General features: G+C 45.6%; 9 protein-coding genes and 1 pseudogene across 11 annotated transcripts; 2 read left to right on the top strand and 8 right to left on the bottom strand.

Moving 5' to 3' along the window:
* The first annotated feature begins 16,073 nt into the window (after nucleotides 1–16,073).
* LOC127770934 (uncharacterized) lies at nucleotides 16,074–18,851 on the top strand. The gene is made up of 3 exons (XM_052296704.1): nucleotides 16,074–16,462; nucleotides 18,577–18,713; nucleotides 18,844–18,851. Exons 1-3 carry the CDS (start codon nucleotides 16,227–16,229, stop codon nucleotides 18,849–18,851), a joined length of 381 nt encoding a protein of 126 aa, XP_052152664.1. The 5' UTR covers nucleotides 16,074–16,226.
* A 13-nt stretch (nucleotides 18,852–18,864) lies between these two features.
* LOC127770933 (disease resistance protein RGA2-like) lies at nucleotides 18,865–22,502 on the bottom strand (the record flags this gene model as incomplete). The annotated part of the gene is made up of 3 exons (XM_052296703.1): nucleotides 22,058–22,502; nucleotides 21,648–21,963; nucleotides 18,865–21,517 (listed from the first exon to the last, which is right to left on the bottom strand). Coding segments are annotated over exons 1-3 (3,276 nt in total), but the record flags the coding sequence as incomplete, so codon positions are not given.
* A 5,645-nt stretch (nucleotides 22,503–28,147) lies between these two features.
* LOC127770932 (uncharacterized) lies at nucleotides 28,148–28,507 on the bottom strand. Its single transcript, XM_052296701.1, has one exon. The coding sequence runs from the start codon at nucleotides 28,505–28,507 to the stop codon at nucleotides 28,148–28,150; it is 360 nt and encodes a 119-aa protein (XP_052152661.1).
* A 9,202-nt stretch (nucleotides 28,508–37,709) lies between these two features.
* On the top strand, nucleotides 37,710–39,594 carry LOC127771312 (transcription factor GTE7-like; annotated as a pseudogene).
* Nucleotides 39,595–39,937: 343 nt separating this feature from the next.
* On the bottom strand, nucleotides 39,938–46,055 carry LOC127771307 (uncharacterized). 2 transcript variants are annotated; one of them, XM_052297189.1, is made up of 4 exons: nucleotides 45,651–46,055; nucleotides 45,246–45,564; nucleotides 44,367–45,120; nucleotides 39,938–44,261 (listed from the first exon to the last, which is right to left on the bottom strand). In XM_052297189.1, the coding sequence occupies exons 1-4, from the start codon at nucleotides 45,952–45,954 to the stop codon at nucleotides 40,392–40,394; spliced, it is 5,247 nt and encodes a 1,748-aa protein (XP_052153149.1). In that variant the 5' UTR covers nucleotides 45,955–46,055; the 3' UTR covers nucleotides 39,938–40,391. The 2 variants fall into 2 exon arrangements, with proteins under 2 accessions (XP_052153149.1, XP_052153148.1); XM_052297188.1 differs by having other exon boundaries at nucleotides 39,938–45,120.
* A 2,272-nt stretch (nucleotides 46,056–48,327) lies between these two features.
* On the bottom strand, nucleotides 48,328–48,746 carry LOC127769697 (uncharacterized). The gene has a single exon (XM_052295314.1). It carries the CDS (start codon nucleotides 48,737–48,739, stop codon nucleotides 48,380–48,382), a length of 360 nt encoding a protein of 119 aa, XP_052151274.1. The 5' UTR covers nucleotides 48,740–48,746; the 3' UTR covers nucleotides 48,328–48,379.
* Nucleotides 48,747–53,713: 4,967 nt separating this feature from the next.
* On the bottom strand, nucleotides 53,714–54,073 carry LOC127770931 (uncharacterized). Its single transcript, XM_052296700.1, has one exon. It carries the CDS (start codon nucleotides 54,071–54,073, stop codon nucleotides 53,714–53,716), a length of 360 nt encoding a protein of 119 aa, XP_052152660.1.
* A 2,391-nt stretch (nucleotides 54,074–56,464) lies between these two features.
* Nucleotides 56,465–58,458, bottom strand: LOC127772099 (uncharacterized). The gene has a single exon (XM_052298086.1). It carries the CDS (start codon nucleotides 58,334–58,336, stop codon nucleotides 57,143–57,145), a length of 1,194 nt encoding a protein of 397 aa, XP_052154046.1. The 5' UTR covers nucleotides 58,337–58,458; the 3' UTR covers nucleotides 56,465–57,142.
* Nucleotides 58,399–62,330, bottom strand: LOC127770930 (putative disease resistance RPP13-like protein 1). Its single transcript, XM_052296699.1, has 5 exons — nucleotides 62,198–62,330; nucleotides 61,693–62,114; nucleotides 61,084–61,375; nucleotides 58,532–61,007; nucleotides 58,399–58,437 (listed from the first exon to the last, which is right to left on the bottom strand). The coding sequence occupies exons 4-5, from the start codon at nucleotides 60,929–60,931 to the stop codon at nucleotides 58,399–58,401; spliced, it is 2,439 nt and encodes an 812-aa protein (XP_052152659.1). The 5' UTR covers nucleotides 60,932–61,007; nucleotides 61,084–61,375; nucleotides 61,693–62,114; nucleotides 62,198–62,330.
* Nucleotides 62,331–62,767: 437 nt separating this feature from the next.
* Nucleotides 62,768–64,361, bottom strand: LOC127772100 (uncharacterized). Of its 2 annotated transcripts, none has more exons than XM_052298087.1 (3): nucleotides 63,984–64,361; nucleotides 63,571–63,871; nucleotides 62,768–63,471 (listed from the first exon to the last, which is right to left on the bottom strand). In XM_052298087.1, the coding sequence occupies exons 1-3, from the start codon at nucleotides 64,285–64,287 to the stop codon at nucleotides 63,324–63,326; spliced, it is 753 nt and encodes a 250-aa protein (XP_052154047.1). In that variant the 5' UTR covers nucleotides 64,288–64,361; the 3' UTR covers nucleotides 62,768–63,323. The 2 variants fall into 2 exon arrangements, with proteins under 2 accessions (XP_052154047.1, XP_052154048.1); XM_052298088.1 differs by having other exon boundaries at nucleotides 62,768–63,069.
* Between the last annotated feature and the right edge of the window lie 2,121 nt (nucleotides 64,362–66,482).

The raw sequence follows: 66,482 nt of genomic DNA, 5'->3' as shown, positions 1-66,482 counted from the left end.
ATGTTCCGAATAGTGGGCTCGACCACGATCGGATAGCGTCCTAGGATAACAGCAGTCTTGGGATGGTCTTCTTCCGAAAATTCTATCTTCTGTTCAGACCACTTCATCTTAAGTGCAGCCCCCTGCCATGTCGAACAGACTTCACGTTCCACTTTCTTGTATTCTCGCTTTGAGGAGTACGATGTGGAGCCTCCGAAGATGTGTGAAACGTGGAGGTCAGAGTCTGGATATGCTGAGTCCGATTCCTGAGCAGCTGCCTCCGCGTCCTTCTCGACCACGCGTACTCGCTTGCCCTTTTCCAATGCCAAGTGCTTCTCGAGCGACTTTTTGAAAACAAGTCAGTCTTCTAAAGAATGTCTGTCCGTCTTGTGTATGGGGCACCATGCTTTCCTTGCGTCGCTACCCTATGGGTCTGGGCGCTTGGATGGGTTAGCGCATTCTGCTGTGAGAACTTCCGCTTGAGCCTTCCTTTTCGCACTCTTGCGATTTTTCTTCTTGCTTGACTCAGGTGCGTCCGTGGCTGTTTTCTTCTCGCCCCCGGTCTTCGGTTTATTGTTCTTGCGTCTCAGCGCGTCGTCCACGTGGGCGCATCGCTCAACAATCTCGAATAATCTCTGAGTAGTTGTGATGCGTCTTGTCGCTAACTCCTGGGTAGTATAGAGATCTCTGACGCCAGACTTGAAGGCGCGAATTATAGAAGCGTCGGTGATCTCGGGGATTGTATTTCTGCACTCATTGAAGCGCCGAACATATTCCCTCAAAGATTCACCCGAGTTCTGTGTCAACGCGTGTAGGTCGTCTTCGATCTCGTGGCGCTTGTAAGTTCCTTGGAAGTTGGCGACGAATTGCTGCCACAGGTCTGCCCACGAAGAAATCGAGTAGGGCGGGAGATGCATCAGCCATGAGTGTGCAGAGCCTTTTAACGCAGTTGGCAAATAATTCGCCAATGCGTTGTCGTCTGCTCCGGCAGCGTAAAGTACTGTGGAGTAGACTTGAAGAAATTCTTCTGGGTCAGTACTCTCATCGTACTTCTCTATTGCCCCAGGTCGGAATCTCTCAGGCCATCGGACATCACGCAGGGAATGATCAAAAGCTCTACACCCAGCGCTGGGGGCGGTGGGTTGTCGGCGATCGTGTGTCCTTCATGGATGCCTGTCTGACGATGAGGATGAAGAAGAAGATGACGATGACGATGAATCGCTTGGTTCCGGTGTAGGATTACGAGGACACCGGCCGGGTTCTCGAGAATCCTGTCGTCGTCCTCCGTCGTTGTCCCGGCGCCGATCTCTGTCGTCTTCGTCATTATGGCGGTGTCCTCGACCGGTATTGCCCGGCGCCCGCCGCTCACGATTGTCGCGATCATGACGATTGTGGCGATCATCACGGTCTCGGTCTTCGTTCGAGCGGCCTCCTCGTTCTTCATTATCGTGATGTCGTGAAGGGACGTAATGTCGAGAGCGGCTCCCATTGTCCCGTGTGCGACGTGCTTCTCGGCGGCCATTCAGGTGATCGCGGAGATCGCCGGTGCCGCGGGGTGGAGGGGTTGCTCGATGGGGTGACTCTCGCTGTTCGGGGTTTTCGCCGTCGACACCGCCAGTTGGTGGCTGTTCCGGGTGCGCATCAGCAGCGGCCTCTTCGAATGTGTGGCTGAGGTTGGTTACTGATTCTCGTAGCCGTTCCTGCCACCGCGCGAGATCGTCGTTCAGAACGGGATGGTAAGGAGCCTCCCTCAGTATTGTGTTAAGGGTCCTGATGTGCTGAGCCGGTGTAACCACTTGATTCTCCGCCTCGGCATTAGCACGTGCTGACGTGCTGGTCCCGTCGATAGCCAATACCTCGCGTGGTGTACTCGTTGACGATGAGCCATAGTCCTCGAGTAGATGCAGAACGAATAGTTCGTGGGAATCGATGTCGATAACGCCAACGAATCGATCTGAGACCACCGTTCCTTGTTCCTTGTCTTCATCTCTGAGGGATATGCCTGGCTGCTGGACCTTAGGGGATGACGTCTTTGTGGCGCTGAGAAAGACCTTGCAGCTTGAGAGATCGTGATTCTTTGTCTTGTGAATAGGACAATAGACATCACGAGTTGGAGAAATATGCTGAATTCCGCGCTCTTTGCAGGCACGAATTTCGGCGTGGACGTTGAGAAAAACCCAACAGGCTTGCAAAGTGTGTTTCCTGGTTTTGTGGATAGGACACCAGGACCTTGTCACTTCAGAAGCTGTTCTCGTCGGCTCGTGGTTCTTGTCGGAAAGACAAGGTTCGGCCGCATTAGAATCCTTCTCGAGCTAGAATGTTGTCGATGTTCCGTTCTCCGCTTTGGCGGGAGAATCCTTCGACATAGAGTCGTCTTGGGTTGCAGCCACTGCGTTCTCGTTTCCGGTCATTGATGGACCGGCTGAGATCGGCATCGTGGTGTACACCGGGAAGACGATTTTGCCGACTTGAGTCCACACCAACATTGTTGAAGCAGGAAACCTGTGGTTGAGGTTGGTGTTGACGCTATTGTCGACGAAGCTAGATGACATAGTAGTAGAATCTTGAGCACCAAGTGCCCCTACCTGGCGCGCCACTGTCGACGGGTGATACCCGTAGACCGGATATAGAGGGTATTGGGGTACGTTGGTACAAGGATCTACGTAGTACGACATCAAGCAAACAAAAGACAAGAATTATACTGGTTCAGGCCCCTTGATAGGTAATAGCCCTAATCCAGTTGATGTGGGATTATATGGTGGAAAACACAGGTTACAAAGAGAACGATGGAACTTGTCGGATCCGGTGAGATCTTAGTCGAGTGGGTTCGACTAGATCTCGATGGCTTGGCTCCTTGCAGGCTCCGGCTTCGTAGACTGTGTGGGTTGTGTTGGCTTTGAGATTCGATGTCTTAAGCCCTCCCCGGGGGGTCCTTTTTATATCGCAGATCTGGTAGTTTCCAAGTAGAACTCGGAGGTATCAGACCCTATACGATACATCAACGACCCAGTTCTGTTCGAGTAGAATTCTTCCCTTCTGTAAATTCCACGAATTCCGCAAAAGGTTTCCTTAGAATATACAGGAAATATCCGCATGCGCGTGGGTATGCCATATCGATATGCAACGTATATCGAAAGGTAAAGGGTCCGTAACCCTAACATATACTATTATACGAGAAAAAATATAACAATTCTAGCCACGCAATCTGCGCGGAGAGGATTTAGCATACTAATGTTTTCTGTACATGACTTTAGCATTAAAAATAAAATCAAAAGATCTCTTTGTATACAATGTTCTTGGCCATATCTTCACCTGGACGGTCCGAATCATCATCGATCAGTATCTTGAGGCCGTCCCTATTTGTGACTCTAGAAAATGACACGTATAGTTGGCCATGGCAGAATACTTGCTTAGGCAAATAAAGACCAACCTTGTTGAGAGACTGACCTTGGCTCTTATTTATTGTCATCGTGAAGCAAACTGATACAGGATACTGTCTTCTTTTTAGGATAAACGGCCACTTGGTGTCGTTCGGTGACATGATGATTCGATGTATATAAACCTTGTCGCCCACGTTTGTCCCTGTGATGATCTGTGCCTCGATGTATTTTTGTCCTAGCTGAGTTATTGTCATGAGCATCTTTCCCATTCTCGAGGATGTCATCCTTGTGCCGTTACACAGTCCTGCAGCTTGGTTGATGTTACGGAGAAGCATTATTGGAAGGCCTACTTTGAGCTTTAGCTCATGGTTTGGGATGCCTGGGAAGCTCAAGCTATTTAGAAATTCTGTAGGATACATGTCCTCCATTTCACTGTTGTTTGTTGTCGCTCTGCACACGGTGTCACAACTTAGGTATGTGACTTCTTCTTGAATACAAAGCAGCCGAAGGACTAATCACATCACCTGGGAACGGGCAGTGAGAATTACATTCAAAATGTCTCAGGATTTCATTAAAGTTAAAGATGAGATCTCAAGAATATTGAAACCGGGACAAGCATTGGTGCAAATGGAAATTACTGTTTTCAGGAGATCTCTCTGCAACATGAAAATGAAAACAGAGTAGTCTCTACACTATACATGTGGATTAGATTTCACCTGCCTGCACTCTACTCCCCTGAGTGGAAAGTACCCATGGGCATGCAATGTGAAGTAACCAGGAGGTAATTAGGATGAAGACAAAGAAGAGTATGTTATCTGCTTACGGCTTTACGCTTGTGATTGTGCAATGATCTTTTTCTTGTTTGGTCTCCCCAATGCATTGTTATAGTACAATACTAGTTTGACCTGCAAAAGATAGAATATTTTTGTGTATGTAAAATAATATCATGGGAATATCCAAACTGTTGTTGTAGCGAGAACTATGTGTGTTTATCATGAAACTAAGTATAGTCGGGTACCAGAAAGTATAACCAATAAATTAAGTAGTAACAAGTAACAGCAGTTACTATACTACTCATGAAAGGGTGAAATCTTTGAATAATGTGCTCACCATGCAAAATTCCACAATACCAGTAAAAGCTACACCACCTATAATATTGTGTATGTGTGTAAAGTGTAAGCTAGCTGTACTGAAACTACAGGAAACGTTTATTAATGCAATGATCACAGGCTTTCAAAAAATGCACACATTAAGAGACACAATATTGACAGTTCAATTTTCAAACTATCCGCCTGCAGTCCAAAAGAGGTATAAAAAAAAGTAAGCTAAATGGTACTAAACAAGAAAGGATCGAGTAATTTGGTTATACGGGAACATCACCTACTAAGACTGTAACTTTAAAAGAACTGATACAAGAAAATGAACCTTAACCAGAAAAATGACGAGTATAAAACAAACGAGCCATGCCAAGGCTTACCGCCAGTCTGAGCCAGGCACCAACAAGGAGATGCAAAAGAATGAGAACATTGTCTTAAATAACTCTTTCAAAACAATCATCACTTTTAGCAAGGGCTTCTGGACCAATAATGCGTACATATAAGTCTTTGTAAGGCCAAAGGTATGTCTTTTTTGCCGGGCCGGCAAAAGGATGCCGGCCAGAGCATATTAAGAAAGAGAGCAAGAATGTACATTATTTCAAACACGCCCCACGGCGCGGCATTGAGATCCACTTCATCAAGTGGTGTAGTCTCCAGAGCGCGCTCGGCGTTGCGTTGATGTTCCGTGTTCGCCTGTGTCTTGATGGTGTGCCTATGCATGCTTGGGCTGCTGACATTGCCGAGCGTATCATCGGTCGCACTTGCACCCTGGAGCAGATCGAGATCGACGTCGTCCACTCGGTGGAGTCCGGCAACACGCGGTCCATCGATCTCTAGGCGTGGACGGCAAATCCGAGCACCATCCCGAAGAGGATGTGGCTTGGCTTCACGAACCGGGCGAAAGACTAGAACCTGGAGCCCTACTCGCGGTGGAAAACCCACCGGAGCACTGGCAGAGGGGGATGCGCCACCCGGTGCTCTTCCACCTGGAGGAGATCCATGACTACACGGCGGCGGCCATCGATTTGGAAGCACAAGGCAACTTCCAGCCGGCCAAACGCCGCCTACCGTCTTGGAGTTTGGGAGTGCTCGACGACGAGCAGGTCCCAGGGCGGGTCTTTGAGGACTTCCCGCACCACCCGCCGCTGCCCCGTTCGGTACACAAGCGCCTAGGCGGACTAGACCGGGAAGATGGCCACCGGCCAGACAGACGGTCGGACCGCGACACCAGAGATGGTCGCGCGGGCAAGCCCTGTCGCGGCCACGCGGGCCCTCGCAACGACGACGGCTATGATGATGGAGGCAATTGGGATGACGGCCACGATGATAGCGATGAGCGTGACGCTTGCGACGATCGGGGCCGTGCCGATGATCGTGATGGGCGCACCGACCGCGACCGTGGCAGGCGTGGCGGGCGTGGTCGACGGTGTGGGTCTAGTAACGACCACCCAAGGCCTTGGCGTCGCTCGGACAGAGATAATGATCCAGACGACCGAGGCCGTGACTTCGGCCGCGGTCAGGATGATAGAAGGGCGAGCGACAATGACTACCGTCGTGAGCGCACGCGCTCCCCAAGGCGCTGGGATAGGGGAGGCTCCAACCACAGCGGTATAGGTAAGCGGCGCCAGGTCGCTTCTGCCTACGACTCGAGCAAGCTGACGAACACCCCCCTCCTACTCAACTCCGCGATCCAGGCAAAGGTAGGCGAGTTTCGATTGCTTCACGCGCTACACAACTCTAGCCTCTTGTCACAGGAGCCCCAGAAGAACGCCCTACCGCCAGTGGACCAGCTGCGGCGGCTCTCCATCGTCGCGGACAAGGCGATGGCGCTGCCCTTCCTGGATCACGCTCGCCCGGCGAAGCAGAGGAATGAAGCCTGGTTCAGGAATTCGGCCTGGGAGCCGATCCCCGCCGAACACGCCTTCGCACGCATCAAATCGGCGCTACCGACCTCCACGACTACCTGCCAACAAGTTGAGGAGGTACTCCGGCGGATTGAGCTGGTGGCCGCGGCAACCGACCCCTCTGTGGGAGAGCCATGCCTGCAGATCGACTCGCCGCCACCAAGGGCCACCTCGCCGGCTCGACTCCACGCGCTCCCAGTGCACGTCGCCACAACGAGGTGCGTCAGCCTGGAGGAGATGAGCTGTCCTGTCGATGCGGTGGGGGTCAACAACCTCGACCGCCTGAAGCTGCTGCCGCCTTCCCCGCCTGCTGCGCAGATCATCCCCATCAACGCGAGAGGGGGCGACGGATCTGCGGCGCCACCACCACCCTCCCAGAATGTCACTCAACCTGCTCAAGCGGTGGACCCGGTGTCTCTCTTCTTCGTTTCGTGGTTGGAGATCCGGCGGCCTGCATGCAACCTACTCCAGTTGGACTACCGGCCACCTGCGCGCGGCCTGCCCAACATCGCCAAATCTCTATTTGTGCTTTTGTGGCCAATGTCAGCAAGAACTTCGTTCTCATCTCCTTCCCTGCATGGACTACTGTGTTTGCCCCCGCCCCGATTGGCTGCCGCCCTCAACACTGCCGTCCAGGATGGAATCCATCGCCATCACCGTGCCGCGAGCGCCGGTGACCACGGTCGAACACCTTCCGCGCCTCCACGCGCGCGTTGGGCCGCGCTCGCGCATAGGCCAGACACAAGCTGGGCCGCCACTCGCCACAAGCACGCGTCGCCGACTGGGCCGTGCGGCAATACGCGGGACACACGCGCAGTGGGTCACGCTCGATCAAAGGCCAGCAAGAAGCTGGGCCGACCTCGGTCAAAGGCCAGCGACAAGCTGCGCCGCCTTTTATGATTGGGCCGCACGCACTTACACACCTTCTCCCAGGATTCCAAGAGGGCTGGCCCAAATGCAGTGATACCACTATTTTTAAATGGCACAAAGCCTAGATCTCATCTCGTGGAACGTAAGAGGCTTAAACTCACCCACGCGCCGCAACACGGTCCACGAGCTGATGCTTGACACAAAGTGCACCTTAGCCTGCTTTCAAGAGACGAAACTCCAAAATATCGATGATGGTCTCGCCCGCTTCTTAGGAGGTTACAAGCTCGATAAGTTCGCCTTTAAGCCGGCTAGAGGCGCGCGAGGAGGAATCCTCCTCCTTTGGAATAGTGGAGTTTTTAATGTTCAGGAGGTCAGAATCGGCCGCTTCTCCATCTCCGCGCAAGTAACGGGTCTACACACAAGAGTTACGTTCCTCCTCACTGGTGTTTACGGGCCAACAAGGCACCATCTCAAGAACTCTTTCCTCCAGCACATCAGGAAGCTAAGACCGAGCCCAGGGGAAGGGTGGCTCATCTTGGGAGATTTTAACATGATCTACCGTGCTCGGGACAAAAACAATACCAACATCAACCTAACACGCATGAGACGTTTTCAAGCAGTCATCGATCGTTGTGAACTGCATGAGATCCCCCTGCAGAATAGGAAATTCACTTGGAGTAACGAGCGTCGAAGGGCAACCCTGGTCAAACTCGACAGATGCTTCTGTAATGAGGAATGGGACCTCACGTTCCCTCACCACGTCCTTCATACTCTACCCACAGGGCCTTCGGACCATTGTCCTCTCGTCCTCTCCAACCCGCAGTGCTGTCACACCCCGAAGTTCCCCTCTCCCTCTAGTTTAAAATCGGAAAATAAATCGCCCGAAGAAATTATTAATTCTAACCTAGAGCTAATCCCTAAATTAATAAATGTATTTAATAATTGGAAATGGCATTGCGGAATTTTTCTTGAGTTCTCCTTGCCAAAATACACTAACAGGATTTTTAGTGGAATTTTCAGAGCCCCAGAAATAATTTTAATCAAATTAAAAATATTTAACTGCATTAAAGAAATCCAGGAAATTCCCTTTCTTTCTTCCTTTTCCTTTTTCTCCCTTTCCTGGGCCGTCCGCCCAGCCCGCTCTTTCCACCTCCCGCGCCCTTGCCCAAGTCCTTTCTGCCTCCCTCTCGTTCGGGCCACCGACAGGTGGGGACCACCCGTTGGGGCCTTCTCCTTCCTCCGGCCGGCCAGGCCGAAGTCGGCAACCACCACCCCGCCTTCTCCGCGCCACCTCGCCCACTTCCCCCACATCCCGCGCCACCTGCTCCACGCCTACACGCCTTGTGCGCAACCGCCGCCGCCCGCACACGCGAGATGCTGGGATTGAAATTCGAATCCCGCCTCTCTCCCTCCTCCCCACCACCCCATGACCTCGGTGAGGAATCCGCCACCTCCCGGCCACCCCGAGCTCCCCGCAGGCTATAAAGAGCTTCCCCACACTCCCCTCTCTTGTTTCCCTCTTTCGCCGCTCGTCCTCGAGTCCCACATCGCCGCTGCATCGCACGCCTCTAGCGCCGCCGCCTTCTACCGACTCCGACCACCGCTAGCCACGTCTAACCACCGCGCCAAGCGCCTTCGTAGCCGCCGTCGAGTTCACTAGGTCGGGGAAGACCTCGGCCGTCGCTCGCTCGCCGTCCTCCGCCCCGAAGACCCTTCTTCCCTGCGCGCCGGTGAGCCCGCTCTTTTTCCCGTCTCCGACCGACAACGCCGCGCGTTCCCGACCCCTTTACTCTCACTAATCTCTCCCATTCTCTCCCCTAGGACACCCGGTCCGCCGTCTACCCGTCCGCATCGCCCTTTGCTCGTCGTCGTCGTTTGCCGTCGATTTTTCCACGCCGGCCGAACACCCTCCTCGGTGAGCAACACCCCTGCTCCATCCTCTTTCTCTTCTCGTGCATGCTGCCGCCTTTAGGGTGCGTTGCCGCGTGCCGCGTGCACCCCGCTGCCCGTTGCGTCGCGTCGCCCTTGCACTGTTTGCCGCCGTCAAAGGCCGCGCCGCCGCAACCAAGGCTGCCAGGCCGGCTCTACCGAGCCCGAGCGCGCCCGCCCCTGCGTCGCCTGATCTGCCTCTCGGCAGATCGTGGCCATCCACCTGTCCACCCGTGTGTAGGGATGAAAACGGATCGGAAACGGACGGAAACTAGTTTTATTATATTCGTTTTCATATTTTTTTTCGGAATCGGAATCGGAATCGAAAACTCGGATATGGAAATGAAATCGAATATTATCGAATACAGATACGGAGCGAATACGAGACGGAACGAATACGGTAGCGAATATTTACCGGTATATAAAAAACCCCTCAAATTGAGTTTCTTGATAAAGGAAGAGATATCGCTTATTATTTTAGTTCAACATCTCCAACATTTATATCGTCAATTTTGTAGACGGTCCCACAACTGTATGTCAAAAATCGATTTTCATGGCTGGTCCTCTAAGAGATCTATATGCAAATATGATTATCATTTTCTGTTCCTAAGACCTTTTACTAGATGTATAACTTACTTACCATTGTATAAAATGGAGATGTTATTTATTTTACTTCACATCTTCGAAACTTGTAATGTTTGTATTATACTTTAAATGCTTTCAAATACAAATGTTATAAACTACAAAGTGGTAGATCCCGTTGAGCTCTACAATTTTGATATGGAACACATCTCCATCAGATGTCGTTTGAATTGTAGATTTGAGATTTTGTAAAAATTAATATGGTATATTATAATGAATATTTAGACCCTTAAATGACCTCAAATAATAAAATAGTCAATAGTAAAGTTGTAGATCTCATCGAGCTCTACAATGTTGATATAAAGTTTGTCTTCATCTGATTCCGTATGAAAAAGTTATGCATATATATATGTTTTTTTCTAAAATTTGCTCAATGTATGCGGATATCCGAAAAAAATTCCGAATAGTTTCCGACCGTTTTCCGATTTCGACGGATAGTACCCTTACTGTATTCGTTTTCGTTTCCGAGAAAAAAAATCCGAATTCGTTTCCGAATCCGAGAATTTCCGGATAATTCCGACCGAAACTATCCGAATCCAAAAAATGGTCCGGACAGACGGAAACTATCCGTACCAGTTTCATCCCTACCCGTGTGGTCACCACGTGGCGCACCCGTCCCCTCGGTCGTGGACTTGGTCCACGGTGAACCGAGGCCTTGGAGCCACTGACGGGTGGGGCCCGCTGGTCGGCGCCACCCCTCCCCCTTGATGATGTCAGCCCTGGGCTTTATTGCGTAATAATTCAATTAAAGCTTTTCTGTTTACAGTAAAAACACAGTGAAACTTCTAAAAATCATAACTAATTCATCCGAGCTCCGTTTAAGTCCATTCAAATTGCAGTAAATTCATAAAAATTACAGAGAATCCATTAAAAATACTTGTGTTCTTTGTTTCAGTAGACTTATAGCCTGTATTGCTCGTGTGCTTTGTATGTCGTGTAGAATCCGGCAGTTCGGACGCGCCCGTGTACTTCGAGGTAGTCGCAGAGGTTGAACCAGCACTAGAGCAAAGCAAGTCATGCTTTATTATTGATCATGTTGTACCAATTTGCTCCATGCCCTACTTTTCTTTAAATACTGCATTATTTTATAATGTCATATATATGGGTATTACTGTCCTATTGTACTCAGTTTACACATTGTTTACCTTGTGCCTTTGATAGCTTGGGTAATTAAATGAGTAGTTGCTGGTTTAGGTTATGCTTAGCCTGCTTAGCTCAAATAGCTCACTAAAAGGGGATTCATCTAATTACTTTAGTATAGTTCCTCACGTGGTAACTCTATGGAAATGCCACCATGGTATTAATGTGAACTTAAAACATGCTAAATGGTGGGCTGTGGGTGCATGGTTTTGTTAGTCGCACCCATGGCGGTTAAGGACCGGTTCGCGGGAATCCCTGGAAGAACTACCGTGCGTACCACAAGCTAGCGTGGGCAACGGCTGGGCTTGTAGTGTAGCTTTCCTCTAGCTGACGTACACAGGCCAGGGTGGGCGTGATGGAGTTAGGTCGGCCAGGGTGTCCGGTTGATCGGCTTCCGGATTCACCGTGGCACGAGGGGGGCTGCCCGCTGCCTGTTGAGGAGCAAGGGCGAAACTTGCGGTGGTACGATTGGTTAGAAGGGGTTATGCTAAGGGTCCTGTCACAGTCCCTTTCCGGGGTACCATGGTGGTATACCGGCACACGGTAACGTGTCGTGGGGCTGTGTCTTGTGGGTACAGATGTACATCTCTGACCAGAGTAAAACTATTCGAATAGCCGTGCCCGCGGTTATGGGCGATCGACCAGCTCACTGTGATTAGTCTCATTTTATAATAATTTGACTTAATGGAACTGGAGTAGTCCAGGTGGTTGGCTTGGGCATGTCGCAACGTGGTGTAGCGTTGGACAGTGGTGATATAATATTGATTAATTACTACAACAGTTTTACTACTTTTCAACTACAGTCTTTAATTAATGCTAGCTTAATGCAAATGAAACCCTAGCCTTCCCATGGAAACACTTGCATCATACCCTCTCTTCCGGTATGACTTGCTGAGTAGAGTGGGTAGTACTCAGTCTTGCTTTGTTTCTCCCACACCAGAGTTGGAGTATGCTTCAGATGGTGGTTTCTCCGAGTGATCTCCGTCCTGCCGTCGAGGATGCCTGTGGAGTGGTCTTGCCGCGCTACAAGCGTCAAGCCTAGAATAAGCTTGTTTACCTTTTTCCGCTGCATTTATGTAAGACATTTGAATGTTTTGTAAGATGTGGATCTGTATGTCAACTTTGTCGATTGTGTACCCTGACTGGTCCTGGACAAGGGGTTTAATGCACATTCAGTTCAGAGATTCTGTTTCGTGAATTTCTAGGCGTGACAAGTGCTCACGTAGACCGAGAACCTTCAAGTTCGAAAACTTTTGGATGCGGATCCCGGGGTTTAAAGACAAAGTCAAGGCTATCTGGAGCCAACCCCCGTCGCACACTGAACCTATGCACCGCCTGAGTCAAAAATTACAGCATACGGCAGTCGGACTTAGAGATTGGGCAAAAGGCATCTCTACAGAGGCAAAATTGCAGTTCCACATGGCACTTGATGTTATCCAAAGTAGAGGTGGACAGAAAGCTCATGGCTCGTTAACTCGCTCGACTCGTGACAAGCTCGGCTCGGCTCAACTCGACTCGTTTCATTTTCCTAACGAGCCGAGCTAGCATTTTAGCTCGTTAGAGATAACGAGCCAGCTCGAGCTGGCTCGCGAGCTGCTCGCAAGCCTTAACGAGCTCATACCTCAACAGGCTACCAGGCCACAAAACTGATAGGCCCATTTATTTAGAAGGCCCAATAGACAATAGTGAGCACCAAAAAGTCAAAAGTTGATCTCAAAGCCCTAGACCTCTTCCTTATCCTTTTCCTGGCAGTGATGGCTGAGCGGTTGACCGCCCATGTGCACGTGCGCCTCGAGGCGATGCCGCCCAGCGCTCCTCCATCCGCCGTGAGCCCGCGACGAAGAGCCATCCGCTCCGCCGCCCATCCATCCATCTCCCACCACACCCTCTCCCCTCAAAGTAGAAAATTTCAGTTTCATAGAACTGAAACTCCTCAACCTGCACATGATCTGAGACTGAATATACTTGCTGTCCAATTTCAGCTAATGACTCTGAACAAACACATGTCACTCTCTATTACAAATGCAGATATGCCATTCTCTAGAACTAATGTCATTACCGCTTGCAGCAATTTACTAACTCCTCCCAAGGACAGTAGTAAAACTTAGTACTATATAAATCTGAGCACCCAGGGACAGTAGTAAAACTTAGTACTATATAAATATGCAACTAGATACAATGCGCTAAAACTAAGCTGCACTTATAGAGATCTTCAAATTACATATTTTTCGCACTACATTTCTGATCTCTCTTAAAAAATCTTCCCACTAGTTTTATTGAAGTTGCTCTGTATTTTGGACAGGTAACAGAAGATGTTCAGAACCTGAAGTCAAAGCTCAATGGTCTCGAAGTAAAATTGGAAGAGGTAATATTTTGGACAAGACAAATCAATAGTTCAGAATGAGATCCTCCTGAAACATGGAGCTTATAATGCTTGATAAACTAAGATTTTAATATTATATTCCAGAGAATACTTTCTGAAGTGAAACACAAACTTTCTGATTTGCAGGATGAAATTTAACATACCTAAATGAGATACAGGAACTCAGGAAGATGCCGAGGTTCTTGTTGGGGAAGACACGGTGCCTGGACAGAAGTGCCAACGAATCTTGCATGGATGGAAGGCAGCAAAACGTAAGGTTTTTCATCCACACTAGCAGCGATGGGGAGAAAAGTAAGGGACTCACCTGGTGCTGCGGGGGAGAAGAGAAGGCTACGCACTTGAAGGAAGGGAGGAGGTGCCGGCACCGGAGAAGAAAGGGAGGCGGATCCGGAGAGGAGGTTGTGGCACTGGAAGGTGAGGTGGCGGACGCGGCCGCACTTCCGGCAGCCGCCGCGGGTCTCGTCGGAGGTGGAGCGGGTGGCGCGAATGAGCGTGAGGAGGCTCTGGTAGCTGGTGTAGGCGTTGTCGAAGGAGGAGGTGGCGTCGTCTACGGGGAGAGGCGGCGGCGGCGACGTCTACGGGGAAAGGAGGAGGCGGCGTCTGCGGTGAGAAGAGGCGGTGGTGTACGCGGCGAGAGGAGGAGCCGGCGGCATGGGTGGATGCGGTGGGAGGCGCCGGCACGCGACGGGGCGAGGAGAGGCGGCGCCAGCGCCGCTCGAGTTTGCGGCGAGGAGAGGAGGCGGCGTGGACGCGTGGTGGAGTGGTGGATTTCCACCGGTCTGAGCAGTGGACCAATATCCCTGCGGCTTATTTGATAACTCGAGGGAAGGGGAATGGAAGTTTACACGAGGAAATTGATGATGAGATTAAGATGAGAATTTGATTTTTAATCCCAATATCTTGTTTGGTAGAGGCGATGGAAATTGATAGGGAGTTTAGTTAGAGATTAGTTCATTAATATAAATTAAACGGATGACTGAGATTTGCTTAGACAAAATAAAGGAGGAATTCCCTCCCAATTACCGCCCCTACCCAGGTATTGAAAAGGAGGGAGTTCCTTCCTCAATTCCCCATCCCCATCCCAACAAAATTCCCATGTCTCACAACAAAAAAAACACTTAATAGCCTTATTCCTCTAAACTCCCAATCCCTTTTAAAAACTCCCTCCAACCAAACGGGCCGAGGGCTTGGGGGGTATTGAGCCGGGATATCCACCATCCCGGACCGAACCGAATGGACTTTTTGTTAGCACAGGGTTTTTTCCCCCGTGGTGGGCTTCCCCAAAGAGGCAGGGGAAAAGGCCGGTATCCCGGCCTTTTACCCTCCAGCCGAACGAGCCCTTAAAGGGTTGGTGCAGCAATTTCACGGACAAAAGAAGCCAATGAAGTTGTTGAAGCTAGACATCTCCAAGGCCTTCGACACTGTCTCTTGGGGATTTCTGTTGACAATGTTACAGTTCAGAGGGTTTGACCCACTTTGGAGAAGATGGCTCTCAGCTGTTTTTCTCACAGAAGAAACGAGCATCTTGATCAACGGTGTGCTGTCTAATCCAATTAAGCCGGCGAGGGGGCTGAGGCAGGGTGACCCCTGCAAGCAATGGTGTCTCAGGCAAAGGTGGCCCAACTGCTTTCGCCTCTGAACGCAAGAAGAAATCTGCCCCCAATCTCAGTTTACGCTGATGACGCCGTGTTGTTCTTCCGACCCACTACGGATGAGGCTCATGTTATCAAAGGAATTCTGGAGCTGTTTGGGGAGGCTACAGGTCTCAAAACAAACTTCTCCAAAAGCGCGATCACACCGATCCAGTGCAGCGAGCAGCAGTGGACGCTTGTTGAGTCCATCCTCTCATGTCGCGTGGAACACTTCCCCATCACCTATTTGGAGAATTTTCAAAATATACCATCGAATACACACTGTTTTCAGGATATGCCACTCAATTCGTGCTACTTTCAGAATACGCCATCGGAGTACGAATTTTCTTCGTTCCGTGCCACTCCATCTATTGCGTCATTGCCGCCGTCGTCTTCCGTCCGCCCGGTGCCGCCGTCGTCAGTCCACCACTGCCCGCGCCGGCGTCCATCCATCGCCGGCGTCGTCGTCGTCCACCGCCCGCGCTGGAGCCCGTGTTAGCCGCCGGCGTCCGTCCGTCCGTCGCCGGGCTCGTCGAAGTCTACCGGCCGCGGGCGCGCCCATGCCAGCCGCGGCGTCGTCCGTTCGCCGTCAGCCGCCTCGTCCGCCCGCGCTCGCATGCGCCATCGTCCGTCCGCCGCCCGCGCTCGCGTGCGTCCTCCACCCGCGCTCCATGCCCAGCCTTGGAGAGCCGCCGCGCCCCACCCGCGGAGCTCCTCCCCGAGCATGCTCGCGCCAAGCCAAGCCGTGGCGGAGGACGACGACGATGGCGGCGGCGAACGGACGACGACACGCTGGCATGGGCGCGCGCGGCGCGGGCAGTGGATGACGACGATGGCGACGACGGCGAACGGGCGACGCCGCGACTGACATGGGCGCGGGCGCGGCCGGTGGACGACGACGACGCCGGCGACGAACGGAGGCCGGCGCGGCTGACAAGGGCGCCGGCGCGGGCCGTGGCGGAGGAGGACGACGATGGCGGCGGCAGATAGACGACGACACGGCTGGCAGGGGCGCTTGCTGCGCGGGTAGTGGACTTCGACGAGCCCGGCGACGGCAGACGCCGGCGGCCGACGCGGGCGGTGGTGGACTGGCGACGGCGGCGGCGGGCGGACGGAAGACAACGGCGGCAGTGACTCAATAGACGGAATGGCACGGAACGAAGAAAATTCGTGTTCCGATTCGTGTTTCGAAAGTAGCACGAATTAGATGGCATATCCTAAAAACAGTGCGTATTTGATGGCATATTCTGAAAATTCTCGCATCTCTACATATGGGAGGAACAGAGCCAAGCGCTGCGCCATGGCTCGCCTCACCGGCACCTTCCCCTGCCCCCGGCGAGAAGATCCAGGCGGCGATGCTGCAGATCCGGCCGAGGCTTCGGAAGGACAAGCGCGGCATCTGCTCCAGCGCGCCTGAGTGGAAGTCAAGCGCCTCGGACCCCACGACTAGCACACCACGTCGTATTATGGATCTCGTCACGGTGAAGGCGAACCTCGCAACCGGGAGGTAACCTATCTCAACTCTCCAATCCGATTCGGGTGTCTTCTTTTAGTATGTACTACAGTACTAGTACTGTACTTTGTAGTGGATGAACTGGCTTTGTGGGCGTTATGAATTTTTGATAGCGCAGATGGTCAATGTATATATAACAAGGGAAAAGTGGAGACCACGGTGTCAACTGGTAGTTCGATCAGGCTTTCTGATCTGAATAACAGAATATGGTTTCTTTGGCTATCTGTTCTTCCCAATAAGCATCTGCCTTTTACTCTTGCGTAATTTGATGTGTCGTTGTAAATGACTCTTCGTTTGAAACAGTGAGTCATTGTTGCATCCTTGCCCCAAAAAAAAAAAAACCTTAAAGATATACATAAAAAACCCACTAGGAAACAGACAAGTAACCTACACTGAAATTGTCTGAAGATGCGAGCACTATTTAGAGCACAATAGGAGTTCCAGAAGAGCATAACAAACACAATGCCTTCTGTAAGACGGTAATCATGAAGATGAACAACAATTGTCCTTTTCTTAGGAGACATAATGAATATCAAACAACGAAGATTGAACCGATTGACTGCTTTCAATATTGAACAGCAGTCACAGCTCAGAAACATAGATCAAAATATGAGACACACAATTGCATAACCAAATCAGGGTGAGGTTCTCAACTCTCAAGTGAGACAACCACTGCATATTCTGGCAAGTGATAACCAATTTCTGATACTTGAGTAAAAGAACCAAAATAAAGTTTGACCTTTTTGTCAGGCAAACCAAAACTAGCTTCGCAACAGTTGATCTAGGAGTAACAGGGAGGCTCAGAAGTCAGAACACTTTCTCGACAATGGTATGTACAGAAGTTTGAACGCCTGAACAGAGAGTACTTAGTTTAGCACTGACACTGAGCACATGTCAAGTCTGTAGATAACTTGATGGAAATAGAAGTTTACCTTAGAAAGGAGTGTGCGGATACCAGTTGAGCATATGGAAAAAGGTTCGCTTAACAAGCCACCTAGTAATTAATTCACATATTTCCCGTCAATTTTAACCTTCACCTTGCTTGCCAGTGTTCTGCATAGGTTAGTTAGCTCTTCACTGCATTGACTGACATCCAGTTCTTCCAGCAAAGGTGGGAGGCCCATTTCCGGCAGCTTCTTGATGCACCGGCAATTGTGGATCTCCAGTGTCCTGAGGTAGGGAAGGGCGTGCAGCCCTGCAGGAAGATCTTCGAGATAGTCGAAACACTCGAACCGGAGCTGTCGCAAGGACGTGAGGTGCCGAAGTGCTCTCTCCTGCCTAGACATTAGTCTCTCCACTTCGATGGCCCAATCATCAACCCCTAAGTTCTCCCAGTCATGAAGCTCCAGGCGTTGGAGGGAGGTGAGATGCTTGCAGAAGGACGAGGTAAGGAAAGATCGTTCATCGATGCGGAGCCTTTCCAGTCGTGGGCATAGCTCATCGACCTTCCTTGACAAACTCTTCAAAAATGGAGGCAAGCCAGGGCATCCGTATAAATCCAAACGCCTGAGACTGCGAAGGGATTGCAAACCCTCTAGAGCGGTGAGAGATCCACAGTTTCCAATTATCAAATCTTCAAGTACTGTGCAGAAATGCAGCTGTAGAGATTTCAAACCTGTGCTGTCCTCCACTTTTATTTCTTTGAGGTGGACGGATTTCCCTATAAAACAGGGCAGCAGCGTTTCTATGGAATCATCGTGTACGCCAACGTCTAAATCTTCTTTAAATGACAGTGAAAGGAGCCATCTTCCGTCATCATCTGTGTCGTTATTATGCACCAAAGACAAGAGCTGGTTGGGACATGCCCCAATTGCCTGGCAAAAAAAAAGGCGTGCCCCGCCGAAGAGAGAGGTAGATCTAGCAAGACTTTTTATGCTTTTATAAGGTGTTGAACCAGAGCCCCACCAAATAGATATCTTCTTCAAAGAGGAGATGAGATTTAACGGAATTCTCAGTAGTCCATCTCGAGCTGAGGTTATCACTGCATCACCTGTATATCGTGACGACGAAGCCTCCAGAGCTGACATTAGATTTGGTTGATTGTTTTCTTCCTCTCCTATCCACAGTCCTGTTATCTGTTCGCAACTATTTATACTCAATTCTTGTAGGGAATGCGCATGTTGCAGCATCAGAGATAGCCACTTCCCTGTTATTCCACATTGTGAAATACCGAGACTTTCAAGAGATGGGAGGGCATTCCAATTCGCATCTGCCACATCTTCGCTGGTAGACGGCAGCGGAACGCGTGAAGAAAAAAGATTTTGGCAAGACCATATTTTCAAACTCTTTAAACAGATGAGCTGCCTGAATCCTTCAAATGAAATATATGTCAGATTTCGGCAGCCATTTATTACCAATCTTGTTATGAACCTCAGGTTATTGAATGACAACACTTTATCATCCAGCGTTGTCAGATGATCAGAAGGCTCATCGAAGGAATTATCAAAATACTCAGGTAACCCAATACTCATTTCGCTGCATGACGCCTCCATTGTTGGAAGTGTTGAAACGTGCTTGATGGATAACTCTGAAACAATAGTTGAGGGGGGGAGAGGATGAGGCACAGACAAATCAAGACAGTCATGGAGGGTAAGCTTGCTAAGATGGGATAACCATGGCGACCGCTCGATTTTAAATTGCTGGCAGTTCTCAAACAACGGAAAGGCCTTCAGCACAGGGCAACTCTCGATCATGAGAACCCTTAAATTGTCATTCAAGTTCATGACAGAAGTGCAAGAGCATCTCTCCAACTTTGGCATGTCAAATAACATCAGCTCCTCCAGCAAAGGAATTGGTATTTCAAATAAGCTTTCCATATTCCTCAATTCCATCTTTCTAAGAAATGGAAGGCGCTCCAGTGATGGAAGTATTTGCCATTGTCCACAAGACTCTAGGCAAAGAGCCTGTAAAGAGGTAAGTGAAGCGGCAGCAAGCCATGATGGAGAGGTAGCACCATTGTACCCAGATATCTGCAGATGCTTAAGGTTCTTATGTGGTTCGAGACCCTCAAGCACCTCTCTGGCATTCTCACATTTATCCTGTGACGAACAAGGACTCCACGAAAGTCGCAGCTTTTCTAAGTTTTGCTTGTCTCTTAGTCTTGCTCCACGAGCGTCGTCACTAATAGTAATATTTTCAAGTTGGGCCACGCCGAGTTGTACAATCTGGTCCACGGATTGAAGTAGTGTTATTTCAGAACTGCTAGCGATTTGAACATTGAAACCACGTAATTCCTGAAGAGAAGCCATTCTGACGATGCTAGCAATGGGCGTGTACACTGTGTTTTCTGCTACAAGATGCCGTAGGCTAAGAAGGTTATCCATACCTTTAGGCACAACACGATCAGTTGTTTCACCAACATCTAATACTTGAATATGGTAAAACTTGCTGAGAGATTGAGTCCAAGCTGCGTTGCCAATCTTTATATAGCGAATATGGGTAGGATTTACCAGATTGCATGGCAAGGGATTAAAACCAATATATATTGAAGATATTTGCAGCAGACGTAGATTTTGTGCTTTTTGGACAATATCGTTGAAGTATTGCAAGAACGAGAAGACATTTCTCCCAATTATCACCAACGTCCTCAAATTCCTCAGTGATGGAATTGCATTTCTAGTTATGTTTTCGTTGTTGTGATCACCTCTATGGCATGTATAATCAGCTAGTATTGACAAATGACGTGTAGTTGGTGCAATTTTACTGCACTGTAGACCATCTATAGTTGTGCATGTGTACTCATTTCTTGAAACCATCTTAGCAAAATCATGCATAAGACCACACACAGCATAGCATGTCTGATCACCTAGACGGGATTTTTTTACTCCAACAAGCTCAAAGAAGCCCAAATTAACCAAATCAGTCAGATATTCCTGTTCTATTTCCTGTAACCTCTTATTTGAATGGTTGTCCTTTATAAATCCTTGTGAAGTCCAAATACGGACCAATTCCTCACCAACAAAACGATAATTACTGGGGAATATAGAGCAGAACATGAAACATTGCTGTAAATGAGAGGGCAGCTGATCATAGCTAAGTTTCAAACTAGGCATGATGCCTCCAGTGAGTTGCAGAGATTTCCAATCCTCTTTCTTTAGAATGTTGTTCCAGTGATCAATGGTATGGTGCCTGTTTAATAACTCCCCTGCAGTTTCTGCTGCTAATGGATTGCCCTTTAATTTATCTGCTATTTGCTGCGCAATGGTGCTTAGGCATTTATGTGCTTTGTATTTCTCCTCACCAAATGCACATGCTATAAACAATAACCAGAAATCCTTTTCTTTCAAAGCCCGTAACTTGATTGCTTCAACTGTGCCTATCCTTTTTGCGACGGACATACTTCTAGTTGTGACAAGAATCACGTTACCCTTCGCATTGTTAGACTTCAAGGGAGCCAACAGTTTGTTCCATCGGAAGATATTCATGTTATCCCAGACATCATCTAAAACAAGTAGAAACCTCTTTGATCTGATATTAGTCATCAAGCTCTCCTGAAGCTTAGCAAAACTGCATAATCCATCATGCTTTTCTTGACTGACAATGTCTAGCATCTCTCTTGTGAGTCGTATTTCATCGAAGTTGTTAGATACACAAACCCATATCCTGTGTTGAAATTGACGTTCTACAACCGGGTCATTGTATATATGCTGAGCTAGAGTTGTCTTCCCAATACCACCAATGCCAACAATAGGTACCACAGTTACAGCGTCAGAATCATCCTCTGTCATGAGCTTTATGACAATTTTTTTCTCTACAGCTCTTCCATACATTTTCCTTTGAACAAGACTTGATGTTATTGGATGTGAATCTGAACTTGTATTGTGATATAGGTTTGAACTTGCAAAAGAGTCCGATCCATGTAGCCTCAGAATCTCATTCATAACCTCCTGTAAATGACGAGTAATTTGCTGGATCCTATTGGAAAAATCAGCCTTGTTCCAAGGTTTAGCGGGGACGTTTTTTGTCGATTCTTCGTTGGTTCTTCTCCTTTTTCTGTGCACTGAATTACCAGCTGCAACAGATTTACCATTTGGTAAACCATCGCCGGTACTATTACAAAAAAATGATCATGAGTTGGCTATTAGAAGATTAGAGACAGAATGAGATCTTAAGCGGATGTAACGGGCCAAATTTACACTTTAACGGATTTACACTAAATTCAGAACTCCATTAGCATTACCTTGATGGATTTACCGGTTGGTCAGTACTTGTTACACGTTTCCTCTTGCAAACATTGAGATGGTTGCGCAAAGCTGATGTCCCGTTCTTAGATGTGCAACATAGGTCCTTGTCGCAGTACTTGCATCGTGCTTTAGAAGCCTTCCCACCAGCAGTGAACTCTACGGGAGTAAAGTGTTCCCATGCCTTGGACCGTTTCTTGCTGCTGCTGCTGCCTGCCGCCACTGCCTCCGGTACATCAGTATTGTCCATCGGAATATCGTCCTCGTCCTCTGCTCCATCTCCAACCATATCTTCAGCCTCAAACCGTGTAATAACTGTACCACAAGCATGGATTGGAAACTGACGCCATTGTTGCTGGCACGCAGCTTGCAAACTTAAATAAAAGGCATGGATATGCAAAGACAGTACCTCCTCCCTCGACCTGCTGCTGGAGCCTGAAGTAGTCGAGCTCGTCGACGGCGTCGTCGGCGTCGTAGAGCAGCTCCCTGAGACGACCGAGAGATCGGGCAAGTGACCTGTTCCCGATCGCCCTCCCCTTCACGGCAGCGACCACCCCATCCACCCTGTCGATCTCAGCCCGTAGCTTCTCGGTGTCAGCGGCGAGCCCAACCTGGCGAATCCAGTCATCCAGCTTGTCGGTGTCCAGGTTCTCGAGGATGGTCTCCGCCAGCCACCCGATGCCGCCCTCCAGCAAACCGGCTTCCACCTCTTCCATCGGAACAGAACAGGAGCAGTCCTTGGACTGTGGCCAATGGCGTGTGCAAGGCTGAATGCAAGAGGCGAGGATGGCAAAAGCAGAGTACACGAGGAGACTTGATGGAAGGAGAAGATGAACATGTGGGTGGGGCGGTGGGGCAGCCGTGCTCTGCTCCTAGTCGACGTGGATTAATTGTCTGATTGCTACGCGCTACCCGCCTACCGGCGTTTTCGGACTACTACGGCTGACGGGCTGAGCTGCGTTGACGGCGGGTGGAGTCGTCGCCTTCCACTTCGATGGGCTGTGGGCGAGTTGGTTATTTGGCCCATTAGCAGTTCAAGTTTAGCCCAGCTCTGGCTTAAAACTTTGAGTTATGCTTGGACAGGGGAATAAGATCACTTTGACTCCCTCAACTGACCACCAACCGGTACAATTTGACTCCCTTGGTGGTTTTGGAGGGCGGTTTCGCTGACGTGGCGCACATGTGGCAGTGTTGACTTGTTTTTCGTCCCGCGTGGCATTGACGTAGCGGTTATATGGCATTAAAATTAAAAAAATTATGCGGGCCCACTAGTCATTCACATAAAAAAATTGTGAGCCCACTAACACGTGGGTCCCACATGTCATCCACTCTTTATCCCTTCTTCCTCCTCCCTCTCCTTCCTTCTCTATCTCTCCCTCTTTCTCTTCATACGTGAGGAGCGGCGTCCGGATCGGCGGTAACGACGGTGGGCAGGGGGCGGAGCCGCCATCCTTCTCTTTCGCCATCCCTCGCAGTAGCACCACCACCACCACTTTCACCTATAGAAGAAGGGATGCCCAGCCCGAACTCAAACTAAACGAGACAAGGAGCCTCTCGTGGCAAGCTCATGTCCTTTCACAACACCTTGAGCCGATTAGTCCAGTATCTCCCTCCCCTCAGAAGCCTCCAAGAAGACGAGAATTTCACCGAACACACGAGATGAACAAAAAAAAAGAGGAAGGGTTGGGAGGGGAAGCGCCGCCGGGGACATCCTTTTTCTCGAAATCCCCGGGCAGGGAGGAGGGGAAACACTAGGGCTTCAGGGGGATTTGGGCGCGGTCCTCGGCGGCCAAATCGGCTTGAACCGGAACGGATTCAGGCTGAGCAGGGAACACTCCATGGAGCAGCCACCAACGGCGGCGTCGTCGGGCGCTCAGCCGCTCACCCCGGCCGATTCAGGCCAAACCGCTCACCCTCAACATGCGGGCGCGCAAGGAGGTCTTCGTCGGGAAGCTTCAGGTGGTTGCCCCATGCCATGCTAGGAGCTCGCTGGTGGCAGTCATGGCGCAGGCTCTTGCGCACCTTGAGCGCCCGCTCTGCATCCGCAAGGAGGAGCTGCTCCCGCGCCCGTCGCCCGAGGTCCACCGCCTGGCACCCTCCTGCTGCCGCCTCCACTCGAACCCCTGCCAGCTGCTGGCTCATGTCAAGGGGAGAGAGAGATAAGGGAGAGAGGAGGAAGAAGGGTGGAGAGAGAAGATGACATGTAGGACCCACATGTCTGTGGGACCCATAATTTTTTTTTGGGTGAATGACAAATGAGCCCCACATATATTTATTAAATTTTAACGCCACATAAGCGCCACATCAATGCCACGTGGGATGAAGACCAAGTCAACACTGCCACTTGTGCGCCACGTCAGAGAAACCTCCCTTCAAAACCACCAAGAGAGTCAAATTGTACCGGTTTTGATAGTTCGAGGGTCAAAATTTCAGGTATTACGGTTGCGGGATACGATTTAGATTCAGTGGTCAGTTGAGGGAGTCAAAGTGATCTTATTCCTTGGACAGGCCGGGTGCACAGTACGAAATGCGGGCCATTAATTACATTTTTTTCTTTTGTATAAATGCATCAGTGTTTCTTTCGTTCTATTACTGAAAGCTACTACTACAGAGATCGTTTGCATGTGGCTTGAAAATTTTCCAGTTGAGGGTGATCAGGTCGTGAAATTTTGAGTCAAGTATGAACAAGATTTGAAGTTGAAACTTTGGTGGACTGGAAGGGGAGAAGTTTCAGCATGCTGCACTGCTGGATATATTCAGAAGAAGCTGAAGTGCTGAACCCCGTTACAACTTGTTTCCTGCATTTGCCTTCTGAACGTGAGTACATATATGTGCCGTGCTATCGGAGGTACTAGAACGGAGGCAGCGTAAGCTCATGTCAGAACCGCGACCGTCTGAAAAACAACTTTTTATTCTTAAATACCAGTACTAATTACATGAAAACAGCCCAAATCAGAAAGTACGGTAAAAATCGTCCCAAGATTTTCTGAAACTACAAATGAAAATCCCACACAGTTTGAATATTACCATGAATATATTTAGACAACAGCATAACACAGTTGAATACTGCCAGTCTACCACACACTCACAAAGGAATGCTAAATCTTGTACATACAGCAAAGAATGACATCATCTCACAAGAACAGAGCTCCAAAGCGCGACCACGTAGATCAGACTGAAGATGCAAACCAAGAGCATCGTCGTGCCCACTGCTCGCCTGTTTACCAAATCCCCTGCCACCCAAAATCCGAGAGAAGCCTCCCCAAACCCGACGAGTACCACGGTGACAAGGCTTCCGTAATACAGCCAGTGGAGTGCCTTACCATGGTTGCTGAAGATACCACCCGGAGCTTGGAAGAAGATGAGGGAGAGTGCAGCCGCGGCTTGGAGGACGCCGCACGAGATAAGCGCCCCGGGAAGCTTGTTGTCGTCGAGGCAGGCGTCCGCGATCGCCTGCAGGATCTTGGCGAGGAACTCAGGCAGATCCATGTATTTGTGTACCTCCGATCCTGTGAATGTATGGAGCGATTCGCGGATTCGGAGAAATGCTCTGTTTTTCTAGTGGTGTTTCAGAGAGATGCTCTGTTTGTGCTTCGTGTAATGGCGGGGATCGATTACCAGGGTTGACGGTTTGCTCCAATATATACACCAGCAGAAACCGGAGCGAAAAACCGATTCAAACCGAACCGAATTGGCACTTCCCTTTCGTTGAATTCTGAAATTTCATAGGTGCAGGGAAGGAGATGGGTGCGAATAATATACTCTAGTCAAGCTCAACGAAGCAAAAGACCACGTCACTTTCTGTCCACGGGCCAAACCGATCCGGAACCGATCGAGCATCGGTTACCCGATGTGCTCGAGCGGGAGGAAGTCTGAAGTCTGAACTGGATTATCGTTTTTCACCATTTGTTTTTTTTTCCCTCTTTGCACACGTTGTCTTCCAGCGATGACCTGGTGGTGGTGCATCTCGTCTAGCGTGCAAGCACCCGTTGCATCTGATTATCTGAAACGAGAAACCCGAAACCGGCCAGCTCTTTCGGTTTTCTATGCGGCACTGCAAGGCGGCAAGCTGCGCGCAAAAGGAGGTTGGGGTTGCGGCAAGGTTGCAAAAAGAAAAGAAAAAACAGATGAATGATCTTCTGTACAGAAAATGTGTTCCTGTTATCGTACTTGACAAATGGTGCTGGGTGTAAATTGGAGCAGGTGCCTATACGGATGTTAACTCAAGCAATCCTAATAATAAGTGATTTTACCATCTCTGGGAGTAGGTAAGTGTAAAATTTGCTATCTTCAATTAGAAACACATACAAACGCAGGCGCCCACGACACGCACACACTCATACATGTGAACATAGATACACACACCCTACCCTATACGGCTGTTGGTCCCACCACAAGAAACCTAATGAGTTGGACTATGCTCACTTCGTGGTATCTTCAATTACTAGCTATCTCAAACTACCAAAATTTATATTGTAAAATTTGGATACCCCAATGTATTTTCTGAAGAATAAAGTTTCTCTCCTAATAATCAAGCCAGCATTTGATTTTTTTTTTTGCATGCTATATATAACACCAGCATTTTGTCGATTCAGGTTAAAAACAAAAAGTTAGCGTTCAATTTGCCCAAAGTTTAGGTGAATTTTATTTTTCTTAGAAATATGGTATCTTTCGGTACCTTTTCAAAGATGGTAAAATTATTCTTTTTAAAAATTTTGATACCTCGAGATAACCAAAGGTACAAAATTTGATTATAAAAAAATATGATACCTCCTCGTATCTTTCCAAATATGGTAATTTTTTTTGACACAGCTGTATTTTCTACTGTAAAGCCAATTAGCTTAGGTATTCTCTACGTAAAGGAGTGTTGTCAGTTTTAATGTTTTCACTACCGTCGTGTCAAGTGTAAACAGTTGATCCACAGAAACCTAACGCATTGGAGCTGAATTTTTTATTCAACTTCCATTGTTCTCTTGTATAGTTCTATACAGTCGTTTCATTCTTCTGTATGCACATTTGGTTGGTCTGGCTTCGCTTTCTGAACCGTAGAGGAAATATAGTTTTTGCCCTGAACATAAACTTTGTAAGTGAAACTTTTGATTAGGCGAGGACGACTTTCCTTTGTCATGTACTCATGTGCTAATGTACTTTGTTAGGCTAAGTTCGATATTACCGGCTAGGAACTAATTATCCACGCACATCAAACGGAACAATCCATTAGCATATAATTAATTAAGTATTAGTTAAAATTAGATTAATACTACGTATAATTTTTAAAACAACTTTCTTATATAATTGTTTTCTGAAAAACACATCGTTCAGTAGTTTGAAAAACGTGAACGCAAAAAATTGAGGAGGTAAAATTTGATAGAAGATAGTATCGAACTCAGCCTTGCAAGATTATCTGAAACTTGCAAGACAGAGCTGAGAAGTTATATTTCTGCAAGATTATCTGAAACTTATATCAATATATAAGGCAATCCTGTTGCCTTTCTTCGAAAAGGATTATCTTAAACTTAACTCAGTCTGCAGCCCTGTAATGCGGTTGCTTCTTCTTGAAATGAACACCCAGCTGTTTGCAGAGCTTGCCTGCTTACATAATTTTGCGTGGGACAAATAGAACTGTACATATTTGTACCAGGAGATACTGAAACCATATTGTTTCGTTTATACTTATATTTATAAGTCAAATTTTAATTTTAGTGTTGATTTTGAGATTTTTTCTGTCATTGTTTATTAAATGCTTTTAAATCGCTGAGTACATGTATATAAATATTTTACTTATATTTTTTAAAATTGCAGCTTACATAAGCATAAACGAAACAATGAGACGTGCACGAGATAAAACAGAATGAGCAATTTTACGGTGCTAGAGAAGGTACCATTTTTTCTATTATAAATTTGGTACCTCTTTATACCTAGATACTATGAGGTACTATGAGGTACCAAATTTTACTCTAAATTTTTTTACCTCATGGTATCTCCTCCTCAAGAACCGTAGAATTGCTTAAACAGAATACTGATCCACAACAAATCTCAAAATGTTTAATTACTTCATAATAACCATAATCTCACAAACAGACCGCTACCAAGTTGAAAACACACGGCTGAATCCTGACCCTCGCACTGTCATACATGATAGTACACCACTACTGGATTTTTTTTCCCTCTCTTTTCAATCAGAGATTTGCTTTGGTCCAATAAAAAGTACCTCTAACTACCGATACTTTACGGTACCAAATCGTTTCTGATCATTGGATCTAATAATGCCCATCCCACCTAGCTAGATTGAACGATCAGAAACGATTTAGTACCGTGAGATATCGGTACCTCTTTTGTTGGATGAGAGCAAATCTCTTTCAAGAATATTGGGACAAACTCAGACGACAGGAATACAACAGGAGAAGAAGAGAGCACAACTATTTCAAGATGAGAGAAGCAAAGAGCACAACTATTTGAAGATGAAAGAAGCAGAGAGCACGGCTAAGAAAGAGCACAATTATTTGAAGATGATAAATCCGCCTAGCGCAGCCACGATGACAAGCGGCAGAATCGAAACCCACAAGATCGTCATACCGACGGAACGCCTGTCTGCCAGGTTCCCCGCCACCCAGAAGCCGGCCGACGCCTCACCAAGCCCGAAGACGCCCACCGCGACGAGAATGCCGTAGTAGAGGAAGAAGGGCCCCTTGCCGTGGTTCTCAAACAAACCACCGGGAGGCACGAAGAAGGCGAGGAAGATCGCCGCGACGGCCTCGACGGCGCCGCCCGTTATCAGCGCCGCCGGCAACTTATCGGCGTTGCGGCAGGCCTCGGAGATCAAGCTCGCCGTTCTGAGAACAATGGCCATGAGCTCCATCTCCAGCGTATGCGTGTGCTGTGGTGTGTAGGAGAAATAATGCTTTTGGTTTTGGAGCTCGGAGAATGGATGAAAGAAGAAGCTCCATGCGTGTGCGTGTATTTATAGTGAGCAGGAAACCGAACCGAATAGAACAGTGGAAACCGAACCCGCAGATCCGCTAGCGGGAGCCGCCGACGCCACTGCTACTGCCTTTACCGGATCCACCCATTGGAAATGCCACCGCCACCGATGGATCTGCAGGAGGGGGCTGAAGAACGCCGAATCCGGCCCGCAGGAGCTGCTGACACCATTACCACCACGAGGGGAGGAAAGGGGTGACCGAGTGAGAGGGGGAGAGAGACGGGTGAGAGTAGGGCAGGGAATGGAGAAGGTCGCCCCCCGTCACCTCCCACGCGTGCCTTTATCCACTCGCGCGCGGCTCTCTCTTGGCTTGGCTCGTTTGATAGGTGCGTTTTTTTAAATACCGGCACCGATAATATATTATAGCTGGCGGTTTTTAATATATTATAAGTGTCGGTTTTTTTAAAAAAATAGCACGTATAGTATAGGTATTGGTTTTTCTATTAAACCGGCACCTATATTCACTTAAAGGTGATGGATTTTTTTTTTGTATTTTCAGCCTGTGGAGGTGGGCAAAACACTATAGGTGCTAGTTTTAGCTGTTCCGGTGCCTATAGTGCCAATATGTATGTGCTTTTTTATATTAGTGATGCTGAGGGTTTCATACCAGAACTTCCATTCTAAAATCAATCCTTCCAGTCAATTTATTTTATTAAAGCAGACAGCTTGAGGTTTTGGGCAAGGATAAATACCACACCAGGCTAACCGATCTGAAAAATGGCACTGTGAACCTACATCTATATAGTATGCTAATATAATGCTTTTCTCTTTGGCATGGCTAGCACCTTTTCTCTTTGGCATGGCTAGCATCATGTTAATAAGGCCTGGGAAGCACCAGGACGTTCACTTGCACCTTTTCTCTTTGGCATGGCTAGCATCATGTTAATAAGGCCTGGGAAGCACCAGGACGTTCACTTGCACCATGGAAAGAAGTCAACAGCCTTCACTGTATGGTTATGCCGATTCGGTTTTTTTTACATGTCTAATTGGTGGGTAAGGATCGATAGGGTGCTCCGGAGAGGAAGCATTCCACGAAGATGCTGGATGAATGCTCCGGTTAAATTGCCGGATGAGGATATCCACCTTTGCTAATCTCTACCATTAGTAATTATTTACAATAATTAATATATTTTGTTGTTAATTGGTAATTAACTTGTCAAAAATAGTATTGATAAGATATAATTAGTCTATTTTGTTGTATAATTAGTATAAACTATGACTATATTAATGATAATTAATATATTTTATTATTAATTAATATGTTCAATCCATTCTTATCCACCCAATCAAACAAGAAATTGGATCACCATATCTATTAGAAAAAACTGACCATATCTGTGTAAATATGGATGACCGAACGTGGCCGGGGAAGATCAACGATGAAGATAATGTGAGGCCGAAGGGATTGATGCTGAACCAAAACGAACCCACTTATTTCAGGAAAAAACGGCTTGCACTAGATAATTATCTGTAGACTATGTATATATTCCGACTGCGTCTTGTGTTGGTATGCCGGTTTGTTCAACGTTTACAGATTAATTATTGTTTCGTACCATTGTCCATTAGATGATTGGTGATGGAATGTTTGGTACGTATAAACTTTTATACCTTCAAATATATTTTTGACAAATAGCTAACTTCAAATATTTAACCAATGTTTTATGAATGAGGCATCCAATTATTTTTTAGATAATGGAAATGGATTACATCTCTGGCTTCGGTCATAACACACAAAGTCATAAGTTTAATACAAAAGGTAAAGATAAAAATAAATCAAAATGAGAAATAAGATGATGGGACAATTCCCCACCCTCTTTATTATTAACTAGCGTTAAACCACACAGATTTTTAGCTAGCAATTCTAATGGAACTACGCCACCCATAGTGAAATAAGAGACCCTTGGCTACTGATTGCAAAAGTATAGCACCATTACGCGTGGTATCCTGTTCCTCTTGTGGTAGCATCGTAGACCAAAAATGGATCCAATTGGAAAACATGAAGATAACCTACATAGGGTTAGATAATTATTTAGCATTAAAAACTTTATCATTACGACAACTCAAAATTGGCCAACTTACAACACTAGCTCCGATTAGAATCAATTTTTTAATGGACCTAGGTACCCCTCTAAGCCAATTACCAAAAAATATTTTTGACGTTACAGGGTGGAGGGATATTAAAAACAAAAAATACACATCTGTAACAAACTGAGCAACTTGATACTTGTCAACGGTGGATACCCGTAGACTGGATAAATTGAGTATTGGAGTACGTTGGTACGATGATCTAAACGATACGATATTAAAGCAGACAAGAAACAAGGATTATACTGATTCAGGCCCCTCGTGATGTAATAGCCCTAATCCAGTTTATACGAGATTAATATGGAAAACCACATAGTACAAAGGGTATAGATGAATCCAATCATACCGACGAGATCCTTGTTGAGATTGATCGACGTGATCTCCCGGCGACTTCGGCTTGAGTTCTTTGGCTTCGTAAACTATGGTGGGTGTGTTGGCGCTATGATTCGATGATCCCGAGCCCTTCCAGGGGTGTGCCTTTTATACCATGAGCTGCCTTAGTCTCCAAGTAGAACTCGGAGACAATGAACCCTGCACGATATAGAATAATCTCTATCCTCTCCTAGTAGGACTCTGATAATCTACATGCTGTGAGGATATTTTCCATAATACCTTGCATATTTCTTTATCGCATACGGAAACATATCATAGGATATGAGATATGCCAATCCGGCATATTTGGTAAATCGTAGGATAGGAGGTATGCCTTATCCGTAACCCTGAAAATACTCAAAGAAAAGATGTTGGATTATCTCTTGTGGATAACAGAAAGAACAATGTTTCTTCCTCCCCCCACCATTTTCTTTTGGCCAGGTTTTATTTCGTTAGAATTACTTTCTTATGAAGAAACCACATACACACCTTTATCTTTAGTGGAACCTTTAAGTCTCATATAATTCTTTTTATCCAAACATTAGAGTTCATAATCACATAGATTTAACTGAAAATTGGCCATTCTTATGGAGCAACCATACGAAACAGTCCTTTTCATTTTCGTTTGACGGAGTCATACAAATTAGCTAGCCTGAGGATCCCAATTACTTAATCCACAATTTTCTTAGACATTAACACAAATGTAAAATGGCCTATATTACATATAGTACGTAGGGCCTGTTCACTTTGATGACATTTTCAACCTTACCAAATTTTGGTAAAGTTGCCAAAAAAGTGGCTACATTTATTTTGTTGCCAAAATTTGGTAACTATATAAGAAATCCTACCAAAATTTTGGCAGGCAATACCAAAATTTAGTAAGATTTTTTTTAGCATCAAAGTGAACAGACCCGTAAAGACTATGAAATATCAATATATATACATATATATGTATACATATATATATATGTATATGTATATGTATATATATATATATAGGAGTTGGATAATATGAACCTAGGTGCATCTGCACCTCAATCCCACATGTGACACGTGTCTATTTTTCGTTGTAGCTGATCATCATTTTCACCAAAGCTACTACAACTTGTACCTACCCAGCCCAAACTCTTATAGGGAAAATTTTAGGCAGGTACACAATGATGCTGTAGTCATGCATTTCTCACCCACCCATGTACTAGTACTAGTCTGCAACTGTATTCATGTCTTTTCACTAATGTGACCGTGAGAGAGAATGAGAGAGAGAGAGATGAACATGTAGTTTTAATAGATCTCTTGGCTACAATCACATTACTCCATGTGATTAGCCATCAAATATACGTTGATGTTTTTAATTAATCTGACCACCTTGTTTTGTATGTCCGGAAATTAATCTATATCTGGTTTTATTCGGACATGATATATCAAGATGAATGTCCAATCACCACGCAAATACAATATATCCGATGTCCAAGAATGACATTGTGAAAATAATATATCATTTGGCATAAATTAAAATAAAAAATACATGATTTTTTTTACAGATATATGCTACATAACAAAGTATAATTTCATTAATTGACAAAGAAAATAATATACACTGCAATTTGTTGACACCGAAAATGAAATACAACGAAAATATCATTTTGAAAAGTCATGTCTAAAAAAAAGATGTCGCAAAATGATAACATATAACTTGACATGTATTGAAATTAAAAAAAAATAACATGTGTGTTATTTCCAAAATGGTCATGTATACTAAATTTCCATGGATAACAAGAGAAAAGAAACAATATTCAAATGATGAGTAAATACTACATGATGTGTGGTCAACTACCTCTCATCTGTTCTTTCTCTCTCTTTGCTCAGGAAGTACATATCCCATGTCAGAGCAACACATGCATCTTGCACCTCAGGTGTTGCCATGAGAAGGAGGAGGAGATTGTCAACGTCAAGTATTAGAAGAACGGGAGAAGCATCGACAACGACCTGCAGCCCACGGCCGCGACGCGATACGAATTACCCGAAACCGCAAAAGAAACCGAAACATTTGCAGTGCTCGCAAAGAGGCAAGAGCAGAAGCTGGGTCAAACGGATTAGTGGACACAAGTGGTGAACAGAAAGAAAATGATTAAACTTCGCACGACGCGTATTCCATCTCCACAGCTAGTTCCGTGGAACCGAAACCAAATTCGACCCGAACAGATCGGTTTCTCCACATATTGCAACTTGCGAGCAGAGTTTTTTCAAACGAAAGCTTTTTCAAACGTGACTCAGAACACGTAAGTGGCCCGGAGCATGAAGCTATGCTTGGACTAATCCTATATTGGTTTGATGATTTGCCGTTGATCTCCCGGCTATTGATTTTTCTGTCGTTCCTCATCGAGACCTCCCCGACCTCCGGTGAAACTCCAGGCGGCGATGAGATCGAGCTGCACATAGCTGAGATGATGTCGAGACATATCAGTTCTGAATGAGGGCAAGGCGACCGTAGGCTAGTCGTAGCAATCCATGACAACGACCGGCCCAGTGTCCATCCACAACTGAGGCCTTGTTTAGATTCTAATTTTTTTCTTTAAACTTTTAATTTTTTCGCACATCGAACTTTTATATACACATAAACTTCTATTTTTTTCATTACATTGTTCCAATTTCTTTAAACTTTTAATTTTAACGTGGAACTAAACACAGTCTGATCGTACCGAGCCCGTCAGATTAATCGTTCGCCGAGATCGCAGCGAGTGGAGCGATTACAGATCGAATGATGAACATGCGACAACGTACTCGTTGTTGTTTAAGAGCAAGGCTAATAATACAACCGACTTGCTGGCTATAAGATTCTTTATAGCCTTCTCTCAGCCTACCCATATAATAGTTAGCTCTTCACAATTAATACAGGGCTCACTCGTCTCTCCCACAGAGTTTCTTGGTTCTTGTGTCCAAGCCGGCTGTAAGTTTACAGCCCGCTTCTCCTCTCTCTCCTATCTTCTTTCCTTCAACTCAACATTTAGCTGGCTTATAGGCTACTATTATACTTGCTCTAAGGTAAGTATATGCCTTGAGACGTCATTGCTTTCGGGAACCCGAACCCGATCGGCCACGTAGATCGGTTTTCTGGCTAGCAGTAGTAGTATAGGTGAAATCCTTTGGACACGTGGACTCGCTGGTCCATGAAACCGACGACTTTGAACCGAACCCGAATAGTGCCGATTAGCAATTTTCATCTCAACAACACCAGGGTCATCTTTTGTTCTCAAAGCATATGTACGCAGTATGCCTGAACAAAGCAACACAAGCGCTGAACCGAACCCGAACCCGAAACCGGGTCGGTAGGTTTCTTTGCAAACAAAACCAAAAGACGCCCAAAAAGGATCCACAGTGGGGGACCCACCAAGATGAAAAATACATGCTCGCCGCTGATTAACTACTATACCTAACGAAGAAATCATACATGGCACAACCCGAACCCGGAACCGAACAATTTATGCAAAATGCATTCTGTTAATCCGCAAGTCCAAGTTTTCATCTCTCATTTTTTTTGGGATAACTAATTGGTTGCCATCAAAGACCTGACAAGTTTAATTTCTTCAATATGCTTTGAAACACCGCAGCCTACAGCCCTGCAAACGCCTGTTCTTTCGAATGCGTACTAGTTGGTTGCTCTGCTTCTACCATGATTTTTGTAAGATTATGATTGGTTGATTACTGCCATGATTTCGAGAAGGATATAAGCAAAAGATTGAAGGAAATCCTCATAGGTAGACATGAACAACATTCATAGCTAAAGAAAATGAAAATGCAAGGAAAACATACAAATTCAGAGCCGGCACGCAATACGATAAATAAAATAGAGCATAATTATAATTAAGTAGTAGAAAAAAACATGAAAAATGGATTAGTATGTTTTTTTAAAGCAGCTTTCTATAGAAAATGTTTTTTTAATCACGTTTGATATAGTAGGAAACGTAAGCATGAAGAGCAAGTGAGTAGGACTTGGGAACATGGACAAAAGAACATAAATAACCTCACGTATGATACATAAAACCTCGTAAAAGTTAACAATCACACTGTTACGTCACAAAATAACTGGAAATAGCAAACCGTCCACCTCGCTCGCCCCCGCGTTTTTGTGCACGCAAATGCCAAGGGGGCAGCTGTGTGTGCATGAAATGATTTTAAGCCTTCCCTCGCCTCGAACCGAATCCGAACCCGAGCTATTCGGTTTTCTCTAAACAGAAAGCGACGCGCCGGAGAAACACACGGATGAATCACAAGATGCTGCTAAGGGCTTGTTTAATAGAGCTACAAGAGAAACATCCATGGGTCTTCCGACTAGCTATATAAGGTGGTAGGCTAGATAATCTGGATTCGAAACCTCACCCCTTCTAATTATTTGATATTAGATCATTCCTTAATATTCGCGTTTTTAATAGAGCTACAACTGCTAATTTTAGCTTAAGGAGTCGGTCTGTTGTGGAGTTGTAGAGCAACCTAAATCCAGCTCCAACTCACTAGTTTATTTTGTGAGAGAGTCCACCCAGCTCCGCTCTAATTTTAGGTGGAGCTGAAACTGTTTGGCTGAGCTCCAGCTCCAGGAGAGATAGAGCTAAAGTTGTAGCTGTGCCAAACAGGCCCTAAAAGTGTCAGCTCCGACTGCTCGAGTGCATTGCTGAACTTGTCGTCATGCCTCACCCACGTTGAGTACCCGAGCACGCTGAACCGGCTGGACAAGGGTTGCTGAGGGGGAGTTGGTGGGTCAAGTTTAATACTAGATTCAATTATAAGAATATAGAGATTTACTCCTGTCCATCTGAGGGAGGCGGTACTAAATCCTAGCCATCAATTGGGACAAATCAAACGGTTGAGATTTCTCGGTACCGTGCGGTACCATTTTAGCCCATATGGTGGTACCGTCTTTTGAAGTGAGGTGGAAGGGTAGTATAGACTTTTCGCATGTAAGGACTCTAGGGTGGGCGGTGAGGCCATTGTTGACGGCAGCATTAGCGGACGACGAGGTTCAGGGCCGGCGTTGATAGTGGCGGCGGCGAGCTGCGGGGTTCAAGGGTTCGGGGTGGCATGCGGGTGCGTTGCAGGGCCAGCGTTTGACGGCGACGTGCTGCGAGATCCAATCCCAGCGTCGACGGCACGGGCTGCGGGGTCCGCGGCGGCGTGCGGCATGTGTGGCCCGCGACTCTGCGAGGTCTGGTCTAGGCGTAGCCATTGCGAGCGGCGGGATGAGACACCATATGAGGTGGTCGTGGAGAGATCAGACACCAAGCTATGCGGCGGCGGTGGCGTTAGGGGCATTGCCGGCCATGACGTCGAGGTGGCCGAGGCAGCGAGGTGGTCGTGGAGTTGTCGGAACAGGCACCACGGCAGCGATGGCGAGTCGTCGGACCAGGCGCCGGCACCAGCGGCCGGCGGCAAGGAAGAATGCAGCAGCGGCATCCAAGCATGAGGTTTTTTTTTTCTTTTTTGACGAGAACACAAGAACGAGATTGATTCAGTATTGGAAGAGATTTCTTACTCATGCCCAATCCTACCCCTAAATATTGGATGGCCAGATTTGTTTTAGTACCTGGTGGTACTGGTACCTTGGGGTACCAAGTGCTAGATGGTAGCAAATCTCAAGAATATAACTTATATTTGAGTTAACATGTATATAAATGAGCTATAATGTTATCTTTATTTTTTCTCCTCTCTTTATCTATCACCTGCGTATTCAATATATTTATCTTGAAATATGTGAATAGCTAGCTCTTGCATGAGAGCCAACCTATTTCATTTTTAATTCTCTCTCCTCTATATAAGCTTATAATTAGCTTATAGCCTAAGATTAGACTTGCTCTAATGGGCGCGTGCGAATCAACTGTTTAACTTGCACAGTGGGCGCACCCCCCTCCCCCCACACCCATTGCGCACAACGCCTCTGCGCTGCTACTTACGGTAATTATTATTAATTATCGTAATTAGCATTATTTTTTTAAAAAAATAGTTCAAAGTTTAAAAGTTTGGAATTGAAAATTTTGAATTTTGAAGTTCAAAATTTTAAATTTTGAGTTAAAAGTTTTAAATTTTGGAGTAAAAGTTTTAAATTAAGTTTTAATAGAAATTTTGATACTTTTAATATATCCCAAAATTAATTAAGATGGAGAAAAAATAAAAAAAAGAAAAAGAGCATACACATTCATGCATGCGCGTGGAGAGGCCGTGCGCGCGAGATAGCAAAACCATCTCGCGCAAAACCGGGGAGGGGTTGTTTGAGGAAAGAGGAAGAAGGGAATAAAAGGATAACGTGAGCCCCTACGTGCAGACTCACAACGAGCCACATCAGCAAGAGCCATTCTCAAAACCACCGAAGAGAGTCATTTTGCATCGGTTTAAACAGTCGAGGGTTTAAGATATCTACTACTGCGATTAAGGAATCTGGATTAGATTTGTTATGTATGTTTAAGGGAGTTCAGGTGGACTTATTCTAAGGCGGGGAAGACAAAGATGTGTATCGCGCGCGCCGTCGGCCTTCTTGTCCGTAATGGACTGCCAGTCCAAACGAATACTTATGGGCCTCGCAGAGTACGTCGCAGGCGAGTTGGGCCTCGGCCTTGTCCGCGCCCTCATCTCCCACATGACACATCGCCTCGTCAGTGTCGCAGCAGCAGAGTCAAGCCGAAGCGCTACCCATGGGTCGCCTCACCTCCCCCGCCGCCGCCGGAGCTCAAGGCGGCGATGCGGAAGCGGTGCGGCCGGGATCCCGCCGAAGCTGCGGAACGGCAAGTGGGCGGGGCATCTGTTTCAACGGCGGATCTCACCACGGGGAAGCCGAACCTCGCCGTAGGGTTGGGGGGTAAAATACAGTTCGTCGCCTCTTATGATGGTTGATTTGTTTTCGGTAGAATACAAAACCATCCTTTTTTCGCAGATAAACTTCCTTTTCCGGCGATGCGGAAGCGGTGCGACCAGATCCTGGCGACGCTGCGGGAAGGACAAGCGGAGCATCTGGTTCAACGCCCCCGTGGAGGTCGAAAGCCTCGGGCTCCACGACTACCACACCGTCATCAAGTGGGAGATTACCCTGGAGGAGAAGAACTTGTTGAGGGTTGGGTTGGAGAGCTTGCCGGAGGAGAAGATGCATAATGTGTTGCAGATTGTGCGAAAGAGGAACGGCAATCCAGAGCTGGTTGGGGGTGAGATCGAGCTGGATATTGATGAGATGGATGTCGAGACACAGTGGGAGCTTGATCGATTCGTCAACAACTTCAAGAAGGCGCTCAACTAGAGTCGACGGGCTGCTATTGTGAATGGTGAAAATGCCGATGTCATTGATGCTTCCGTGGCTAATGATAGTGATGTGCTGGTGAATGGCAGTACCGCTACGATGGTGGACACCGGTGATGTGGCAATGGCAATAGTAAGCAGCATATGCTTTGTTCTTGGTTGCTATTAGCTTATGTGTGAAATGAGCTCTTATAATGGTTAATGTGTTTTGTAAACATAATGGTTAATGTGTTTTGTTGATTACAGGAGAGCAAGGATCCTGACAAGATCACTACACAGGCCGAGCAGTTGGATGAGTATGTACATACTGGGGATGAAATGCCAACAGCAACTTACCAATCAGTGGAGATTGAGAAGGATACTGAGGTCGCGAGCAGTGGGTCCTCATCATCCAGTGGTACGATCGAACTGTCACTTTATAATTTGAACACCCAACTTCTTGATAAACGGAAGTTTTTGCGTTGTGTCTTATTTGATTTATCTTGCTGGTTCAGATTCAGGGAGCTCAAAGGACAGTGTCTCAGAATCTGGCAATGCCCATTCTCTGGTGTAAGGAGGCCATTCTAACAGTAGGATACAGGTAGGTGGATGATTAATTTCCTTTTATGTGATTGGTGGATGATTAATTTCCTTTTATTAATTTCCTTTTATGTGATTGGTGGATGATTAATTTTCTTTTATGTGATTGGTGGATACAGGTAGCCGGATGAACATATACTTTGGCTTACATTTTAATCTTTTTTGTATGACTGTAGTCTGAAACTATTTTTATATGGTGCGTACACCCTTTCTGAAAATATTTCGGACGCGACTATTTTGGATCAGTGGGAAAATCCCATTTCTCGGCCATATGTTTTAAGCCAGGTATTTACTTAGCGAATAATCGTAGTCTCAATATATTTATACGGTACCCTTTATCATAGCACAAATTTCATAGGTGGACACGACGAGAAAGCTAAGTATTAGCGTTCGTCGGTCTGATGAAAAGCGTGTGAAAAATATTTGTTCACACTACTTATATGGAACGCACATACATATTTCTATTTTGTGTCGAAAATTATTTTAGTCCAACATAAGTGGGTCTTATTTTATTTCATGGCCACCTATTTTGTGGCCGCTATTTAATTAAATTAATTCACCCGGTTATCTCTATTGTTTATTGCCAATAAAATTCTTATTTATTGTTATATATATTTTTACGCACTATATTTGAGATAATACATTGGTTTATAATTTAACAAATTATATTTAGGAAACGAGCCAAAATCGGCGTCAACAGAGAGAAAGACGCTCTCTCTCGCTCAGCGTGTGCGACACAAGTGCGGGGGAGGGGAAAGCGGCCGAGAGGAGATGGGCCGAGGAGAAAACGGCCCACGACACCCGAGGGAGGCAAAATAGACTTTTTCTGGAAGATTTGATTTGGAGAGAATTTGAGAAGGATTTGGTGTTTGGATTTGGATTTCGAATTTGATACTTGGACTCAGGAAAACAGGGAGAGGTGTCAAGGAAGGGATTTCAAGGTGGGAATTTGGTATATTCGGAAAGGTGGATATGTATTTGGCGATGAGTTCAAAGGAGGAGATTGAATTTCGGAACTCGATTTTGGCTTAGGAATTTTGAGGTGGCGGATTTCGATTTCGACGAGAGGGAACTAGGGTGGATTTGAATTGAGATCCATGGCACAACTTAGACTCACACTCAAAGAACATAATTTTCGCAGTTAGGATTTTATTAACTTAGTTTTTAACGTCTCGCGAAAAGCGGGCGTTACAGAATACAAGGCAACATGATGGCAACCGAGCTCTACTCTATTACATAATACATGGATCCGACCCACCTCCTATCTCTAGTTGAATATGGAGGCCGTGTGGGTCTCCACACTTTTTTTTTGTCAGGTGAGCCAAAGCTAGCTATAGCTGACCTAGCCATCATATGGTCCTTGTATTATGTAATGGTTCTGAAGGTAGTCATTGCAGCAGCAATGGTATGTACAGTAGATTGAACGCCTGAACGAGCCTATACCACCGAGTAATCAGTTCACATATCCCCCATTAATTATGACCTTCAGCTTGCTTGCTAGTGTTTTACACTGTTGAGCTAGCTCGTCACTGCAAAAGAAGATATCCAGCTCTTCCAACGAAGGTGGGAGGCCCTTCTCTGGCAGCCTCTCGATGCTCTTGCAAAAGAAGATCTCCAACCTCTTGAGGGAGGGAAGGGTGTGGAGCCCTGCAGGAAGATCTATGAGATTGTAGCAAAACCCAAACCGAAGCTCTTGTAGGGACGTGAGGAGCTGAAACGCTCTCTCTTGCTCATCTGTTAGTCTTCCCAATTCCATTACGCACTCGTAAAGCTCTAGGTGATGGAGTGAGGTGAGGTGCTTGCAGAAGGATGTGGTAAGGAACGAGGGGCCATCGATCTTGAGCCTTTCCAGTCGTGGGCATAGTTCATAGCCCTGTCTTGACAAACTCTCCAAATATGGAGGCAAGCTGGGCCATCTGAATACTTCCAAATGCTTGAGGGCGTGGAGGAATTGCAAGCCCTCTAATGTAGCAAGTGATGCACAACCTTTAATCTTCAAATGTTCGAGTGCAGTGCATGATTGCAACTCTAGACATTTTAAACATGAAGTGTCTGATACCTCTAAATTTTTTAAGCAGGTGAGATTCATCTGGAAGCAGAGCTGCAGAGTTTCTTGAGAATAGTCACTGACGTAAAGTTCCTCAAGTGATCGTGGAAGGATACACCTTCCATCTTCTCCATGACCGCTGAGGCATCTGTGTGCCTCCAGCAACCTGAGGTTGCTGAGCAATTGCAAGCCTTGTAGTGAATTAAGTGACCCACACCGTTTAATTATCAACTCTTGGAGTGCTGTGCAGGAATGGAGCTGCAGAGATGTTAAACTTTGGTTTTCCTCTACTTTCAGTATTTTCAGGCTAGTGAGGTTATCTGGAAAGCAGGGCTGCAGCATTTCTTGAGAATACTCGCTGATGTGAAGTTCCTCAAGTGATTGCGGAAGGATACAACTTCCATATTCTCCATAACCACTGAGGCAATTGTGTGCCCGCAGAAACTTGAGGTTGCCGAGAGATTGCAAGCCTTCTAGCGAATCAAGTGACTCACAGTTTTGAATTATCAACTCTTGGAGTGCTGTGCAGGAATGAAGCTGCAGAGATGTTAAACTTTCGTTGCTCCATACTACTAGTTTTTTCAGGTGGGTGAGGTTCCCTGGAAAGCAGGGCTGCAGCGTTTTTAGGGAACCAACATATCCAATCTGAAATTCTCTGAGTGATTGCGGGAGGAGCCATCTTCGGTTTGTCTGTTCATCATTTCCATCGTTATGCGCGAAGGATGAGAGCAGCTCAGGGCATACCACAATGTCTAGCTCCTCAAGGGAGGTAAATCCAGCGAGACCTTTGTTGCTCCAGTAAAATGTTAAATTAGAGCAACCTCTAATAGATACCTTCTTCAGAGATGATATAAGATTTAACGAAAGGCGCAGAAGTTTGTCTCGACCTGGATATTGTAAGGACGGAGCCTCCGAAGCTGACATAAGATTTTGTTCACTGTTTTCTTCCTCTCCTATCGATAGCCCCGTTATCTGCTCACATTCATGTAAACTCACTTCGTGTAGGGCCTGTGTGTGTTGCAACATCAGATACAGCCACTTCCCTGTTATTCCACAATCCTCAATATGGAGACGTTTGAGAGATGGGAGGGCGTTGTGATTTGTTGCTGACATATATTCGCAGGCAAGCTCTGATGGAACATTTGAAGAGAGAAATTCTGGGCAGTTATGTAATTTCAAACTCTTCAAACAGACGAGTTGCCTTAAACTTTCGAGTGAAATAGTTGCAAGATTTTGAAAATTATATATTGTCAATCCAGTTAATAACCTCAGGTTATGGAATGACAGAACTTTGTCATCCAATATTTTCAGCTGATCAGAATTCTTATTGAAAAAATCAATAAGATCATCGGGGCCCAGTCCAATTATTAGTGTTCCACTGCCTGACCCCTCCATCGTTGGAAGTGTTGAAACTTTACCGATCGATAATCTGGAAATAGATGAAGGCGGAAGAGGATTGTGCACACACAAAAGAGGACAATTATAGATGGTAAGTTTTCTAAGATGGGACAACCATGATGTCCGCTCGATGTCAAATTTCTGGCAGTTCTCAAACAACGGAAATACCTCCAGTGCAGGAAGGTTCTTAATTTTCAGAACCTTCAAACTGGAGTTCAAGTTCCTGATGGAAGAGCAGGAGCATGTGCTCAAGCTTGGCAATTCAATTAACACAAGCTCCTCCAGTGAAGGAATTGAGACTTCTGTTGCATTCCTCATTTTGATCAACACAAGCTTTATAAGTAACGGTAGCCTTTCCAAAGGGAGTCTTTGCCATGTTCCACATTTTTCTAGACGAAGTGTTTGAAGACAGGTAAGTGAAGAAGGAAGCCAAGTTGGGGAGGTAGCTCCATTATACCCAGATATACGTAGATGCTTGAGGCTGTGATGTGGTTCAAGACCATCAAGCACCTCACTTGCTATGTCTGTAAAAGGTTTCAGAATTGGGGATCTATTGGTATCACCCATTGGCGGTCTCTCCCTTCGAGTTTCCATGTCCATACAAGGTCCAGAGCTCTTGTCACTGTGACTTTCATTCTTGTAGCTCATGTATCTGTCATTTTCATTTTCGTAGCTCATGTCACTGTCATATCCATCCTTTGCATCCCTCCAGGACAAATGTAGCTTTTCTAAGTTTTGTTTATCTCTTAGGCTTGCACCATAAGCCTCGACTCTAGTTGTAACACGTTCCAGTTGGGACAGACTGAGCTGTACAAGCTGATTCATGGATTGAAGTTGTGATATCTCAATGCCAATAGAATTATGTACCTTGAAATCTGACAGTTCTTGCAGTGAGGTCTTATTACCAATTCTAGCATTTCGAGATAACACTACCACTTCTCCAACAAGATGCCTCAAGTTGACAAGATTACTTATTATGCCATTAGGTATATCGAGAGTTCCACATGAGCCAACATCTAGTACTTGAAGTTGGTAGCACTCGCTCAGATCCTGGGGCAAAGCTCCCTGGGACTCTTCGTTCTCAACTCGCAGATACCGGAGATGTGTACAATTTAATGAACTAACCAAACTGGAAAGAAAACAATCAAAATCAGCAAATGTTGAAGTGATCTGCAGCAGTCGCAAATGATGAGCCACCTTGAAAGTATCTTGAAAGGATTTAAAAAAATGATGGTCATATTGGCCAATTAATACCAATGTCCTCAACTTACTGCTTGACGTTACTTTCAACAACCTTTTCTCAAATTCCTCGTTACGAGATATGTTTCCATATTGATCCTTGAAGTATGCAGAACCAGTTACAATTGACAAATGACGTATATTAGGCGCTAACTTTTTACACTCTAAGCCATCTATAGTTGCACATTCAGTTTTTGAAACCATTCGTGCTAAATCATGCATAAGATCACTCAGAACAATATCTTTTGAGGAAGACCTTTTACTTCCAACTTGCTGGAAGAAACCAGAGTTCACCAATTCAGCTAGATATTCCCATCCTTTCTGCTCCAACTTCTCACAGGATTTTTCCACAAACCCTTGAGCTATCCATATTTGTATCAGTTGTGCTTCACTTAAAGAATAACCCTTGGGGAAAAGAGAGCAATAAGAGAAACATTTTTGTAGGTGTCTAGGCAGATGATCATAACTCGACTTCAAGGCATGCATGATGCCATCAGTATATCGCAGGGATTGCCATTCTTTGTGCTCTATAATGCTGTTCCAATGACCTAAGGTAAGATTCCTACTTAATAGGCGGCCCACAGTTTTTACTGCCAACGGGTTGCCATTTAGCTCCCTGACTATTTGCTTCTCAAGAACCTGTAAACTTGTATAACTATCAGGGTTATTATTACCAAAAGCATATGCTTTAAATAGTTGTGATAAATCACCATCTTGCAGAGCTTTTAAATTTATTGATCTTACCGTTCCACACCTTTTGGAGACATTCTGTATTCGAGTTGTCACAATGATGATATTACCTGTTACTTCTTGTGATGCATTCACATAATCTCTGAGAGGACACAGTAGTTTGTTCCAACAGTCTTCTGTAGTGACATCCCAAACATCATCCAAAACAACCAGGAACTTCTTAGATTTCATGTGTTTCTCAAGATCCTGCTGAAGCATGTTAAAGTTGCTTATTCCTTGATAACTCTGGTGGGAGACGCACTCTAAAATCTCCCTTGTGATCCTAACCACATCAAATTTATCAGATACATGGACCCATATCTTGATCTCGAACTGATTTCCAATTTCCGGATCATTGTAGATACGTTGGGACAGAGTGGTTTTCCCTATCCCTCCGATGCCTACAATTGGCAGGATGGTTATACCATTGGATTTATTTCCCATGATCATATTTTTTATGGATTCCATCTCTGCATCCCTCCCATAAACTTTGGGCTCAAGAAGATAAGATGATGTAGTTGCATTTGTGGCCGGAGGTGTACTCTGACGACTCTGATTTGAACCTGCAGACCCGCTTAGCCTCATAACCTCGTTCATGGCCTCTTGTAACCGATGAGTCATTTGTTGGATCGTGTTGGAAAGCTCAGTCTTGTTCCAAGGGTGCGAATTAGCCGCCACGTGGTCTGTTGATGCGTCGGTTCTCATCCTTTTTCTGCCGACGGAATTACTAGTTGTAGAAGAGTTACCGTTTACTGCACCCTCGCTGGCACTACAAGAAGAACATTGGCAATAGGCAAGGAGCGCATTTTTTTTGTATTAGAAGAAATGATCTTCGTTTTAGAGAAGTAATTGATTGATTGCTTTTTATGTTAAAAAAGAGAAGGTTAGTACTACCTTGGAAGGTTTGGCGGTTGACCAGTTGCTCCACGTTTCCTTTTACATTTGCCACTGTTGCGGTGATTGTGCAAAACCGAAGTCCCATTGTCGGAGCCGCACTTGACCACCGTGTGACAGTCGACACACTTGGCTTTCGCAGGCTTTCCGTTTTTCTCTTCCACGATCTCAAAGTATTGCCATACCCCAGACCGTCTTGTGCCAGCGCTGCCGCTGGCTAATTCACCTTCACCAGCGTTTACCCACGCTCTCTCTGTCTGCTCTGCTCCTCCTCCATGCCCATCCACGCTTTCAGGTGCGCCCTGACATGCATCTGAACCTAAACCAAAAGCGAATCTGGAAATCAACGTGTGCCAATGCTACATATAGAACACCATGGATGCATCTTGCATTTACAAGTTTTACCTCCTTCAACCTGCTGCTGAAGCCTGTAGTAGTCGAGCTCGTCGACGGCGTCGTCGGCGTCGTAGAACAGCTCCCTGAGACGACCGAGAGATCGGGCGAGCGACCTGTTCCCGATCGCCCTCCCCTTCACTTCAGCCACCACCACCTCCACCCTCTCGATCTCAGACCTGAGCTTCTTCGTGACATCGGCGAGCCCAACCTGGCGAATCCAGTCATCCAGCTTGTCGGCGTCCAGGTTCTCCAGGATGGTCTCCGCTAGCCACCCGATCCCTCCCTCCAGCAAACCGACTTCCACCTCCTCCATCAGATCCGGCGGAAGAGAAGCAAGAGATTTGGGGTCAGTGGTAAGCAAAAGGTAGAGATGGGAATAATATGGGAGGTATTCGAGGAGGGCAGATGAGCAATATAAAATGCGGGTAGTCCTTTTTAATTTTTGTGAGGGATATAAATAATGCGGTACTCCCTCCGTCGGAAAAAAAAAAAAAAAGACAAACCCTGGTTTTCGTGTCTAACGTTTGACCGTCTGTCTTATTTAAAAAAATTAAAAAGATAAGTCACGTATAAAGTATTAATCATGTTTTATCATCTAACAACAATGAAAATATTAATTATAAAAAAATTTCATATAAGACGGACAGTCAAACGTTGGTACGAGAACCCACGGTTTGCTTTTTTTTTTTCGGACAGATGGAGTAGTTTGGTAGTGTAGGAACTACTAGGAAGCTACACGGAAGGTGAGCACTCGCAGCAGATGTTTGTGGGCTTTCAAATGCTTGGGCCGACTGCCTCCAAGTCGTTGGGCTCACTTGACAACTCAAAATCGGGCCTACAGGCAGAATTTGGGCCGTAAGCCGAGGCAGAGCGCCGCCGCCGCGACTTGCAAGACGCCGGCACGGGATGAGTGAGCATCTTGTCGACGTCGATGCGGGCGCCGGCAATCGCGTGCGGGAGTGAGGACAGTGTCTGTACCGTATGTCTGTGCGTGCGCAGCTCGCGTGCTGTATCTCGCCGGGTCGGCAAAGAACGCCGACTCGCGTGCTGTATCATCAGGGGAACGCCTTAGTTTGTGGTTTTCAACTCGGCGAATGCCGAATGGTGCGAGGAGGCAGACGCAGTGAGCCTGGTGACTTCATGGTGAAAGCTGAGCACAAAAACCGAACCCGATCGCTCAGACTATGTTGCATCTCTCGAACAGAAAATCGCGGACGAACATGTTTTTCATTTTTCAAGCAAAGTTGCAGCGATCCACGATGACCTGTGCCACACCACAGCTCAACCGAAACCGAACCCGCGACCGCGAGATCGCGTTACGGGTTGTCGCGCGACCAGAGTAATCACTCGCCGAGAGCGTAGTGAGCAGTGCAGTGCCAACGCGCGCAAGCGGAAGAAATACAAAATGATAAACCCGAACGGCACGCATATACTCTATCGGTTTCCGGACGGATTTTCGGGTGGAATCCTCTGTACACGTTGGACTTACTGGTCCATTAATTATAAATTAGCACTTTCATCTCAACGACACCAAGGTCATCCTGTCTCAAAGCACGCAAAAGTGGCCCGATTGATACAGACATATGCTGAAAGCATCTGTAATTCCTAGTGCTCCTGTGTAAAGTAATCCAAGAGCTGAACCCAACCCGAACCCGAAACCGAGCCACTAGGTTTCTCTGAAAGCAAGAGAGACGCGCAAAGGGATCCACTGTTGGAAGAGGGCCCACCATGGAGAAATGCACCAACGTTTCAGCATGTGTGCGCTTTCTCCAGATTGACAACTAGGAGAAAGATAATCTGAATAACAAATCCACGCAGCCATGCATGGCGCAACCCGAACCCGGAACCGAACAACTCGGTTATTTTTGCCGGTACTGATACTTCTACGGCTAGTAACATACTAAATCTAAATCAGATCGTCTTTTTCGAACAGTAAAGACATGGCAGGATCCTGTTGTACCTGGCAAATGGCATTGGCCATTTTAATTGACAGACGTTTTAAGTTTGAGTTTTCTTCAATTTGATGTTTTTTTTTCTCTTCTGAATAAGAAATACTAAAATCGCAGCTGTAGTATGTTTTTTGAAACTTCAAATTATTTCCCAATCAATAGATTACATAGTTGTATTAAGATTATATTTTTTTTCTCCCTTCAAAAAAAAAGATTAGAATTTCTTTCTATGGCCCTCTTATATACATCGACCTGCTTCTGGGTGCTCTTTTGCTTGGGCTGGCTTTGCTTTCTGAACTTGAGATGAAAGGAGGTGCCTTTGCTCTGGAAAATGGAACTGCCAAACTGAATATTTTGCTTGGCAGCTTCTGCGACAATCTTTTAATATAACTTCTTGAAGCCTATCTGGGACTTGATAAAGTTCGGTTTCTGTATTATGCTTTGAAATTTACATGAGCTTGCAGGCCAGAAAGTGGTCGTTCCTTCAATTGAATAGTTGGTCACTCAGGCGCTCAGCCTTTGCCATTACTTTGAGAGGGAGAAACAAAATATTGGCGAAAACAGAGAGAAAAAATGGAAACAGAAGGGGAAAAAACACTCATATTCACACAAACATGGGAGTAACTACATCGTATATAAAAACCTAAATACCATAAACAAGGCATGATGAAACATGATGAATACAACATAGCAGCAAGAGATTAGCACATACAGACATACTCATACAACAGGGAAAACAGATATTGACACCTAGAAAGCAGAGTTTATCTAAGAAAACAGAGGGTGCAGCTATCTCATGAAGACGAAGCCTCCAAACGCAGCGACCAAGACGAGAGGCAGGATGGACACCCACAGGAACGTCTTGCCGACGGCGCGCCGCTCGGCGAGGTCGCCGGAAACGCAGAATCCGGCCGTCGCCTCCGCGAACCCGAATACCGCCACGAATCCGAGAATGCCGTAGTAGAGGTAGAAGGGCGCCTTGCCGTGGTGCTCAAACAAGCCACCGGGCGCCTTGAAGAAGGCGAGGAAGATCGCCGCGACGGCCTCGACGGCGCCGCCCGTTATCAGCGCCACCGGGAGCTTCTCCGCGTTGCGGTATGCGTCTGGGATCAGGGCCAAGATCCTGATGATGACCGCCATGAGCTCCATATCTCCAGCGTCGCGGCGGCAGGCCTCAGAGATCGAAGGTGTAGTATGTCGAGGGAAATGGAGGTTTCAGGGTGAGATTGGAGAATGGCTGGGAGCTGAATGTATTTATAAGGAGCAGCAACGACCCCGAAACCGAAACCGAGCAGCTCGCGGGTTGTAGCAGTGATTTTAAGGATTCGTCGTCACATGGACGCGTGCAGCTGGAGAAGATAACAGCAATAAACAACGTAGTGATAGTGGAGCGAAAGTACTCACTCTGCTTAAACATGTCACCCCTCCTTGAACCGAACCCGAAACCGAGCACTCGTCGGTTTTCCAACGTGACTGAACGCACAATTGTGACTTTGTGAGCTGGAGTGCTGGGCCGATGCCGTCAGCGCAAGTCCTTTTCAGACAATTTTAGTTCTTAGGCCCTAGCTCGGGCAGTCCCGTCCAATAATCCGATGATCCGAACCGAAACCGAAATGACTGCATCGTGCTATCGTCCCCTCAGCTACCAACCTCTGGGTCAAAAGGCATCGTGTCAGCGCGCGCATAATGGCCAAGCGGCAGCTGCGTGCGTGAGCTAATTCTAAGCCATCGTCGCGACGTCGCCTCGACCCGAACCCGGGCAGCTCGGTTTGCTCTGAACCGAGATCGACGCGCCGGACAAACACGCGGACGAATCACAAAAACTAGCTGGGTGGCCCGCGCAATTGCGCGGCTAACACCTAAATAAAATCATATAGTTTTTAAGTATGATTTTACTTAAAATTTATTAAATAGCCATCTCATTGTCTTAAAACCTTGAAAGACCAAACCTTATCATCCCCGTGTTTCTAATTATATAGTTTTTAAAAGTCACACCTGTTGATATCCCTTATGCCATCATTTTCTTTATTTGCTTGCTCGATCTACTATTATTTCTATTCATTCTCCTTGGAACCTTTAAAAATTGGATCTTATAGCTTTTTGAGTTTATTGTCATGTTGGGTTTCGTTTTTATAATTTCTAGATGTCCCGTCAAACGTTGCCATTATACTCCTCTACGACCTGTCCACTGTCTCTTCTCTCTATTGTCATTGAGATTTTAAAATTCGAACATAATTATCGTTTGGGTTCATTTTTGCTTTCTAGAAGTCCCACCAAACCATCAGTGGCTTTGCCATTGTACTCCTCTACAGCTCGCCCGTTGCCTCCTTCTTTATTGTCATTAAGATTTTAAAATTGAACATGATTATCATTTTTTTACTTTTTAGAAGTTCCAAACATATAAATATTGGAGCTTATAGTTTTTAGAGTTTATTGTCTTGTTGGGTTTTATTTTTTATAATTTTTAGAAGTCCCGTTAAACGATGCCACTGTGCTCCTCTACGGCCCGTCCGTCGCCATACTCTTTATTATCATTGTGATTCTAAAAATCGAACATAACTATCGTTGGAATTCATTTGTTATTTTCTAGAAGTCCCGTCAACCGTCGGCGACTCTACAACTATACTCCTATACGCCCGTCCGCTGCTTCTCCTTTTTATTATCATTGAAATTTTAAAAACCGAATATGATTATCAATGGGGTTTATTTTTTTTACTTTCTAGAAGTCCTGGCAATCGTGTTGCTCGTTTGCTTCACGGCCTGCCTATTGTCCCTCCTTTTAATCGTCATTAGGATTCTATTTGTTGTTTTATTAACAGTTTTTATATGTCGTATCAACCGCCACCACTCTACTTCTTTATAGGCCTGTTACTTAAGTTATCTCGTCATGTGTTTTTGATGGTCTTTTCTTTCAATAGTCTTTATTTTTATCACAAATTTTAGTTATTTATAAATTGTATTCCTAATTGAAATCTTATTTTTCTTTTTCTAATTTCAGAATTTAATTTTTTTCAAATTGTAATTAATACCGTATTGTGTTCTTTTAATATTTTTATTTTTTATTTTCAATTTTAGTTGTTTCAAAATTGTATTCCTACTTGAACTCTCTTTTAGTTTTTCTAATTTTGGATATTATTTTATTTTTTATTCTAAATTTTAATTAATCTAGTATTGGGTTCTTATATGAATTCTTCTTTTAATATTGCTTATTTTTAATTTCGAATTTCAGCTAATTTTAAATTGTATTCCTACTTGAACTCTTCTTTTATTTATTTTTTTTTCTAATTTCGGATATTATTTTTTTATTTCGAATTTTAATTAATCTCGTATTGGGTTCTTATATGAACTCTTCTTTCAATATACCTTATTTTTAATTCCAAATTTCAGATATTTAAAATTATATTCCTACTTGGAATATCCTTTTCTTTTATAATTTTTGATTTAATTTTATTTTTATTTCGAATTTTGATTAATCTCGTATTGGGTTTTTATATGGAAACTTATTTCAATATTCCTTATTTTTAATTCTGAGCTATTTTTAAATTATATTCCTACTTGGACTATCCTTTTCTTTTATAATTTTTGATTTGATTTTACTTTTATTTCTAATTTTGATTAATCTCGTATTGGATTCTTATATGGAAACTTCTTTCAATATTCCTTATTTTTAATTCCGAATTTCAGCTATTTTTAAATTTTATTCCTATTTGGACTCTCATTTTCTTTTCTATTTTTGGTTTTTATTTTATTTTTATCTCGAATTTTGATTAATCTCGTATTAGGTTCTTATATGGAAACTTATTTCAATATTGCTTATTTTTAATTCCGAATTTTAGCTATTTTTAAATTGTATTTCTACCTAGACTCTTTTTTTCTTTTTTTCTTTTTCTCCGATCAATGTGGGAATTTCTAGCCTCCACAATAAATATGGTGTCTCCTTTCAAAGCTGTTTTAATAATATAATACATGCTGCAAAGTGTCAGCTTCGCTTCAGTTGTGGAAGGCGGCGACAGTTGCGCTCTGCGCCTGTCCTTTTTGAGCCACGAAATCTTTATTTTTTAGAAATCACCGGGGGAAGAGCTTCCCTATATATTTTTTTCATCATATGGAACTAAATTAAAAGAGTTTATTTACATAGCTCAGGCAGCGTCACCACAGCTCAACCGAAACCGAACCCGCGAGATCACGTTTCGGGTTGTTGTGCGACCAGATTAATCGCTCGCGGAGAGCGAAGTGCAGCGAATTTTTTTTTTTAACTTTTTAATTTTTAATTTTATAAATAAACCCTTCCAAAACTTTAAAAATCTAAACCTTTTGTCCACGCTAGTCTAACGTGGTCAAAACAATGCTGACACATCACCTATAGCGAGCATGACAATCTTATCTTGCCACGCCCGTGAGAGCGGCGTAGCCAAATACCACTGTCACACCAATAAGACCGGTGTGACATTATTATTTTTTTCATATCAGTTTGGCTGGTGTAACTAAAAGGTTCAGATGTTTCGATTTTGAAAATAAGTTTTGGAATGATTTATTTTAAAAATTAAAAATTGAAAAAGTTTAAAACATAAAATATATCAAGTGCAGCAGTGCTGTGGAAGAATTACAAAATGATAAACGGAACCCGAACGACCACACATATATATCGGTTTCCCGATGGATTTGCGGGTGGAATCCTTTGCGCACGTTGGACTTGCTGATCCATAAAACCGACGACCATGAACCGAACAATAACGATAACAATCAGTAGCACTCTTTTTTAAAGCATGGCAATTAGCACTTTTATCACAAGTGGTGTTTGGTTGGAGGGACTAAAGTGGGGCTAAACTTTAGTCCCTCTCATAGAAACATAAGTTCCTATCATAGGGACTTATACTTTTGTGAGAGGGACTAAATTTAGTCCCTAGTTCCCAAACACCCCCTCTCAATGACCCCAGGTCTCTCTACGATGGAATCCACAGTCTGAAGAGGGCCCACCATGAAGAAATGGACAAACGTTTTGAGCTTATGCATGCTTTCTCCTGATTAATTACTAACGAGAAATATAAACCGAAACCCACGCAACCACGCATGGCACAACCCGAACCCGGAACCGAACAGCTCGGTTATTCTTCTTCGAACAGCAAAGTCATAGCATGATCCTGTGTTACTTGGCAAATGGCATTGGTCAGTAATAGGCAGCCAGTTTAAGTTTGAGTTTTCTTCAATTTGGCGTTTTTTTCTTCTGAATAAGGAAGATTAAAATCGCAACTGTAGTATTTTTCTTTTGAAATTTCAAATTATTTCCCAATCAATAGATTACATAGTTGTATTAGGATTATAATATTTTTGTATGGCCCTCTTTTATACATCTACCTGCTTCTGGGTGCTGGTTTGCTTGGTCTGGCTTTACTTTCTGAACTTTAGATTAAATATGTGCCTTTTCTATGGAAAATGGAACAGCCAAACTAAATCCTTTGCTTGGCAGATTCTGCTACAATCTTTTAGTCCACATGCCCATGTCATTTTTCCATATATTGCTATGTTTGAGAGGAGAGGAAAAGAGAAGATTAAGAAGATATGTAAAATGAGATAAGCCATTAGCACATAATTAATTAAATATTAATTAGTTTTAATTTGAAAAATAGATTAATATGATTTTTAAATAACTTTTTTATAGAAACTTTTTTTAATAAAAACTCACACATTTTAGCAGTTTGGGAAACACGCGCGAGAAAAGAGAATTTTTTTTTCCCTTTCAGCTGATCCATAAAATTTGCATGATGTGTTCGATTGGTGCAACATATGCTTTGAAACTTGCCTTGAAATGAATAGCTAGTTTCCCAGCGAAAAAAAATGAAAGCTGGTTACTCTGCTTCTGCCATTACTTCGAGAGGGAGAAGCAAAATATTGGCGAAAGCAGAGATGAAACAATGGAAGACAAGGAAAAACCGCACTCATATTCACACAATATGGGAGTATTTGCATCGTATACAAACCGAGGAAACATAGATCTCATACAACTGAACAGAGAAAACAGAGACTACAGCACATACTCATACAACAGAGGAGCAAGACATCAACACATACATACTGACACAACAGAGAAAACAGAGATCATCTAAAAAACCAGAGGGTGCAGAGCTATCCCATGAAGACGAATCCTCCAAGAGCCGTCACCAAGACGAGAGGCAAGATTCCCACCCACAGGATCGTCTTGCCGACGACACGCCGGCCGTTGAGATCGCCGGAAACCCAGAACCCAGCCCACGCCTCGGCGAAGCCGAAGATGGCCACGCCTCCTATAATGCCGTAGTAGAGGTAGAAGGGCGCCTTGCCGTGGTGCAGAAATATGCCTCCGGGCGCCTTGAACGCGGCGAGAAAGATGGCCGCCGCGGCCTCCACGACGCCGCAGGAAATCATCGCCGCCGGCAGCTTCTCCGCGTTGCGGCATGCGTCGGAGATCAGGGCCAAGATCCTGACGATGACCGCCATGAGCTCCATCTCCAGCGTCGCGGTGGCAGGCCTCAGAGATCGAAGGTGTAGTATGTCGAGGAGGGAAATGGAGGTTTCAGGGTGAGCTTGGAGAATGGGTGAGAGATGAGTGAGTTCATGCGCGTGTCTGTATTTATAAGAAGGAGCAGCAACGACGACGACGACCGCAATTGTCAAGAAGCAAGAAATCGAAACCGAAACCGAAACCGAGCAGCTCGCGGGTTGTAGCAGTGATATGAAGGATTCATCATCGCCACATGCACGCATGCAGCTGGTCAAGATAACGATAAACAACGTAGTGATACTGTGATAGTGGAGTGAAAGTATTCACTTTGCTCAAACATGTCGCCCTTCTCTAACCATGTACTGGAACCCGTGGAACCGAACCCGAACCGAGCACTGTTCGGTTTATCCGACGCGAATGAACGCAGAGTTGTGAGCTGGAGTGGTGGACCGACGCCGTCAGCGCATGTCCTTTTCAGACAAATTTAATTCATAGGCTAGCCCAACAATCCGAGGATCCGAACCGAAACCGAAACGGCTGCATACTGGTAATGCATCTTTTCCTCAGCTACCAACCTCTTCTGGTTCTGGATCGAAAGGCATCGTGTCAGCGCGCGCAAAAAGCAAAATGGCCAAGCGGCAGCTGCGTGCGTGAGCTGATTCTAAGCCATCGTCGCCTCGACCCAAATCCGAACCCGTGCAACTCGGTTTGCTCTGAACCGAAAGCGATGCGCCGCCGCGCCAGAGAAACACACGGACGAATCACAAGATGCTGCTAGAAGTCGTGGAAAGCGGGGACATTTGAGTTGCCCCCATTCTTTGGTGAGCCGCGAAATTTCGTACATATGCTGCGTAACCAAGTGGCTAGACAGTCATGTTTTGGCAAGATCATTAATTTTGATTTTTTTTTAATTTTTAATATGTTATTTTAATCTTATTATTGTTATATAGTTTAGTTATGGTAAAATTCACTGTGGGCATTCGCTTAGATTTTTTTTTTAGAAAATCATTAGCTGCAATTAAGAGTCCGACTTTCATCTCAAATTAGCATGTGGAGTTTTTTAAAAGAGATTTCTTGTACAATCCTTTTGTATTTCCAAAAGCAAACGAGCTTAAAATCCAACTCAAACATGTCTATGTATTTTCAAAAACGAACGATCTTAAAAACCGATTTAAACACGGATGACGTACCAAAATACAGACAAAAACACCTTAAATTTTTATAATAGTAGAGATAGAGATTTATTAAAATATTTAGAATAAATTTTTTTTATAAATATACGCCCCTACCGTCCTTTAGTAGAAAACACCCTCTCAAAAGGTATTTTTTATGATGTGACACACATTCGTTGGTGTGTTGTAACGGTCGCACGGAGGAATGCTGGTCATTTTACAGGCAGCCTAGGCAACAAGAGGGCTGCCTGTAAAATAGTGACCTATGATATTTTGTAGGCGCTTCCCTTGTAGCTCCATAGGAGGGTGATAAGGGAGCTGCCTATAAAAAAAGCCCCAGATATTTTGCAGGCGGCCCCCTTCACCTTTTTGGAAAGACGGTAAAAGGGTTGTCCGCAAAATGACATACCACCTTCTATATGGTCGTTAGCATATGTCAATGGCCGTGTGCCACGTCATAAAAAAGGTCCACTAAAAGACGGTAGAGGTGCATATTTGTAAAACTTTAAAATAAAAAAGTTGTAAATATTTTAATAATAAATAAATAAAATTTAAAAAAATCCGAGTTTTGCATGGTATTTTCCGACAGGGCCCATCTTGTTACCAGGCCATCCCATTCGGAAGGCCGGCAGCGGAGGCCTAGTGCAAGGCCCGCTCGATGTCGGAGTGCCTAGCGGGCGAGATGGGCCAAGTCCTCGCTCTCGTCTATCCATCTCTCCGCATCGACAAGACGGCTAGTCGCCGGAAGCCCGGAACAGAGACGGGACCTCCCCCGCCACCGCATCGCCGCCTGGCCCCGCCACCGCCCGCCGGCGAGGATCCAGGCGGCGATGCGGCAGCGGTGCGAGCGGGATCCTGCCGAGGCTTCGGAACGACAAGCCGGAGCATCCGAGCATCTGGTTCAACAGCCTGCCCTCAGTGGAAGTCGTGCGCATGGGGAAGGCGAACCTCAGGTAATCTGACAAGGTTTAGACTTCTACTAGTAAATCTGCGACGCTGTTCATCTTCCTGAGATATCAAGTTCACCAAAAAAAACAAAAACTTGTGCATTGCGGATATTTCTGGCTTAGTACAACAGAAGTCATAGTATAGGTTCATAGCGCAGAATTACAGATTAAAATACGAAACACCGTAACAATACATGATTACAAAAAAAACAACATTAGGATGGGGTTCTAAGGTGAGACAATGCTAGTGCAGAGTTTGGCACGTGAAAACCAATATCTGATACTTCTGGCTTCTCTGTAATGAACCACATGATTGGCCTTTTCGCCAGGTTAACCAAAGCTAGCTAGCTCTGCGATAATTAATCCACAGGAGAACACAGGGACGCCAAGAAGTTAGAACACTTCTATCGACGAGTGATACTCATAGACCGGATAATTAGGGTATTGGGGTACGTTGGAACGAGGATCTACGTAATACGACATCAAGCAAACAGAAGACAAAGATTATACTAGTTCAGGCCCCTGTCAGGTAATAGCCCTAATCCAGTTTATATGGGATTGATGATGGAAAATCACAGATTACAATGGAGGTAGACGAAATCGATGGTATCGATGAGATCGTAGTCGATGTATTCAACAAGACCTCCCGGTGACTTGGCTCCGCGTACTCTGGCTTTGTAGGCTGTGTGGGTGTGTTGGCGATAAGATTCGATGCCTTGCGACCCTTTCTGGGGGTCCCTTTTATACCGTGGATCATCTTGACCTCCAAGTAAAGAAGCTTGTAGTTATATGGTACTCCAATTCAAAGCGGTCACTGCGGTAGTGATAGGTATAGCAGCTTGAACGCCTGAACACAGAATGCTTAGTTCAATACTGACACTAAGCACACGTCAAGTCTGAAGATAGCATGATGGAAGATAGAACTATTCCATCATGTTATCAAGCCATCCAGTAATCAATTCACATATTTCTGATTGATTTTGACCTTCAGCTTGCTTGGAAGCATTCTGCACTGGTCATTTAGCTCTTCACTGCAATCATTGATATCCAGTTCTTCTAGAGAAGGTGGGAGGCCCTTTTCAGGCAGCCTCGAGATGTCCTTACAACTATAGATCGCCAACCTCTTGAGTGAGGGAAAGCTGTACAGATCAACGGGAAAATCTCTGAGATTGTGGCAACCCGAAAATGAGAGCTCTTGCAGGGATGTAAGGAGCTGAAGCGCGATGTCTTGCTCATCTGTTTGTCTCACCAATTCCCAGTTGCAATAGAAAAGCTTTAGGCGTTGGAGGGAAGTGAGGTGCTTGCAGAAAGATGTGGTAAGGACAGAAGGGTCATCAATCTGGAGCCTTTCCAGTCGAGGCAAAAGCTCCTGGACCTGCTCTAATGAACTCCGCAACCATTGTGGCAAGATGGGACATCCCCATATAATCAAATTCTTGAGGCCTCGCAGGGATTGCAAGCCCTCTAGTGTGGAAAGCGATTCACAGTTTGCAATCTCCAACTCTTCGAGTGCCGTGCAGGATTGCAACTGTAGAGATTTTAAACTTAAAGTCTCCATCACAGAAAATTTTTTGAGGCGGTTGGGGTTCCTTAGAAAACCAGGCACCAGTTCTTCTGGTAAATCATAACCTTTGAGCTCCAGTACTTCAAGTGATAGTGGGATGAGGTTTATGTTCTTCCGCTCATCGTATCCATTACCATGCACCAAGGACGAGAGTAGCTTGGCGCCATTCGTAATTCGTAGACTCTCAAGGGAGGTGAGTTTAGCGAAACCTTCATCGTTCCCATTATATGTTAGACCAGGGCAGTCACAAATATTTATGTGCTTCAGAGAGGAGATGAGATTTGACGGAATGCGGACAAGTCCATCTCGAGCTGAGCTTGTTGGCGAGTCACCTTGATGTCCTAATGACAAGGTTTCTGGAGTTGACATAAGATTTGGTTGACTGCTTTCTTCCTCTCCTATCGATAGCCCTGTTATCTGCTCACACTCATATAATTCTAAGTCCTGTAAGGCCTGCGCATATTGCAGTATCAAAGATAGCCATTTCCCCATTATTCCACAGGCAGCAATAGAGAGACATTCAAGAGATGGGAGGGCATTGTGATATGTAGCTGCCATGTTCTCACGTACAAGCTCTGGTGGCATATTGGAAGAGAAAAGTTTTGGGCAGCCGCGTATATCCAAAGTCCTCAAATATATGAATTGCCTCAAACCTTGCAATGAAATGGACGTGAGATTTTGGCAACCTGCTATTACCAATTCAGTTAGGAACCTCAGGTTATGGAATGACAATACTTTGTCGTCTAGCGTTATCAGCTGATCAGAAGGCTCATCAATAACCGAAGGATCATAAGAATCATTCTGAACCCCGATTCTTAATATTCCTCTGGACCACTCAACCGTTGGAAGTGTTGAAACTCCGGTGATGGATAATTTTGAAACATTAGTTGAAGGCGGCAGAGGATTGTGGACATGCAAATGGGGACATTTATGGATGACAAGCTTGCTAAGACGGAACAACCAAGATGGCTGCTCGATTTTAAATTGCTGGCAGTTATCAAACAACGGAAAGACCTCCAGTGCAGGGCACGTCTTAATCATGAGAACCCTTAAATTGTCGTTCAAGTTCCTGATTGAAGTGCAGAAGCATCTCTTCAACTTTGGCATTTTAATCAACACAAGCTCCTCCAGTGAACAAATTGAAACTTCTACAGCATTGCTCATTCTGATCAATACAAGCTTCTTAAGTAAACATAGCCTTTCCAGAGAAAGTATTTGCCATTTTCCACAATTTTCTAGATAAAGTGTTTGCAGAGATGTAAGTGAAGTTGCAAGACAAGTTGGGGAGGTAACTCCATTATGCTTGAGGCTATGATGTGGTTCAAGACCATAAATTACCTCATTTAATATTATGTCTGTAAAATATTCTGAACTTGGGGAACCGTTGCTATCACTCGATGGCAGTTCCTCCCCTTCTGTTTCCATGTCCATAGAAGGTTCAGAACTCATATCACTGTCGTATCCATTTACATAGCTCACATTACTGACATATTCATCGAGAGTTATACATGAGCCAATATCTAGTACTTGAAGATGGTAACACTTGTCGAGAGCTTGGGGCAAAGCTTCTTCGCACTCTTCGTTCTCAAGTCTCAGATACCGGAGATGTATATAATTTACCAGATTGGAAAGAAAAGAATCAAAATTAGCATATGTCGAACTCATCTGCAACAGTCGCAAATGCTGTGCCTCCTTGAAAACATTTTGGAAAGATTGGAAGAATAGAGAGTCATGTTGCCCAATTAACACCAATGTCCTCAACTTACTCCTTGACATAACTTTCAGCAATCTTTTCTCAAATTCTTCATTACGAGATATGTTTCCATGTGGATCCTCAGAGTACGCAGAGTCAGTTACAATTGACAAATGGCGTACACTTGGCGCTAATTTTTCACACTCTGATCCATCTATAGTTGCACATTCAGTTTTTGAAACCATTCGTGCTAAATCATGCATAAGATCTTGCAGAACAATATCTTCTGATGAAGCCCACATACTTTCAATTTGCTGAAGGAAACCAGAGTTCACCAATTCAGCTAGATATTCCCGTCCTTTCTGCTCCAAATTCTCACTGGATTTTTCCACAAACCCTTGAGCAATCCATATTTGTATCAATTGTGCTTCACTAAAAGAGTAACCTTTGGGGAAAAGAGAACAATAAGAGAAACATTGCTGTAAGTGGCTGGGTAGATGATCATAACTGAACTTCAATGCATGCATAATACCATCAGTATGCTGCAGAGATTGCCATTCTTTGTTCTCTATAATGCTGCTCCAATGATCTACGGTAAGATTCCTTCGTAATAGGGAGCCCACAGTTTTTGCCGCCAATGGGCTGCCTTTTAGCTCCTTAGCTATTTTCCTCCCAAGATTCTGTAAAATTGGATTATTGTCGTGTTTGTCACTACCAAAAGCATATGCTTTCAATAGTGACCATATGTCATCATCTTTCAGACCTTCCAAATTAATTGATCCTACCGTTCCACAAAGCTTGGCAGTAGTGTGTTTTCGAGTTGTCACAATGATCATAGTGTTACCTATCACTTTTTCCTGTGACAGATTAACATGATTAGCTCTTATAGGAGCCAGTAGTTTGTTCCAACAGTCAGTAGTGACATCCCAGACATCATCCAAAACAATTAGGAACTTCTTAGATTTCATGTGTTTCTCAAGATCCTGCTGAAGCATAATAAAGTTGCTTATTCCTTGATAACTCTGGTTGGAGACATACTCTAAAATCTCCCTTGTGATCCTAACCACATCAAATTTATCAGATACATGGACCCATATCTTCTTGATCTCATACTGATTTCCGATTTCCGGATCATTGTAGACACGTTGGGTCAGAGTGGTTTTCCCTATCCCTCCGATGCCTACAATCGGCAGGACGGTTATACCATTGGATTTATTTCTCATGATCAGATTTTTTATGGATTCCATGTCTGCATCCCTGACATATATTTTGGGCTCAAGAAGATAAGACGATGTAGTTGCATTTGTGGCCGGAGGTGTACTCTGACGACTCTGATATGAACTTGCAGATCCGCATAGCCTCATAACCTCATTCATGGCCTCTTGTAACTGATAAGTCATATGTTGGATCGTGTTGGAAAGTTCAGTCTTGTTCCAAGGGTGCGTACTAGCAGCCACGTTATCTGCTGATGCACCCTCGGCTCTCATCCTTTTTCTGCCGACTGAATTACCAGCTGCAGATGAATTTGCTCCACCCTCGCTGGCACTACAAGAAGAACATGATCTGTGTTTTAGGAGAAGTATTTGTGTTTTCAGTAATTGATTAATTCGAGTTTTTTTTTAAGTACTACTACTACTACCTCGGAGGGTTTGGCGGTTGATCAGTTGCTCCACGTGTCCTTTTACATTTGCCACTTTTGCGGTGATTATGCAAAACCGAAGTCCCATTGTCGGAGCCGCACTTGACCACCGTGCCACAGCCGACACACTTGGCTTTCGCATTATTTTCCACGATCTCAAAGTGCTGCCATATCCCGGACCGTCTTTTGCCACCGCTGCCACTCGCTTCACCAACTTTGTCCCTCCGAGGTATCTCTGTTTGCTCTGCTCCATGCCCATCCGCGCTTTCATCAGGGTCGCCGTGTCATGCATCTGAACCAAAAAACAAACTATGCCATGTAAAAGAGGAAGGGATCTGGAAATCAACGTAAGCCGTGGTACATGGTGTTAGAAGTATAAATATATCGGTTAGAGATAATAGTTAAATACAAATTATAAAGATAAAATGTAATTCTAGAGTTCTATAGTCCTAGAGATAGAATACTAGAGATAATTTTACTTTTGTATTATACTCTAAGTCTCTGTCTCCTATACACTCCTATATATAACCCCATGGGTGAGTCGATGTAATACAATACAACAATTAGATTTTCTGCAATGGATGCGTACGTCTTGCATAAATGCTTTACCTCCTCGTTGGACCTGATGCTGGAGCCTGTGGTAGTCGAGCTCGTCGATCGCGTCGTCGGCGTCGTAGAGCAGCTCCCTGAGACGACGGAGCGATCGGGCCAGCGACCTGTTCCCGATCGCCCTCCCCTTCACGGCAGCGACCACCCCATCCACCCTCTCGATCTCAGCCCGTAGCTTCTCAGTGTCAGCGGCGAGCCCAATCTGACGAATCCACTCACCAAGCTTATCGGCGTCCAGGTTGTCGAGGATGGTCTCCGCCAGCCACCCGATCCCGCCCTCCAGCAAACCGGCTTCCACCTCCTCCATCAGACGCGGCAGCCGGCAGAACAGAAGCAGTTCCTCGATCGGCGATCGCCGATGGCGTGACCGCGTGAGCACGACAAGAGGATGGGGAAAGCGGACTAGCAGGTGTAGTGGAAGTCTGGAAGACAGGATGATGAGTAAAAGTGAGCTACCACTACTAGCGAGGAATTAAGTACGGAGTAGAAGGAGAGGACAGATTACTTTGGGAGTAGCTAGCAGACTAGCAATGTTCATCAGCTAATCGGTTCGCAGAATCGCAGAGACGACGCGCTAGGCGCTAGCTGACCCCGGTGACTACCGACTTTGACGGAGGAGTCGTCCTCTTCTGTCTGATGGGCTAGTCCAGTTAGGTCGGTGATGGGCAAGCCCAGATAATAGAATTGTCCTTTGTCAGGCCCAACCGTCCAAAAGGAGCAACGCAACGCTTGAGCGATACTGGCGACGCCGCGACGGTAAGCACAAGACACAGAGGATCGGGGGGTTTTCGGGGAGAAGGCAAGCAGAAGAGCAATATACAATGGGTTAGTTTCTTCATTCCAAAATATAAGATATTTTAGGTGGATATGACACATCCTAATACTACAAATCACTTGAGTATTAAGTGGATATGTCATATTCATTCAAAATCACTTAAATTTTAGGACGAATGAAGTAGTTGCTACTTTAGGAAGCTCCACGGAAGCTGGAAGGTGAGCACTCGTGGCACAGTGGATATTTTTTTTGGGCTTCAAGTTGTTTGAGCCGATGTAATAAGTTCACTTCGACTCCCTCAAACATGAGTATGTCCAATCTAATTCATACTCCATCTGTCCTACAATATAAGGGATTTCGAAGTAATTCTGAATCACAGTACCGGATATCTTGATATCTAAATTATTAAAACCGGTGCAATTTGCCTCCCTTGGCTGTTTTGGAAAGTGGTTTTTGTTGACGTGGTGCTTTAACTTGGTCCAACCTGTTGAGTTGTCCTATGAGGCCCACCCATCAGTGACTAACCGACTCTTCTCTTCCTTCCGTTACCCCTCCTAGCACTGGCCGATAGGGCATCCATCCATGACACGTGGCAAGTGAGGCTGCAGCAGAAAGCGCTATGAATCGGACGTCTGATTTTTTTCAAAATATCGGACGGTGTTGCAGCACATGTAGACAAATGTTTCACTGACCAATAAAAATTGTTTCAACAGGGAATGCTTCAGTTGTTTGTATCTTAGAGAGAAATGTTTCATCACTCGAGAAAATGTTTCATCTATCGGGTTAAAACGTTTTTACTAAATGCAACACTTGAAAACTACTGATTGCAACACAAAGACAACAATATGTGCAACATCTAATAAAAAACACAATGAAACATCATTCCACAACAACATGCAACAAAAGCAAATAATGGATTGAGTTTACTGCCGGTTCTCATCCTTTTTCTGCCGACGGAACTACCAGTTGCAGTAGAATTACCATTTACTGCACCCTCGCTGGCACTACAAGAAGAACTTGATCTTTGTTTTAGAGAAGTATCAAGTATAATTGAGTTTCCGTAATGGATTGCTGTTTATACTTAAAAAAAAAGTTAGTACTACCTTAGAAAGTTTGACGGTTGATCAGTTGCTCCACGTTTCCTTTTACATTTGCCACTGTTGCGGTGATTGTGCAGTACCGAAGTCCCATTGTCGGAGCCGCACTTGACCACCGTGCCACAGTCGACACACTTGGCTTTCGCAGGCTTTCCGTTTTTCTCTTCCACGATCTCAAAGTGCTGCCATACCCCAGACCGTCTTGTGCCAGCGCAGCCACTGGCTTCACCTTCACCAGCGTTTCCCCACGGTCTCTCTGTTTGCTCTGCTCCTCCTCCATGCCCATCCGCGCTTTCAGGACATGCATCTGAACCAAGAGTAAGCGTATGCAATGGAAAGAAGGAACCTGGAAATCAGCGTATGACATGCTGCATACTGTATAGAACACCTTGGATGCATCTTGCAAATACACGCTTTACCTCCTTGGACCTGCTGCTGTAGCCTGAAGTAGTCGAGCTCGTCGACGGCGTCATCGGCGTCGTAGAGCAACTCCCTGACACGACCGAGGGATCGGAACAGAGGCTTGTTCCTGATCGCCCTCCCCTTCGCAGCAGCTACCACCGCCTCCACCATCTCGATCTCAGACCTGAGCTTCTTCGTGTCATCGGCGAGCCCAACCTGGTGAATCCAGTCATCCAGCTTGTCGGCGTCCAGGTTCTCCAGGATGGTCTCCGCCAGCCACCCGATCCCACCCTCCAGCAAACCGGCTTCCACCTCCTCCATCAGATGCGGCAGAACGGCAGCAGCTCCTCCGTTGTCGCCAATGGCGTGACCGCGTGAGAAGGAGAAGAGGATGGGGAAAGCAGACTAGCGGGTGTAGTGGAAGACGTACAGGATGCTGAGTAAAAGGAAGCTACCACTACACTAGGCATCAAGTGGAAGGGGAGAACAGAACAGATTCCAGGAGATGAAACACTCTGAGAGCGGCAGTGTTCGTGGGACTAATCCGTTGGCGGCGACGCACTAGCTGACTCCAACTTTTGCGGGAGCTAGCGATGAAGTGTGGTGCTTGCGGAGCTTGAGCTCAAGCCGCGAAGGTTAGCAAGTCCCCAAGTCGCCTCATCAACCTCCCCCGCTTTGCTGTGCCTGAGAACACCGGTGCCCTGTGGTGGTGCAACCGGATCTAGCCATTCGAGATGGTCAACTACTAGGTAGCGAAGGCGGTGACTGTCGTCATCCAGCGTGAACGACACCGAGACTTATGAGGGTGTTCTAGCGCAGTGCCGAAGTTTTACTGTGAGAGCATGAATGCTGCCCACCTCTTCCTCGATGGGGCGTCCCTAGCGCTTGGATCTAGGCCATACCAGCCGCCTCGAGCCCCCTTGCCGCTGACCTCATACTGCCACTGTCGGGCTCGCTAGCCGCCAACCCTTTCCCTGTCAGCAAGCTCCAAGGGAAGAGAGGGAATAGGTGGAGGTCCACTTACTTATGTGTCTCACATTTTTTTTTTCTAACTACGATGTCACGTCATCCAAAACAACCATGTAGACTTTCATGGAATCTGACTTGGATGGTTTTGCCAAGAAGGGGTGAAGGTTCCTAGTGTAACGGTTCAGAGATATCAATTAAACTCGACCTACAGATAGGGAACGTCAAGTGGACTGATTCCAAGCTTTTAGACGATTTAGGTCCGTGTTGGGCCAGCCCAGATAATAGAATTGTACTTTGTCGGGCCCAACCGCCCAATACGAGCTTCCATTTCTGCTCCTTTGCTGCCTTGCCTTCTGAAGTTGAATGGAACAAAGACATTCCTACGCGTTTCATTCTGAAGATCAAAGATTTGCAAGGATGAATTTGACACTGCAGAGTCCTCAAGTTCATTAGCTTTTGTATATTGCCCAAGGTTTTTAATGCCAAAACAGTAGGTAGCTTTTGTGCACCTGGCTGATAAGGTTCATCATCACAACTGAGAATGTTGTTTCATTTCTGATTTCTCATAGATGTTCTGAAATTGGTCTGAATTTTCACGTATGCTCTGCTTTCGGACGCTTGAGAGGCACAAATTGAAAAAAGAGGATGAGGAGTACTATCTTTTTACTCTCGAATACTAGTTACATGAAAACAACCAAAACTCACAAACAGATGACACTATAACTGAGAACTACAGGCCAAAAGCTCACGCAGGCAGAATATTGCCGTATACTCGAGACAACACAACTGACAACCAGCATACACTCACAATTCACAAAGCAATGCTAAATCTTGTACATACAGCGAAGAATGCAATCATCTCACAAGAACAGAGCCCCAAATCGCGACCACGAAGATCAGACTGAAGAGGCAAACCAAGAGCATCGTCCTGCCCACTGCTCGCCGATTTACCACATCACTTGCCACCCAAAACGCGAGAGTGGCCTCCACAAAACCGACGAGCACCACGGCGACAAGGCTTCCGTAATACAGCCAGTGGAGTGCCTTACCATGGTGTCCGAAAACTCCGCTCGGAGCGATGAAGAAGACGAGGCTGAGCGCGGCCGCCGCTTGGAGGACGCCGCACGAGATGAGTGCCCCCGGCAGCACGAGATGCTCTGGATTGGATGGTGTTTCAGAGAAATGCTCTGCTTGAGCTTGGTAATGGCGGGGAAGACTGGGATGGAGAGGGAGCTTGTTGGTTGGCGCCATGGGGGTTCACTTACTGCCTCTTTATATAGCACCGGGAAAAACCGAGGCGAAAATCCGAACCGAACCGAATTGGCCACTTTGGTTTCGTGCTGGATTCTGAAATTTTGTAAGTGCAGAGAAGGTGAGTGGGAATATTATAGTGAAGTCAATCACAGCAGACGACGCCCTTCCTTGCTGTCCGCGGGGGGTTTAGATCCGAACCCGATGGAGCATCGGTTTTTTCCCGGGGTGGTCGCGCGCGCGGGCGGAACTCTGGAAGTCTGAACTGGACGTTGCTTTTTCGCCATTTGTTTTTT

The sequence above is a fragment of the Oryza glaberrima genome, chromosome 4 (genome assembly GCF_000147395.1).
Source record: "Oryza glaberrima chromosome 4, OglaRS2, whole genome shotgun sequence".
NCBI lineage: Eukaryota > Viridiplantae > Streptophyta > Magnoliopsida > Poales > Poaceae > Oryza > Oryza glaberrima.
This window is presented reverse-complemented; position numbering and strand designations above follow the sequence as displayed.

Bases quoted from the DNA above. Each gene is read 5' to 3' on its own strand.
- LOC127770934 (XM_052296704.1), top strand. From the start codon at position 16,227: ATGGGAGGAACAGAGCCAAGCGCTGCGCCATGGCTCGCCTCACCGGCA. The intron at 16,463-18,576 runs GTAACCTATCTC...CAATTCTTGTAG, and splicing joins GCGAACCTCGCAACCGGGAG to GGAATGCGCATGTTGCAGCA.
- LOC127770932 (XM_052296701.1), bottom strand. From the start codon at position 28,507: ATGGAGCTCATGGCCATTGTTCTCAGAACGGCGAGCTTGATCTCCGAG.
- LOC127771307 (XM_052297188.1), bottom strand. From the start codon at position 45,954: ATGGAGGAGGTGGAAGTCGGTTTGCTGGAGGGAGGGATCGGGTGGCTA. The intron at 45,565-45,650 runs GTAAAACTTGTA...CTTTTGGTTTAG, and splicing joins TCAGCAGCAGGTTGAAGGAG to GTTCAGATGCATGTCAGGGC. The intron at 45,121-45,245 runs GTAGTACTAACC...TTCTTCTTGTAG, and splicing joins CAACCGCCAAACCTTCCAAG to TGCCAGCGAGGGTGCAGTAA.
- LOC127769697 (XM_052295314.1), bottom strand. From the start codon at position 48,739: ATGGAGCTCATGGCGGTCATCATCAGGATCTTGGCCCTGATCCCAGAC.
- LOC127770931 (XM_052296700.1), bottom strand. From the start codon at position 54,073: ATGGAGCTCATGGCGGTCATCGTCAGGATCTTGGCCCTGATCTCCGAC.
- LOC127772099 (XM_052298086.1), bottom strand. From the start codon at position 58,336: ATGCCACCAGAGCTTGTACGTGAGAACATGGCAGCTACATATCACAAT.
- LOC127770930 (XM_052296699.1), bottom strand. From the start codon at position 60,931: ATGAGAGCCGAGGGTGCATCAGCAGATAACGTGGCTGCTAGTACGCAC. The intron at 58,438-58,531 runs GTTATTGATGAG...TGGTAATAGCAG, and splicing joins ATGATTCTTATGATCCTTCG to GTTGCCAAAATCTCACGTCC.
- LOC127772100 (XM_052298087.1), bottom strand. From the start codon at position 64,287: ATGGAGGAGGTGGAAGCCGGTTTGCTGGAGGGTGGGATCGGGTGGCTG. The intron at 63,872-63,983 runs GTAAAGCGTGTA...CTCTTGGTTCAG, and splicing joins ACAGCAGCAGGTCCAAGGAG to ATGCATGTCCTGAAAGCGCG. The intron at 63,472-63,570 runs GTAGTACTAACT...TTCTTCTTGTAG, and splicing joins CAACCGTCAAACTTTCTAAG to TGCCAGCGAGGGTGCAGTAA.